The sequence below is a fragment of the Eschrichtius robustus genome, chromosome 1 (assembly GCF_028021215.1).
Source record: "Eschrichtius robustus isolate mEscRob2 chromosome 1, mEscRob2.pri, whole genome shotgun sequence".
NCBI lineage: Eukaryota > Metazoa > Chordata > Mammalia > Artiodactyla > Eschrichtiidae > Eschrichtius > Eschrichtius robustus.
In genome coordinates this window covers 70,299,883-70,371,971 of record NC_090824.1, presented here as the reverse complement: position 1 = coordinate 70,371,971, position 72,089 = coordinate 70,299,883, and positions in this window count along the sequence as shown.

Genomic DNA, 72,089 nt, shown 5'->3' with positions numbered 1-72,089 from the left:
CCACTTAAATCTATGAAAGGACGTAATGATGTTCCTTAAAGATTTATTTTTTGTTGCAGGGAGTTGGAGGGAACCAAAGACCCAGCGCTATGAGAATAATATATATTTTATATATATATATATATATTGCTGAAAATAATGGATACTGTGCAACATAAAAAAATAGAGATACACACAAGAACAAAGATCTTAATAATCAAGTGTTGAATAAAAAATGTAAAAAAATATATATAACATGTAAATTCCCAAACACTTCATAAAATTTTAAATAATATTCAAATATACATACATATTCAAGAGCCTACAGCAAACACACTGTTTAAAGTAGTATAATTGGAGTGGGAGGGAGAGGCAGATGGAAATAAGAATAGAGATGTAATATTAGGGCAAGAAAAAAAACAGATGAATCCTGAAATATTCATGTTACTTACCGTGATAAGAATATACTTTAAAAAATGTATGACTAACACAGTTCTTGAAGGAATGAATTCTTGAATTCAATGAATGAATTATCCCCATCTCACATTTTCCTACACTTGGTTCTCATCCATTCAGGATTTTTCAAGAGGCCTATTATCCAGACTAACCTTTCCACCAGAGCTTTAAATCAGTCCTTTCTTTCATCTCTAGCACCAGATCTTTGGCAAGTTTAAGCTCCTAATCTGCTGCAGTTCCTTCTTTACTAACTGCACATTTGTGTATGTCTGTCATGAAAGACTTCACTTGATATGGCTACCATTTCATACTTCCACCTTCTTTCACTAAAAATATTTCTTCTGTAACTTCCAACTGAATAATTTATGTGTAGGTATGTTCCCTGTCTATTTTCTTCTCAAAACCTGTCATTAATAACATACTACGAAGTAAAGAATTCTAACATTTCAGTCCTCTGTGCCTAGAATATTTGAAATTTGGTTTGTTAGTTGATTCTAGGAGTAGATTTCCCCATCCTACTCTGGGAAAATAGGACCTAGCCAACCTATCTCTCCCTTAATTGTACTATCCCATCTGCCTCCCCTGGATTTGTGTGTCTACGTGAATCAATAAACACCTCAGGAAGGAGGTATAACATATTGGTTAAAAGCAATAGTCTCTAAAAATCAGACAAGGTAAATTCAAATCCCAGCCCTACCACTCGTCAGCTGTGCAAACTTGGCGCCTCTCCTAGCCCAGGGGCTATGGGTAAAGGACACATTCCCTGTGTCAAGTTTCCCCTTTTTGTGTCAAAGTTATCACTGTCAATCTGAATCAGAATTTGGAGTTATGCTCTTTCATTTCCTTGGTTTTCCCGTGTCTACATAACATATATTTAAATTCTTCATTTCAATGATTTAACAAATATATTTCTGCTTCCTTTACCTACTGTGGCCCTTACACTTAGAAAGTGAAGGGGTGAAGGATGAAGAAGACAGTCTTCCTGCTTTCTTTTTGATTATATCTAATCAACAAATATTATTGTTCCGTGACTCTTTTTGTAGGGTGGTTAGCAATTTTAAATCATTCTTTCTTTTTCCACTTATTTATGGGATAAAAGCCAAATCCCTTAATTTAACATTCCAAATCATCCACACTTTGTCCTGACGATTAACTTTTAATCATATCTTCAGATATTCTCAATTACGTTCTTTTATCTAATGTATACATTCTGTAAACCTCTAAATACGTTTTCTATAATCCCTCCACCATAAATTTGCACTTGTGTTTTATATCATCTGTAACGTACTCCTTCCTCTTCCTCATAAAATCATTTCCCAAAACCACATTCAAATTTCACTTCCCCTATTAATTGATTACCATAGCTCACAACGGCACCTCCCTCCTAGAAGATTCGCAATACCTATTGCACGGCACTTTTGTGCCAGCTATCTTCTTTGTGTCTATGTTTCTTTTTTAATTTTTTTTTTTAAGATTGATTGATTGATTGATTGATTGCTATGTTGAGTCTTCGTTTCTGTGCTAGGGCTTCCTGTAGTTGCGGCAAGCGGGGGCCACTCTTCATCGCGGTGCGCGGGCCTCTCACTATTGTGGCCTCTCTTGTTGCGGAGCACAGGCTCCAGACGCTCAGGCTCAGTAGTTGTGGCTCACGGGCCCAGCCGCTCCGCGGCATGTGGGATCCTCCCAGACCAGGGCGTGAACCCGTGTCTCCTGCATTAGCAGGCAGACTCTCAACCACTGCGCCACCAGGGAAGCCCCAGTGTCTATGTTTCTTATGTTCAGACCTGGATAGTAAATTACCTGAAGGTAAAGTCTCTATATGCTATCTTCTCTGGTCACACAGAATACTCGTTAAAGGACTGTGCACCTATTAATTCTATACAATATGGAGTGTTTGCTTTCTAGCTTCAGAATGACTGGCTATGTGTTGATATAGCTCCTTCAACTTTATTAGTGAACTTTTATTTACAAATACTTGTGAAAGGTGTCTTCAGGCTCTCTTCATATCTTTGACTCATTCTGTGGTAAAAATGAACTGTAGAGGGGCAGAGCTGCAGTGCTGTGCTTAGACACAGGGAAGAAGTAAAACTGTCTTTATTCACAAATGACATGAATCTTATACATAGAGAATCCTAAGGAATTCACTGAAAAAACTACTAGAATGAACAAGTTCAGCAAGATCATAGGATACAAAAGCAATATACAAAGTCAATTACATTTCTATCCACTAGCAACAAACCAAAAATGAAATTAAAAAAACAATTCCATTCTCAATAGCATAAAAAACAATTTAGAAATAAATTTAACAAAAATTTTTTTGGAATACTTGGACACTGAAAACGATAAAACGTTGTTGAAGAAAATTCTGAAAGATTTAGATAAATGAAAAGATATCCTATGTACATAGACTGGAAGACTTACTATCATTATGATAGCAATACCTTTTTTTTTTTTTTTTGCAGCGTGCAGGGCTGTTTATTGATACACTGACACGTTTACTTCCCCAAATAACTTTTCCTCACTGGTCAGGAGTTGAAAGAATTTGAGGTTTGGGGGTGGGGTACAGATGGATGTCAAAAGGTACACCTTGAATGTGCTGTGATGGGTTGAAAATAATGCGATTGACAAGCCCTGCATATAAGATGCTCAGGAAGTTAGGGCCCTACATGTTCTAGGCCCTGCCTCTAGAGTGCACCCCTCCCTCCCTCCTTCCAACATGGCACGAGGAGTCCACGGAGCAAGGGAATATGTTCACATAAAGCAAGTGGCATGTTCATACCTCTCTGTCGGTTCCAGGGTACAAGTACTCAAGACTGTAATCCTGAGTAGGAAAAATAAAAGGTCTTAAGATTGCTTTCAAGATCTGTTCAAGCCTCTTCCCTCTTGAAGGTGAGCTGGTGTGCACAACCCTAGCCCAAAGGGGTGGCTAACTGAGGGGAAGCCGGAGAGTAGGCAGTGGTATCTCCTTGAATGTATACAAAGCCCTTCATCATGCAAAATGGAAATAGGGGTGGCAAGAGAATGGACACAGACTACAGGCTTAGGTGTGCTTTCCTCAGTCCCCACAGTCCAGCATGGAACTCCAAGTAGTCTAGGAATTCAGGATTCTAACTTGGTTTTCCAAGTTGTTATAAAATTGTATTTGTCAATGTAGGATCATAGACCGTGCTTGACCTAAAAAAAATTTTTTTTAAATTTTTATTGGAGTATGGTTGCTTTACAATATTGTGTTAGTTTCTACTGTACAGCAAAGTGAATCAGCAACATGTATACATATATCCCCTTTTGTGGATTTCCTTCCCATTTAGGTCACCACAGAGCATTGAGTAGAGTTCCCTGTGCTAGATAGTAGGTTCTCATTAGTTATCTATTTTATACATAGTATCAATAGTATATATATGTCAATCGATTATATGTATATACGTTACATGTATATATGTTAACTCGATTTATGTCTTTTAAATATTTAGGCATGTGAACAATGGCAGTACCCCATTCTGTTCCAGTTATGTATTGATGCATTAAAAACTACCCCAAACTTAGTGGTGTAAACAACCATTTCATTTTGCTGATAGAAGTTAGATATACTGCAGAATAAAGTTTCACTGGTGAAAAATAAAAATTTAAGCATGTGATATGAAGGCCTAAATTTAGACTATTTCTCCAGGTCCCACAAATGACGGGGAGGCCTGGATCTCTAACTTCTTTTCCCCAAGTTGACTTTACTATTATAAGAAATGTCTTTTTTTTTCTTCAGTAGAATCAGGTGTACAGTTTGTTCATCCATTTACTTTGATAAAGGCCTTTTCCTTCTCGTGAAAGAGCAGACTCAGGTTTGGAGGCAGTTTGGATATCCATATCATTTGATCCTTATGATATATCAAGATTTATTTAGGAACAAGTAGATATGGACTTAGTACTATTTATAAGTAGCTTCTTTTACCTTCATTCCCAAGTTAAAAAAAAAAAAAAAAAAAAACTAGGAAAAACACATTTTACAATATTTATACTTTAGCTATTTCTAAATGTCAAAATAAAGTAATATAAATCATCAGCCTTGTAATTTGTACAGTGGAAGTGTAGTCCCAAATGTTATACCATTCAGCAATACCTGCTATTCTCCAAACATTTAAAAAACTCATTAAAAAACTCTGCCCATATCTAGAAAAAGTGAAAAATGACTTAGTCATTACATTTTGTTCTTGGAATCAGTCTTTTTTCTTTTTTTTTTTTTTCTATTACCATTTCTGACTTGCTGAAATCCACCCTGTGTTCCTATGTTTACTATGTCTTAAACATGTGTCTGTTACATAGCGGTATCTACTTAGAGGCAGATTGATTGGATTTGCATTTTAAAAGTCATTACAGAAGGTAGAAAAAAAATGAAAAGGGGTTAGGTACTGGTTCTGAGTATTAATGGTCTACTTTTAAAGTAACACATGAAGTGCTATGTAAATAACTTTCACCACTGAGTGAAAATTATATACATGAAAATCCTTTGAACTTGGAGAATTTCCCATTCCTGTCAAAATCTTTTCTTACTAACATATTAATAAAATACTACTGTCCATTTATATCTTTCAGTAACCAATTTAGTCTTATTTTCATTAATATGCATGTATATTACAATGGAAACTTTTCACAAGGTTGTATTTTCATTTTCTACTTTTTTTAAGTTTCTGATTTTTTATTTTATGTCACTCTAATTTTGACATTTTGCCCAGTTGTCTAATACCCCTGCCATTCAGCATATTTATTTCTTGCACTTGAGTACAGTAATCTCAAAACGAGTCAGTAATCAGAAAAACAAGAGGCAAAGAGTATTCTAAGAATACACACACACACACACACACACATATTCAGAGAGAGAGAAAAACCCTAGGGAAAATTCTAACTATATTTAACACACAAGGTACATACATATATTAATACTTTAAATATTTCTACAATAGTATTTCTGGATGGGTATATATATATATATATATATATATATATATATATATATATAAACTTCATAGACTCAGTTTGTAAATTGCAAATCACATGGTGATTTATAAAATTTTACAGAACATTGTTAAAAATTGGCCATTTAAAGTAGCCTGTTTTAGGGACTTCCCTGGTGGCACAGTGGTTAAGAATCTGCCTGCCAATGCAGGGCACACGGGTTCGAGCCCTGGTCCGGGAAGATCCCACATGCCGCAGAGCAACTAAGCCCGTGTGCCACACTACTGAGCCTGTGCTCTAGAGCCCGTGAGCCACAACTACTGAGCCCATGCGCCTACAGCCTGTGCTCCACAAGAGAAGCCACTGCAGTGAGAAGCCCGCGCACCGCAACAAAGAGTAGCCCCCACCAGCTGCAACTAGAGAAACTCCCTGCGCAGCAATGAAGACCCAACACACCTAAAAATAATAAATAAATTTATTTAAAAAAAATAATAAAGTAGCCTATTTTAGTCCACAAAAAGATCAAGGAAACAAAATACATATACTGTCTAACTTTTGTATAGCCCTAGGTGTTACCTTCTGTAATGTTTGTAAAAGAAATAATGTGTATAACTTAAAACGATTAGGCCATGAAGCTAATGGTAGAGAATATTTAAGAATCAGTAACAACCTGTAGTGACATTATGATTGTTATTTTTTATTTCAATATACATTATTAGCAATTATTTAAACAACTATAGTTTGTTCAATAAGTCAGTAGACAATAAAAAGTTGTGAGAATATAAAACACTTTTTAAAGTGTTCTGGGAAAAGCTATCAAAAAGCTTTATAAGATCAGCAAGAGAATTCCAGTAGATCCATTGAATAACTGGATCAATATAGGAAACATATGATTCAGCCCATATCCTTTGGACAAAAATAGTTTTACTTTCAGTCTTCTGCTCATGGTGGTATGTCTGCTCAAGTGACATACTACAATCATTTGACTTGAAATCATCTGACTCTCCTTAGCAATAATGCCCACATCCATTGTTTTAATGCTAGGCAAATATTAATGAGTTTAAGAGACATAGAGTGATGCATTTTTGTGTGTTTGTGGATATGACAAAACACTGCAAGTTAGTTATTAATATGTTTTTTTATGATGAAGGGTCAACACCACAGTATTTATATTAGAACTGTGTAGCTTCTATATCTCTAACCTGTAAATCACAGTGATTTTCTGTGAACATTTAAAAAATCTCACCGTTCTGGAATTTAGTCAGAGATAAACATTACAAATAGCGTTCCAAGATTCCTTGAAAGGGACATGCAAATCATGAAAATATTTTATTAAAAATGATCCCTTTGGAACTAAAATATAGACAAAAAGATTCAAAGCAAATTTGACAGTTCTGAAAAATTCTACAGATATCGTGAAGGCCATTTTCTAAACATTTCCACATTCTTGGAGTGGCAGATAATGTGCCAACGTTATCTAATAAATATTAGCTGACGGACTTTAGCTAAAATGATTATTGTCTATTACAAGTAAATATACTTCTTGGCCCTTTCATTAAAGAAGCACAAGACAGTAACCATCTCCCTGTGAGCAGAACAACAGAAATGGATCCACTTTGATTTGAAACTTTTATTTAAATATAGACATTTTTGATCATTTTCTACCTATAATGGGTAGAATCTTTTTATTTATGTTCATAAAGTAGATTCACTCAGCAAAAGAACAATCAGCAACAACCTGTAGTGACATTATGGCACAGTTGCTGTTGAAATATATCTGGATGGAACTTTCTGAGGAAGCTTTTGAAGTTTAATATTCTTCTTTTTACTTTTCCCATACCTTATTTCTTTTCCTTTCATCTCCATTTTCCCCCTGTGGTTAATGATTATCCATGATAGTCTTAATGTCTGAATGGTTTAGGATAAAGAGAATATTCACTCATATTTTAGAAATAGGATAATTGTGTAGATCAAGAGCTCTCTTAGATTCCTTGGTATCATGAATGTAGAAATTTTCAACTGGAAATGATTTTGGCCTTCTAAAATATCTGACATAAATTCTGTATTATTCCCTATGCTCTTTTAGCATTGGACTTACTCAAATGCAAAGCTCATCTCTTTCATGGATGCCTTCACTTATTTATATAAACAAAATCTCTTATTCTTTTTAATCATTCTGCCCTCCATATGAAACGATTAGTCTGTTGACCATATTTCTATTAAGGTTTTTGGTAACTGTCAATTTTAAAATAAAGGTTTATAGAAAGTTGCAGTATAATGCAGAGAGGTCCCTCATACTCCTTCACCAGGTTTCCCCAGTGGTTACATTTTTAGTAACTATAGTACAATATCAAAACCAGAAAATTGACATTTATAAAATGTGTGTGTATAGCTCTCTGACATTTTATCACACATGTAGATTCCTATAACCACCAGTGCTATCAAAACACTGAACATTTCTAGTGAAGTATAAAATCCTACCTCCCTCAAAGTCTCCTTACCTACCCTGTTCGTAATTTGTTAATGTATTTCCTTTAGACACACTGAGAACCACATTGGACATTGTTACATTGTTTGCTTCAAGTCAAGTATAACTTAGAAAACGCAAGAGAAGAGGGAGAGTTTATTGTATACCCATACTTTAGTCTTTTTGTTCATTCTTCCCTCCTGAGGATTTAAGACACCTTTTATCATGTTATTTCTGTTTCAAGAGCTTCCTTTGGCCATTCTTTTGGGTAGGTCTGCTGGTGACAAATTTTTAGTTTTCCTTCTTTTGAAAATGTTTTTAATTTCCCTTAGTTTCTGAAAGAAAGTTTTGCCTAATATAGAATTCTGGGTTGACATTTTTTGCCTTTGAGCACCTGAAAAATGTGTCACTTATTCCTCTGGCCTACATGGTTTCTGATGAGAAATCCACTTTCATTCAAATTGTTTTTCCCCTGTAAGTAAAGTGTTGTTTCACTCTTACTGCTTTCAAGATTTTATTCTCTGGTTTGTTTACTGAAGTTGTATGTATGTTTGGTTTCTGTTTTGGTGTGAGTATCTTTGGGTTTATCCTTTTGGGGTTTGCTCAGTTCTTGAATCTTGGCTTGTTTTTTGCCAAACTTGGAAATATTTTAGCCATTATTTCTTCAAATACACTTTTAGCCCCACCGTTTTTCTCCTTTCTTTGTGAAACTCTGATGACATAAATATTAGATTTTTTGTTTCAGTCCCACAGGTCCTTGAAGTTCTGGGGGTTTTGTTTGTTTCTTTGTTTTCAGTCTATTTTGTCTTTATTCTCCAGATTGGGTAATTTGTATTGATCTTTTTATCAAGTTCACTTATTCTTTCTTCCATCCTCTTTTTTCTACTATTTAGAATATCAAGGGTTTTTAAAAAAATTTTAGTTACTATAATTGTCAGTTCCAGAATTCCTACTTTGTTCTTTATATCTACTATTTATTTCTAAAGCTTTCCATTTGTTTCATTTGTTTTGAGCATATTCATAACTGCTCATTAAAATATTTTTATAATGGTGACTTTGAAATCCTTGTTGGATAAATCTAGTATATGTGTCCTCTTTATGTTGACATGTGTTATCTTCTCACTGAAGATATGATTATTCTGTTTCTTGGTATGCTGAGTAATTTTCAGTGTATTCAGGCCAGTCTGAGTATTACAAGACTGTACTTTATTTAAATTTTGGTGAGTATATCTCCTCTGACATGACATAGGGTGAAAGTGGAGGCTGCCTTGTTACTGCTGGGTGGGAGTAAAAGTCCAGGTTTTCCACTCAGACTCCTTAGGAGAGCACGAGGGGCTTCTTGTTTTTGCTCCCTATGTGGGCTTCACAAAGGGAGGGCATGTATCAGGAGGCCTTGGTCCTTGTTACCACTAGATGCTCGTGAAAGTTCCGGTTTCTCACTTGGTCTCCTTTGACATCACCCAAAGTAGAGGAAGCACATGGGGAAGGAGAGGGGCACATTGTTACTCTTGGTAGGAAAGAAAAGAAAGTCCTACATTCCCACTTGGCCTTCTCTGATACCACCCGAACAGAGGTTAGGACAAGGTCTACTAGGTTTTTGTTTTTGTTTTTAAATTATACATTACCAAATAGAATAGTTTTGCATAAACCTATGCTAAACTAAGAAGACAGATCCCACTGAAGATACGTAATTAAATTTATATTGTATATTTATAGGTCATTTTTCACAGATGCATTCAGTGTGTGGTTTAAAAGGGAAATTAAAAGTTAGTCCTAGCCATCATGCTAGAAGGACTTAAAATGCATACAATGGCATTATCAAAAATAATAAAAGTCCTATTTAAAATTTCAAGTCTTTTTCATTGCATAACATGAAGTTTTAGTTATCTGTTGCTTTTCAGTAAATAGTCAGGTTTTTTTCCTAACTTTGAAAGTACATTAGGATTACTGTTTTTATTAATGTCAGTAATATTGGTTCCACTGATACTGCATTTATTGTACATTATGAAAACATAAATTTCAATAATTTATTTTTCATTTGTTCAAAATATATCAAAAGCTCTATATCGTATGAAGGAAAGTGATTCCACTGTTCTAAAGCAGTGTGTAAAATACAATGTACGAATTGAACAAAATACATATAAGAAACAGGGTGAAACATCTTTCTAAACAGCTCTACTGATAAAGAGGAGATACAATCTCTCCTCTTTATTGAGTGGATTCAATGAGGGTCAGTGCATATAGTAGTCCATGGAATACAAACCAATAAAAATATATTAGAAGAATAGAATAAAAATATCCAAGGTTCAAGTGCCTAATTTTTCCTGCTGAATCTGACTATTTCTTTTTTAATTTTCTAACACACATGAAGACACTCTACTGAACACTCACATATATATCAAACATAATGGTTTTAATTTTTAATTTTCATTTTATTTGCTATTTAGTTTCCCCATTTTTGTCTAGCATGCTTCTCCTTAGCCCTCTCGCCATTTCTGCTATGTGCTGAATTCTGCCTTCACTGGTGATTAGCATATACACATTTAACAATTTATTAAACTGATTACTTGTCCTCCCTGTAAACAATATGATAACATATATGAAAGACAAATATGATATTCTGTGTCATGTTTAGTCCTACCTTTGTCCAGAGCTTAATTTAGCCTTTAAGTTTATTTTAGCAAACCAATGTCAAATATTACCATGCATTTAACTATTTATTGTAGCATCAACACAAGAGAGTAAGTGAAAGTTGTGAAGCCTATACTTTCCACCACTTTAAGGTGTCTGTGCAGATCATTATGTATTCCTCAGCATAGGTCAGTTGCTTAGCGACCAGAGAAGTAGAGAACTACTAATTGAAAGTATTCGGTATTGCTGGCAACGTTTGCTGCAGGACATTGAACTTAGAAATAGCAGAGACTATGTCAGGTAAAAATGTTGCTGGGGATGAAAGAAAACCAGTTGCAATATTATCTTAGTAGAAATGGTTATTATTTACTTATATATAGTAATTTTTGTTTGCAAAATATTTTGCTGTTTGTTTCCTATGAAAAATTACCATTAAAACTGATTTTTAGCCTTAAAAATCATCTATACAATGAGAGGAAAAATCATAGTTGTAGCTTCTATTAAGAAAAATAAAACAAAATAGAAAACAAACAAGAAAGTGAAGAAAAGGAAGAAGGAGAAGATGCAGAAATAGCACTAAGTTAAATCTAGGTTCCTTGAGATAAGTAACAATATCTATATGGGCTTTTCTGATTGCATATTTCATAATAAAAAACAAAAGAGGAAGAGGAGGAGGAAGAGGAGAGAAGGAAGAAGAAGAAATTGGGAGAAAAAGAAGAGAAATAAAGCCAAATATGAAGGGGAAAGAAAATTGAAAAAAAAGTAGCAATACTGTAAATGAATGGATTCAAAACATTAATTTTATACAGTCTATTAAGCTTTCTAATATAAAGATTAAGTAAAATCAGGATTATTTCCTCATTTCTCCATGTAATATACAATTTATGTGTCCATGGAAAGTAGATGTGTGGTCATTGTGTGCCCACTTTCATTTAATAAAAAGACTAGGTCAGAGAAAGAGCACACATCCTTCACAAGACCAAGACTAAGTAACCAAGTTGGCTCAATTCTTTTGTTAGCTTATTTGCTATAAGAATTCTAATATAATTTTGTATTTATGGACTTCTCTCACACTCCACAGAAATACGGGCATAAAAGCATGTGTGTGTGTGTGTGTGTGTGTGTGTATGTGTATGTGTGTGTGTGATTTGAATAACTGGCTTTTATAAGAATTCATTTGTAGCAATAGTTAGTTGTCACTTATATCTTTAAGCAGATTATATCTAGTAATGGCTAAAAAACGGGATATATGTTAATTTGACATCCAATCACCTGATGATTAACTATACATCTTTTGTGGATTGCAAATATATATTTTTAAAAGACCTCAAAAACGTATCTAAATGTTTAAAACCACAACTGATCAGAATTTAACTGTTAATGTCCAGTAGCCATTTCAAGATCATGCATGGTCATTATGAATATCAGCTGTGTGCAGTGATCTGAAGATAAAGGTTATAAGAGATGCTGTTAGTCTATGCTGTACTTATGATGCAACCTTTTAAAATAAATCCTAGAGATTAAGTAGTCATTTGTCTGTTTCTCATAAAAGCTGAGTGTCAAACATGCTAAAATTCCAATTCGGCTCTTTGTATTCTGGCTATACTTATGCAGAATGTTAATAAAACTTTCTCTTTGGGTATTCATGAAAAGTAGTCTCTATTTACTTAAGGGTGGCTTGCACTTTTTTCCCCAGAGGTTTAAAGTTAATGGATGATAGGATTGAAAAAATACAGGAAAGTTGATCGAAATTCTTAATTGGTAGAAAGAAGTCAGATCTGCCTTTGCTGTAGCATACTGACTGGCATTCTATTCATAATCTGTTTTGTCTTTCTGTGTTTTAAAAATAAATACTTGAAGATAATATTAGCTGATTACAGTTTTCTGTGGCTGTATAACAAATCACTCCCAAACATAGCAGCTTAAAACAACTAAGCAACAAGCATTTATCTGCTCATGGTTCTGCAATCTGGGCTGAACTCAGCTGCGTGGCTTGCCTTTCCTCCAGATGGTGTTGGCTAGGTTCTCCCATGTGTTTGTATTCAGTGGGCAGCTCTACTGGGACTAGAGGTTCCAGGATGGCCCCATTTATATGTTGGGCAGGAGAGACTAGGAGATGACCAGGCCTTCCTTTCTGTCTTCCTGGTCCTCCATTCTGCTGGGCCTTTTCCACCATGGGGACGCTCAGCCTCAAGAAAGCTAATCTGGACATCTTTGCACAGTGGCTCAGGGCTAAGAAGGAAGAAAGGGAAACTAGAAAGCCTCCTTAGGCCTAGGACAGAAACTTGTACAATGTCATTTCTGCTGTATTCTTTTGGTTCAAGTAACTCATAAGGCTAACCTATGTTCAGATTGGGAGGACACTGTAAGGACAGGAATTAAAGAGGCATCATGATTCACTGATCATTTGGTAATACTATGTGCCAAGGTTACAATTTGTTGAACTATATAGCCTGTGTGGAAAAGCAATATATCCTCACGTTTGGTTCCTACTGTTGTCATAACAAATTACAACAAACTTGGTGGCTTCAAATAACAGAAATTCATTCTCTTGCAGTTCTGGAGGTCAGAGGTCTAAAGTGTAAGTGTTTGTAGTGTTGGTTCCTACTGGCGGCTCTGAGAGCAAATCCATTCCACACTGTTAGGAGTTCTTGGTGTTCCTTGGCTTTTAGACATATCACTTCAATCTCTGCCTCTGTCTTCACATGGCCTTCTCTTTCTGTCTCTGTCTATTCTCTTATAAGAACACTTATCACTGGGTTTAGAATTCATCATAATCCAGGATGATTTTATCTTAGATCCTTACCTTAATTATATCTTAAAAGACCCTTATTCCAAATAAGGCCATATTTTGAGGTTCCAGGTGTACATAATTTGGGGGGGAACACCATTCAAACCATTAGAGTTTGCTATCAAACTTTATAATTTCCCCCCATGCTTTTAGTCATCTCTACTACAAAGAACTTGGATTTGGAAAATTTCATATCCACACATAATTAGGGCAGCATTTCTCAAAGCATATTCCTCAGGAAACACATTCTAAGAGTTGTTCTATGGGTAAAGAGTTTCTTGGTCACAAAATTTTGGAAAGTACTGCTTACTATTAATACTTTCTGGAAATTCACATTGTGCTTTAATTTATTAAAGAGAAATCATTCAGGAAAAAATACTAAATTTTTAGGAAGCACATTTTTTCCTCTAAATGCATGTAGATACTGAACACCTCTAGTTTTATTCAAGTAATACCTATCAAAACCTCACAGAACCAGGGTTATATGTACCAAAGATTCTGATATGAACTGTGGTGTAGACTACATGATATTAGTTTCAAAACGTTGAACAAAATCAACCACGTACATTAGTGAACATTTTAATAATCTGCTTCCTGCCCATGAACAAGATCTTTTGACACCTAAAATGTTCTTTCTGCTTTTTCTGGTTAATTCCTATTTGTCCTTTAGAACTCTCATTAGAGGTTATTTTCAAAAGAAAACTTTTAACTCCTCAACGATTCAGTTAGATGTTCTTTCAATTTTTCTTATAGCTCCCTATTCTTAACACTAATATATCACTAAAACACTCTACTATAATTACCTTGGTTTGTGTTCTTTATTTAGCCTCCAACCATATGCTTATTGAGGTTAAGAATCTTATTTGTCATTCCTGAATAAGAATGTCACTTGTCATTTGTGATTCCTGGGACACGACTTGTATTCAATTAATGTTTGTTTGAATGAAAAGATGAGAAATTTTGACATTGGGTAGAAATAGATCAACAAATAAGCAGTATATATAATCTTGAAAGAGCATTCAGTTATAAAATATTTTGCATGGAAATCACTTTTTGCTTTCAAATAATGTCATATAAAGTCCTTTATTTCCCACAGTTTGCAACAATCATCCTCAGAACTTAACTCTTTGTGTTCTATATGTCCAGCACTAAACAATGGGCCGGTAGAGTTGTTAGAAAAAGACATGGAGTAAATCTTATTAGCCACTTGGTAAAACAATTAAAAAAAAATTAAATCCCTTTGACTCAGTTAATCATGACTGAATCCATTTATGTTACTTGGGTATTTATGTTTCTCCAAGAAACAGTGCTATATTTGACTGGTCAGGCTAAGAATTTTAAGAAGAAAAAAACAAGTTCCCCTTTTAATAGCCTTTGCGTAAGTAAAGCCTTTGTATACCCCTTCCCATAGTTTTCTTTAGAAACAATAGTTCTGTTGTTTTCTATACTCATTCAGAATTATCCAAACAGCCCAATTAATAGAATCAACCAAGAGAAGTAAATTTTAGACAGTGGGCATACTATCCTACTAGTGAGATGTTTACTTACAAACCTTCTGCCCCTCCACCCCTAAGACACACACACTGTTAGAGAAATATTATTTAATTATGGTGTAACTAATCGAAAACTTTATGTTCAAAGACTTCCAGAATTTCATATCTAAATACTTTTGCCAATATAAAATTTCACAGCCTAAGGAGAAGTTGGCACAAGGGTCATTCTCTTTTACATGGCTTGAAAATAAGCTTTAGTAACAGTCATTCCTGGTAAATAATAGTTGCATGGAGTAAAATTCATTTTCTCAATGTAAACAGTTCATCCTATTGAGTATCAATATATTATCCCTGAAACCTAGGTTTCAATTTAACAAAACAGATTTATCAGTTCACTGAATAAATTTATTCAGGAAAAAAATTCATATTCCAAAGAAGTAATTTATTTACCTGATTAATCCCAAGATATTTACTGTCAATAATCTTGGTTACAAGTTGAGAATTAGGATATACAGTAAGTTCCTAAAACTCTACCAAATATTATTTGTACTGAGTAGAATTAAATGTAATCATCGTGTTAACTTTTTAATCCTAGTTAAAGACTTTTCGCATGTATTCTTCTCCTGGTTTGGATATAATTGCAAAAGTAAATGTATATCCCTAGTTGCTCTCTTGCCAATTACAGCTGGGTTGCGCCTACCCAAGTAGTGTGTTATAATAAGTCCGTATTAAGCAAATTAGTGTTCAACTCTCAAGCTTACACAGAATTGAATTTTGAAGCACTTTTCCATCAGAAAGAAAATATTTTTAGCATTTTGTGTTTGCTGTTGTTCTTCACACCTATAACCTGTGAAAGCCTACCTAAAGGAAGTCAGAGGAAACATTTCAGTAAGTTAACTTTCATAGATTTCTTCAGCTCATGGGAACATTTTTCTGCTTTAATTTGCCAGGAGAGACCTGACCTAAGAAAGTGCAAGTACTGTTTTATGAGGTGAGAAAACACCTACATGAGACTCTTTAGTGATGGCATGTGATTCTCCCTTGTTATAATCACATGCCATCCCAAGTAGAGTGCTGTAGCTTCAATAAATCATAGGAGAAAAGAACTGGTTTACATCATATCCAACAATGAAAAGTCTCACAAACCTGTAGCTATCTGGTGGCCCTGGAACTCCTCACTTGGTAGCTTGCAAAACCTAAAATAATCTATTACACCTAGACCAAGCAAATTCGAAATTTTTAGAATACACTCAATGACTTCTGATGGGATTCATACCTATCAACATTGAGACAGTTAGTAGACCCAACAGGAAGAACTTCAAAATATTTTTGTTTCCTATGGAAGTTTGGGAATCTGTTGACTCCCTAGATGTTCTGTTTGCAAGTCTTTCATGCCCTGTTTTCTCTTATTTCTCCTCACATACACACAAGCTATTTTCTTGCCTATTGTGTGTACTTGGCAGGCTTTCTGGGCACAGTGCCCAGTTGGTTTAATGTGTGCTTATTATTGCCTATAGTGTCCCTGATTTTGTTTTGCAAATGAGCATTCTATAAATTATTAATGATTATTATTGTACTTCAGATTCCACTTTGCTTTTGGAATTTAGAAATAAAGAGTGAACATTGAACCCAATGGGTAATAATCAAGAATATCAAAGCTATACCCAATGCTCAACTGTAAGGGAGGAGATTAAAGAATGTTTTGTAGTAAACAAAACAGGATTATTCCTATCGCAATTAAAATAAAAGTAAACATGAAGGACTAAATTTATTACTTGACAAAATGCTCATAATATCATTTATTCCCTTTTTACCATCTAAATATTACCCATAAGTCTTTTGATCAATATCCGTGGGTAAACATATTCTTTAAGTATAGATAGCCAGAGAAAGTGTTAACTTTTCTCCTCCAATTCACAAGAGTTTGTGTACCTTATGTAGTATGACACACTATCAAACATTTAACAGGTCACTGCTGAATTCGCCTCTGAATTTTGAGTCAGATAAAAGCAATTTGAATTTAGGTATCATTTCAAAGAAGAAAAAAGTCATATTTATAAATAATTTACACACATATTTTTAAAAGAAGAAATACTAAAGAAGGAAAAACACAGAGGAAAATACGAGGGAAAAAAGTCTCTGGAAGTGCAAAAGAAGAAAAGGAAATATTTTATTGGCAGTGAAATATAACTACTAATCCACTGTATGTAAGTGAAAATTGGGTCTTTACCTTATTGCTGTAATACTTTACATTTTGAAATTAGAGTTTAACTAAAGGATAATACGTACCCAATAAAGCGAAGCTCAGAAGATGTTACAAATTGTAAAATAAGAACCATCTCACTATTTTTATACTGAAAAACAAAATGTATTCATTCTCAATGATTTCATCCTGACTAATGCAAAAAATAATGAAATATTTTATTTTCCAAAATCATTCTTCCTTCCCTTCAATTTTCTCTCTCTCTTTCTCTTTTGTGCATTGTAAATATTTTTTAAATTCATTCTCCTGAAATTGGATCTGGACATAAGACTTTGATATACTTTGCTATAAATCTTTGTTTTATTACAATACAAATATTCTCTACATTTTCATTATTATAATATTGATTCAGCTTTAGGATTAATTTATATGCAAAGCAAATAATTTACCCAAACTTGTAAGGGATATGCATTATCAGAACACAACACCTGCAGGACAACAGAGAGGTTAATTTCATTGTTGCTCTGAAGCAAAAGGAGATCATAATGGAGTCTGCAGTAACCAAGCTCTGTGAAATAGCTGCATTAGTCATTAACTTTCCAGCACTAAATTTTATATAAAACTCAATTAACTACTACATAGCTTTTAATGACAATATTTTTTCAGATTCAGCTCTTGTTTACTAATAAGATTTCACATCACGACTATCTGTTCCATTACTTTCTCCATGTTAATATTCAAGTCTAGATTTTCTCCAAAGAAAATGGAGCAATGAAAATTGCATTTGCTAAAAGTTCTCCTTGAATTATGTTTCAACATTTCAAGTGTGTTAATGTAATGCTTTAGAAGCTAAAGGGAACGATTATATAGGAAGCCAAAGTCCTCTATGTCTATCCCCAGGATTGATTGTTTGCTATTTATGCATATTTCCCCACAACATTGCTTCTGTGTTGGAATTTATCAGGATCAGAACCGTCTAAATTGGAAATGCCCCTTAGTATATTTTTATCACAGTGAAAGTCAAAGCCTAGAATAACAAAAAGGCACAAAATTAATGTCATCAGGAAACAATTTACACAGCTAATTAGCATAGCATTCTCATATAAAAAGACAGATGGATTAAGGGATCAGGTCAGTCATAGCCTGCAGTAAACTGCTTCAGTCTTTAATCCCCTGCTGTTACCTATCAACGGGTGCTTTTTTTTATGGACTTAGATAGATCCCTGGAAAGATTTAGATTCTCCCATTAGATTGATTCACCTTGTTCCTTTAACTTTCACTGATGAGATGTTTCCTTACTAAAATAACAACAAGAACTCGAATTTAGTTAGCAGCTAAAGAATCCAAATAAAAAACATATTTGGACATTTCTCAGTTAATAACTTCCACAACAACACCCACAGACACACTTATTGCTCTGTTGTGCTAAGAAATAGAATCCAGTTTGAGGGCAACAGTGGAAGAGTTATTTCCTACTTCAGAACTGAGGTTATTTTGCAAGTGCTATACATACACAGCATCTAAGACAATAACACATCACACTGCAGCTGCACGTGATCAACTCTGAAAAATGTCAAATTCTTTAAATAGAAGTATTCAATCAGAATAGGTTGATTTCCATGAGTCTTCTTTAAAATGTTTCCAAAAGTAATGTCTAAGAAAAGTATCACTAAAGATATTTGATCCAGTATATGTAAAGCCAAAACCAACAAATGAAAAAAAAAAACTGTCTATGAAAAAAAAATTTTTTGTTAAGTTGCAGGGCATAGGAAAATAAATTATTTCCTTTAATTATTGCATTAATTTCCTAGAGCTACCATAATAAAGACTCACAATGTGGGCAGCTTAAAACAACAAAAATTTATCATCTCATGGTTCTGGAGACTAGAAGTTCAAAATCTAGGTGTTGGCAAGTTTGGTTCCTTCTGGAGAGCTCTGAGGGAGTGTCTGTTCCGTGCCTCTCCCAGTTTCTGGTGGTTGCCAGCAATTCCTGGTGTTTTTTTTCTTTGTCGGTGTATTACTCTAATCTCTGCCTCTGTCACCCTATGGGGCTCTTCCCTGTGTAACTCTGTGTTTCTCTGTCCAAATTTCCTCTTCTTGTAAGGACACTAATCATTGATTTAGGACCCACCCTGATCCCACATATCCTCATCTTAACTTGATCATATCTGCAAAGACCCTATTTCCTATTTCCAAATAAGGTCACATTCACAAGTGCTGGGGTTAGGATTTCAACATATCTTTTTGGAGACATAACTCAACCATAACAACCAAAATACAATCAAAACAATCAGAATGTTAGTTTATTAATTTATAACAAGAATTTTGTTATATGAAATAAAATTCTTACTTCAGCATGGCCAGTACATATTTTCCCCCAAAGGCACATCTGTATGGAAAAAATATAGTCCCATGATAGCTGGGTATATATTATATCAGAAAAAAAGAGTTAGATAATTAGACATTTTAATGCTATCAAATCAAAATCAATGGACACATGCATTTTCATGATGGGAAGTCTTGCCAGTGGAATTGGCAATTTCACTAGCCCAGGCTTCCTTCCTATCTCAGGACTTGGAATTGCACTTGAAGAGAATGCAGATTTATACCTTAGAGACTCATCTGCATCTCTGTTTCAAAAAGTGACTAACTGTCCTGTGATTGACAGACTTTCTTTAGCTATGTTAATGAATTCATTCCTGACATTGAAAAATCCTCTTGGCTTTAGACCCTTTAGGTTGCTTTAAAATGCTTAAATCTCAGATGGTATTCTTGCTTCTCTTAGTTTCGGGGATTATATTTCTGCAGCTCTTTTCCCTGTTAGCTCAATGTGCTGGGAACTTGCCTGTATATATATAGAATATATACATGTATTCATCCAAATTGCCCTATTTGGAGAGCCATGAAAGTATTCTTTTTTCCATTCTCTCTCTTCAATAATGATACAAATGATACAAAAATAAGATATTTTTAAAAAAATAATCACAGTTATCATTTATTGAGAACCTATTATTTGCTAGGAAAAATGCGGCATACTTTGCTTTCATTATCCTGTTTAATTCTTAATATCTCAGTGGGTTATTTCCTATTATTTCTCTTTCAAAGATGAGGAAACCAAGGCTCATATTGCTGCCTGTGCTCTCCATAGCACAAATAATAGAGATTAAAATTCTTAGTTTTTCACTTCTTCAGGTCTTGCTTCATATTTCCTTCCCTTCAGCAACCTGCATTATTCCCAACTATATTCACCTTTTAGCCTGGAAATTTTGAGCGTCCATGCCTTTGCCTGTACTATTTCCTCCTTGTAAAATGTCTCATTTCAATTTATCTAACTCCTGGTTATTATTTAAGGTAAGGTTAAAATACCAACTCATCCAAGAAGCTTGTGGGAACAAGTTGAAATTAATAACTACTTGTTCTATACTCACATAGCCCTTTGTTAATAATAATATTAAGCATCCTATCTTTTCATGCCATTAATAGTCATTTGTGTATGTATTTATCTCCTTCAACAGACTCTAAAATCCATTAGAGACTTGCTAATTTATTTACGAATTAATTCAACAAATTTTGGAGGGAATATCTAGAATAACTAGTAGGTTATTAGACATTGGCTATCCTACCATGAACAAAAGAGGTAAAATCTCTTCATGAATGTAAATCTTAGGGAATATGATGTTAGTCAGATAAATATACAAATAAAAAATAAAATTGTAACAGGAGTGAACAACATCTTGAAGAACATTTTTTTACTAAGTAGTTTAAATTTTAAAATATCAGGTAGTTTTTATTTTGATTTTTAAATTACCTTAATTAATATTCATTAAAAATAAGATATTAGCTTCTTCATGAACAGCTTTTTTTTTTTTTTTTTAAAAACACTATTTTATTTATTTTATTTATTTATGGCTGTGTTGGGTCTTCGTTTCTGTGCGAGGGCTTTCTCTAGTTGCGGCGAGCGGGGGCCACTCTTCATCGCGGTGCGCGGGCTTCTCACTATCGCGGCCTCTCCCGTTGCGGAGCACAGGCTCCAGACGCGCAGGCTCAGTAATTGTGGCTCGCGGGCCCAGTTGCTCCGCGGCATGTGGGATCCTCCCAGACCAGGGCTTGAAGCCGTGTCCCCTGAATTGGCAGGCAGATTCTCAACCACTGCGCCACCAGGGAAGCCCCATGAACAGCTTTAAAATAATGGATAAATCACTTTCTTCCAACTGTAGGATGTATTATTATCTTATTGTTATTGGCCCTTTACCATTACCAATTTAAAGAAAAATAAAACATATTGTCATAGAAGAAGGACTTAACATAAGAAGCACATAAAAAGATCATTCTTCATGTTTATCTAACTGTAGATATAATTAAGAATACAGCCAAGTAATGACCTTTATGATAATAATGATCCTGTGTGATCCTTGATTTCAACACACTGAATTTTTTTTCTGACTTGTAAATATTTCAGGTGTATGAAAGTTATTGTCAATGCCTAGCAATAAATATGAAATGTGCAATTTTTGGTGACTACACAATATTGATTAGATGAACAGAGCTTATTCTTAAATTTCCTACCTATAAAGTAAATTGGAGATTAAGTTTGGGGAATTTTATAGCTAGAAAAAACAGATCATTCAGTACAGATCTTTTATGTTATAGATGAAGCAAATGGAGCTCATAGAAAGTGAATTTACTTAAGCAAAATTGCGGCCCCAGTAATGGACATAGCAGTAGCTCAATCCCATATTTTTTCACTTTAAGTCTACAGTTAGGAAAATTGTATCCAGTAAACGACTGATCTGTAAAGTACAAGAATTATGGATGATTATGGATAATTATTTGCATTCTTTTAGAATAAAGAGCACATTTAAAAAGCACTTGTAATTTATCAGTTTTTAGTCTCAACATCATTACCAGCTTTTTGGGGGACCCCACCTTTTCTATGTATTGTTTCCCATTTTGATGATCAGTGATATATTTGAAAGACATAATTTGGAGGGCTAGAGTAGAGTACTATTATGTTTTGCATTCAAGTTGTATTTCTATTTGTCTTCTTCCTGATTCTCTTTATATTCAACTCATTAAAAATAATTTCTGGACTTGATGTTAACCTAGGAATATGATGTGTTCAAAAAATGCATAACTGATTTCTAGAATGCTAAATTTCATGGCTAAAATTTAGCTTTATTAAAATAAAAACAAAAAACTACTGTCTTTTTAAGATAGATAAGATCATCCTTTGAGGATAGTCAGAGAGTAATGTAAATACAGTAGTCTCCTTATGTGGTGGGACCTGTCCAAGCTCAGGACACTCAGATGGATGTCTCACTGGTGTTTCAGGCTTGGACCATGACCATGTACTATGAATACATGTTGACACATATAGATGTATATTGTGAAAAGTAGTCTGAGGGCCCCTCTTTAGCCTTAATGTCCCAGTTATAGTATCAAATGTGTTGTTAGAGAACCACTAGTAAAACTAGTAACTGATTCCCCTTGACTTCCTTTGTCTCCTTCATACAGGCTAAAACCAGGAGAGGGAAAAGGGCAAGTAAGCATGCAGAACCAGCACGCACCATCATATTGGCTGAGAACTGATGCTCGTGTATGCATAGCGCCAGCGTGTGAGTCGAGGCATACCCCATACGGAGGCTGTGTGTGACTTTGTCCTGTTTTGGCTGGAGTTGCTTGGAATGGCAGCAATACAGAAGTAAGTAAATATTTTTTCAAGGAAAAACTTTAAAGTTCAATTCAAATAAGCAGAGCACTGTATACCAGATTTTCAGCATACGTTGGTGTGGCAGTTTGTGCTACATCAGATTACTTTTTGTCCTTATTATATTTTTTCAGCCAGAATCCCAGGTCAAATGGTAAGTTTTAAACCAAGCTGAGTATAAGAGGTTTTGACCTTATCTTGTTAGGTCTGGACACTATTATCTAGGCATTAAATCAGCAAACTCAGATTTTGATTCTATTTAACTTGTTCTAAATTACATTTCAGGCCAAAGTAGGAAATACATAGGTATTGGATATATTGACCATCTCCTCAGACTCCTAGTATTATCTCCTCTCTCCCCTTGCCAATACAAAACAGAGTATCAAGTTTGATTGTTTGATAAACACCGATAGTAATTATGTCTTTCAGAAGCATACTGTTATAGAAACACTAGGGACTGGTATATATTAATCCATAAACAACTAAAGATAAATCTGAATTCCTCTGAAAGGGCATATATATACATTTTCTTGGGTTGAAATAGAAAAATAAAACTCTGAATAATTATAAGTCAAAGAGTAAGAAATTTATAATGTTTGGAACTCACTGTCTCTGTGTAGCAGGCATGAGACACATAGGGTGTTTTATAAGATGGTTTTGGTGTTCCGAAAATGATCAGCAGAAAGATTAAAGTGAAACAAATAAAGACATAGTGATAAAGCTTGAAACACAACTTTGCTTTAAGAGAGTTTGAGTTTAAGGCTTGGCATATATGAATGGGAAAAGGAGAAGTACCCATAAGTCAGGGAGGGTAAAAATGGGTACCTGCGTGGATTCAGAATCCACTGACCTCAAATCTCTCACTGTGTGAGACTCTACAAGATGTAATTAAAGAAGTATATTAAGAAAATAAAAATAGGCCCAAACATATATAGAAAAAAAAAAGAAAAGAAACCATCTCAAACCAGTAGATACTGTTAGACCTACATGTGTGAGAGAAAGAATGAGATAAACATACAAAATAATTGAAAGTCTTAGAGGTCAACGGAGAAAGTGTGTTCCACTGCTGCAGGGATAGATGATCAGGTAGGAGTATCCCTGCTGTCTTGGGAATGATACAAGTTATTCAAACCTGAAAAGTGCAAAGGCCGAGGGCAGGGAAGATTTTGAGGATCATTGGAAGTACTAGTCTTCCTTGGGCTCCTATGGACCAGGCTGCAAAATTTATGAACAACATCTTTAGGCTCAAAATTTTACAGGTGATTCTCCATTTCTGACAACATGGAGAAAAGGAGAGACTGATTTCCTTTGGGATAGGAGGGCCCTAGAAGACCAAAGTATAATAGAAAGGCAAGGGATTGGGATATGGGCAGAGTTACAAGAAATGATTATAAATGTTAATTATCCACAAGAGATGAAGGTTATTTCACTAGACATATTCCATACTAAGTTCAGAACTGAAATAGACGTGAAAGACTTAGTAGAGAAATGCAAATAAAGGTGTTTAAACTTGAGCTGGAATATTGAATAGGAGAAATATTTTTGTCCTAAGAGGCAGTGCAGCCTTGATGTGGATCTAGCACTTTTAAGAACCTCCTATGGCAGCCCTAAGCTCATGGGGCGGAGGAGGACATGCAAAGAGAGAAGTATCAGTGAGGGGACCTTATGAAATGCAAAGAGAGAGGTATCAGTGAGGGGGTCTTATGAAAGTGGGTATGGATTGGCCTATGTAAATCTCCTTCACCCCAAAATAGATTGGCACACATTGGTTGACCATAGCCTTTGATATTTAGGGTTGATGTACTAAGAGATAGGAAAGACAATTTATTTTCCATCATATTATTTCCTGAGTGGAGACTTCTACATTATACTTCAGAGGAAGTGTTTTTGTAGTGTCCTTAACAGCCTCTAACAACTTCATCTGTGAGAAAAGGAATTCCTAATTTTTGGCAACAGATTCATAAAAAACTATTATTTTTCTATTAATCGTATTTAATTTATTTCATATATTTATGTATGGCATGACTACCTGTATCCTAGGCATGCCAGGTTTCAGGCTGTGGGCTTGACTTGTGCTTCTATTTTGTATATGGTGAGTAGTTTAAGGATAAACCTTTCTGCTATGCCTAGCTCTGTCTCATTCTCTCCATCTCAGTTTATCAGTCTCTGGGTAGTCTAGCCTGAGACACAAGCTCTATCAGTTTATGATAGAGATTCAGAGCTCTGTTGTAGAGAACTTTTCAATTTATATTGGTAAGTAAGAAGTTGTTCAACAGAGCCATTAAAAAATACCTTGCATATTGGGGGTAATGGGATTTTCTCTCTGAGCCTAAGAGAGAGCTTACTTTTTATTCATATATGGTCATTAATTCTTGATTGATTTGTGTACTAGGTTGTCTAAAACTTAGAACTTGAAAGGGATTTTTTTCAGTCCTTCCATTTGACCTGAACTATTTTGGGAAGAACCAGAATATAACTAGAACCCAACCATCGGATAAGAAGGGTTCCCAAATTTGGAGGAAACATTTCTCCTAAAAATCCTGCAAAATTTATAGAAGGGATTGTAACATTGAATATAGCCTACTGAATAAATGAGATTTTACTCAAAGAAAATATTCATTTAGTAATTCCTTACAGGATACTTAATAAGATATTTACATGTATTTTTATTTGAACAAAAATTATTTCACTGAAAACTAAGGTTCCTCAGTGGCATGATATATTTTATTTATTCTCTCTTCAGTATTTCATGGTAGCAAATGAGATGCATGAGAATGTGGAGATATTCCTAAAGATTAGTAGTTTTTGGAACTATTCTTAAAAAAATGATCTTTTAATCCTTGAAATGTAATTAGTTTTAAAAACCTAATTAAATCAACTTTTCTAAGAATCTTAGCAATACAAAATATAGCAATGTAATTTGGACTAATATTTAATTGATTAATATGTTACCTTTTATTGGAGAATTGCATTAATAATCAAGATACAGATGCCAGGTTTGCTTGTTGCTTCTGGGGAGTTGTTGCTCCCAGGTACTTTCAGCTGACAGAGCAAGGAAGTATAGCCCATGTGTATACAATAATTGTAAATATTTCTATATTAACCATGCATATCTGCATTAAGCTAAACATGAGTTCATACTGATGTCTCCAACTTAAAGACATCACAGCATGGCTCATTCTAGCTTTCTCACCTTTTCTGTAAACTTGTACCCAAACTGTGAAAAATCTGGTTTCCACAATCCACCATCAATTTACTTAATTGTTCATTTGCAGTATACATGTATAGTGTTATCAGAATGGTTAAGCTATACCCCTGTGGGAGAAAAAAAAACTTATTAACTGAAGTACTGTGCTGATGTACAGTTCCTGTTGCCTTTAATCTTATAGTCTCAATTCCAAAGTCGCTTTGTTAAGCATATTTCCTTCACCTACTTCAGTGAGGTTGTTTCATACATTTAAAAAAAATTATTTTATTTAAATACAGTTGATTTATAATGTGTTAATTTCTGCTGTACAGCAAAGTAATACATTTATACATATATATAGATTCTTTTTCATATTCTTTTCCATTATGATTTAATATGGGATATTGAATATAGTTCCCTGTGCTATACAGTAGGACTTTGTTGTTTAGCCATTTTACATATATAATAGTTTGTGTTTCGTACATTTTAATAGTTACACTTTTTGTCAAATTCTGCATTCCATTTTGCAATCTCTCTACTTCCCAAATGGTAACATTTGGAATTCCTTTATTTTTATTTTTTATTTATTTATTTATGTATTTTTGGCTGTGTTGGGTCTTCGTTTCTGTGCAAGGGCTTTCTCTAGTTGCGGCAAGCGGGGGCCACTCTTCATCGCAGCGCGCGGGCCTCTCACTATCTTGTTGTGGAGCACAGGCTGCAGGCGCGCAGGCTCAGTAGTTGTGGCTCACGGGCCTAGTTGCTCCGCGGCATGTGGGATCTTCCCAGACCAGGGCTCGAACCCGTGTCCCCTGCATTGGCAGGCAGATTCTCAACCACTGCGCCACCAGGGAAGCCCCTCCAAATGGTAACTTTTAAAAATTTCATAAAGTAAGGTTCACTCTTCATGCTCAAAAATTCTATGGATATTGACAAATGAATAATATCATGTGTCCACCATTACAGTATCATAGAGATCGTTTTAATTTAAAAAAAAAGTCCCCAGTGTTTATCTGTTCAATCCTCTTCCCTCTCCTTTCCCCTATGATACCTCTGATCTTTTTGCTGTCTCTCTACTTCTGCCTTCTACACGAGTTTATACAGTACAGTTAGAATCATACAGTAGGTAGCATTTTCAGACAAACTTCTTTCACAGAGCAATAGGTATTTAACATTCATCTATTTTTTCTTGTAGCTTGATAGTTTTTTTATTACTGAATAATAGTCTATTGTACGGGTGTACCATAATCTATCAATTAACCTATTTAAAGTCATCTAAAGTTGCTGTCAGTTTTTAATGAGGAAGAAAAAAGCTGCAGTAGGCATTTATGTGTACATTTTTATGTTCTATAAGTCTTCATAGCGTTTGGGTAAATACACAGGCGCATGATTGCTGGAGAGTATGGTGAGACTGTGTTTGGATTTATAAGAAAGTGCAAGCTGTCTTTCAGTGTCTGTACCATTTAAAATTCTGGCAATAACAGCAATTATCACTGTGCATATTTGTCAGATTTTGGTATTGTTAGCCATAAATTTTAGCCATTTGAATGAGTGTACAGTGGTATCTCACTATTGTTTTGATTTGCATTTCTGTAATGACAAATTATGTTGAGCATCTTTTAATATGCTACTTGCCGTCTGTATATCTTCTTTGGTACAGTTTCTGTTTGGATCCTTTCTCCACTTTTTAATCCAGTTGTTTGTTTTCTTATCGTTGAGTTTTAAGGGTTATTTGTATATTTTGGATATCAGTCCTTTATCAGATGTATGTTTTGTAGATATTATCTCTCAGTCTGTGACTTGTCTTTGCATTATCTTGATAGTGTCTTTCATAGCATAGACACTTTTAATTTTAGTAAAACCCAATTTAACAAATTTTTTCCGCTACAGACCAAGTTTTTGAGGTTGTCTTTATAAATGCATCATCAAACTCAAGATCACTCTTAACATGAGCATATCTTTTTTTAACTAGTTCCAAATATACATTTTAAACTAATATAAGATCACCTTCAAATAACACTTCATACCACTTCACATGTTAAGGGATTTTAACAGCATATTTCCAATTCCTCATTCCCATTTTGATTACCCATTTCCAGCTATAATAAGCCAGTACATCCTTGCTATTATTACTTTATACAAACAGTTATAGTTTAGATCAGTATAGAATAAGAAAAATAAAACATTTTATTTTACCCTCAGTTAGTCCTTCTCTGATATACTTCCTTTCTTTGTGCAGATGCAAGTTTCTGACCTGTATCATTTTCCTTCTCCCTAAAGAACTTCCTTTAAACACATTTGCAGGGTGGGATTGCTAGCAATGAATTCCCTTAGTTTTTGGCTGTCTGGTAAAATTTTTATTTCTCCTTCACTTGAAGGATAATTTTACTAGATATAGAATTTTAAGTTGATGCTTTTATTCTTTCAACACTTTAAATATTTTATCTCACTCTCTTCTTACTTGTGTGGTTTCTTATGAGAAGTGGGCTATAATCCTTACCCTTGATCTTCTGCAGGTAATGTATTTTTTCCTCTGGCTTCTCTCAAGTTTTTCTCATCTTTGATTTTCTGCAGATAGAATATGTTAGGCCTAGCTGTTGCATTTTTGGCATGATAATCATGCTGGATATTTTCTGAGCTTCCTGGGTCTGTGATTTGGTTCACGTTATTACGTTTTAAAATTTCTTGACGATGACTGCTTCAGATATTTATTCACCTCTCTTCTCTCTCTCTTCTCCTTCTAGTATTCCAATTATGTGTATGTTACAACTTTGAAAATTGTCCCACGTTCTAGGATGCTCTGTTTGGTATTTTTTTCTTTTTGTTCTTGGCATTTTAGTTTGAAATATTTCTCTTGAACTATCTTAAATCTCACTGAGTCTTCAACTGTGTCTGGTCTACTAATGAACCCATCAAAGACATTCTCTATTTCTGTTACAGTTCTTTTGATTTCTAGCATTTCCTTTTGATTCTTTCTTAGAGTTTTTATCTCTCTGCTTTCATTACCCATCTGTTCTTGCATGTTGTCTACTTTTTTCATTAGAGCCCTTAACATCTTAAGCACAGTAATTTTAAATTCCCTGTCTGATACTTACAAAATCTGCATCGTCACTGAGTCTTGTTCTCTGATCTCTTTATCTCTTCAGACTGTGTTTTGTTTTTTTTTCCTTGCCTTTGCCATGCCTTGTAATTTTTTGTTGTTGATGAAAGCCAGACATGTTGTATCAGTAATAGGTACTGGGGTAAATAAACCCTTAATGTGAGGTTATATGCTAATCTGGCTACGAGTTGAGCTATGTTTGATGTTTGCTATACCTCTAGATGTCAGAGGCTTCAAATTCCTCTAGTGTCCTTTGTTTATGTCTCCTCTCTTACCTTTGGGCTTTCCTAAGTACTCTTCCTCAAAGAGTGTCTGCTTCTTACAGTTTTTTCAGCTGTAACCTCCAGTTGTTATACTGAAGTTCAGTTGGCTTAAATTTTAAGGTATGAGGGAGGGAAACCATTCTATAATATCATAATTAAATGTCATTCTTTTAGTGGACCTATGTACTTTTATGACCTTTACAATGATTTCTCCATTAGTATATTTTTTAGTTCCCCCTTGCTAGTGAGACAAGAATGTTTGATACAGAGGAATGCCCCCCCCCCACCAGATGTAATACGGCTCTGGCAATGTCTTTTACCCTGGACTATGAAGAAGGCACCCATTGTATTTCATATGATTACTCTTATCCTTGCCATATCAGAGAGTCCTAAAGGATCACTCTTAGTCTTTACCATGAGAACTCTGTGGGGTTCTTGGAGATAAAACCCATGAAAATTTGGAGGTATCCATAAAACTTCCCCACAGGAGTTTCTCCCCTCATACTAATCCATACTCAGCTTCCAGTAATCAGTCAAAATCAACACTTTAGTGATCCTACAAGGTTTGGCTTTAGCAATATCTGCCCCAAGAAGTAGATTTTGCCTGATTTGCCTCTCTCTCTGTTTTGCAGTGATGTTTGCTCTGCATTCTCAGTTCTCTGAGAAAAGTCACTGATTTTCAATTTTCTAGCTTTTTTTAATTGTAAGGACAAAAGTTATGACTTCCAAGGACTTTGCATGTTGGGAATAAATCCAGCCAAACTTCTATAGCATATTTCTTCTCTCATTTTTTAAACTAAATGTTTGAGGCTATGTTATGAAAGATCTCCTTTTCCTCAAAAAATGAAATGCATTACATATATTCTAGATATTCCACCTTCATGAGGAGGACAGGTTATTCTGTACATTTAGAAGTTGCATAAATATTATTCCTTTAGATAGAGTAGGTAATGAGAGTTCTTACTGTTAGTCAAAATCCAAGTGTAAATTTAGATCATAATTTTAAATTGGTTATTCTTCAAAGCTGACATAATTTTAATTTACAATGTGGACTCAGGACTGAAAGAACATTAAATAACTTACTGATCCATAAAGAAACAATTTCAAATTTTACAGTAGACAAAGTGGTATAAAATTTTTCCATATTTCTATGTTTAATTCATCAGTGTTTTTAAATATTTGTATCAGTTAAGAAGTGTATTCAGATGATTATTTATTTAAAAAGTGGCACAATTATTTTTCTCACAAGAAGGGCTATTGCAGGTGGTACAGAGCCAGTATCTAAGATAGCAGCGTGGTCCCTGATCATTCCGTCTTTCTTTCAGTCATTTAAATTTGTGTTTATTTCTTCATGGTCACAAATCAGGTGATCTTCCTTAGCCATCCTATATGTTCCTGTTGCAGGTGGGAAGAAAGAGAAAGACAATGGTTTGGGTTGTTGTCCTATCAAAGTATAGAAAGAATTTTTTAATAACAAAATCAACTACTAAAAATACCTTTAAAACTATGCTATATAAATATAGGCTATATAAAAATGTGGGACTTCATAAAATTGTGAAGTCTATGAAGGATTTTGTGAAATTTTTTGGTTTGATTTTCTGTGCTGCCATTTTTAATCAGTCAAAATTTCATTCTAAAACATGTAATTCTCAGAATATGTAAATACCCTTGAAGAGTGTAATTTATAAGTAAAATAATTTTGAATATTTTCTGAAATACAGTTTTTAAAAACTGAGATATTAAACTCATGATTGTTTATCATAATTAACATATTTCTCAGTGGGAAATTCACCATTTAGTATGAAAAAAAATTATTGTCTGAAACTTCTCCTGGAAACTTCACATGGGAAAATGTATGGGCGGTCTGAGAAGAAGCAAAGTTTGATAAACAGAATAAACAGAAGTTTAAATATTTAATACAATCAGATGATTTTTAGATGATCGTAATGACATTCTTATTTCAATCAATCGAGTCCAGATTTACATATCTCTTATATAGCTACTAAGAGATATATTAATTATACTATATTATATATGTATTAAGAGTGTTGGAATAAATAGACAATTCAGTATTTAAAAATTTCAGTATTGAAAAACAGATGAAGTATTGAAAACCGATTTTTTTTTTCAAATGAGAAATTTGGTTGAGATATTTGAAATTATGCAAAAGCAAAAGGAAACTTAAATGCACTACAGACTGGCTATAGGATTGTGTGAGAGTGTGTGTGTGTGTGTGTGTGTGTGTGTGTGTGTGTCAAATGCAAAAGAAAGTAGGAGAATAATGGGTTAAGCTTCCACTTTCAGTTGAGGATAGGGAAAGAAAAAGAAGACCAAGAAAAATCTGCATAATATTAAAGTCATACAAATCTATGTGATTATGAGCAGTGAACTCACTAAAGCCTTGGTAAACTGTTAATCAGCAAGTCAAGCCCTTCCTAGATTAATAGCCAGCCATGTTAGCTTCTGGTTGCAAAAGCTGGTAGAAGTGAAGGCCCTCCAGGGACAGAAAGCCTAGTGGGTGAAGCAGAGATCAATGGATTTAATGGTAGACTGAGGCAGATGGGATTGATTGACATATCTGGAAAACTCAAAGCAACAACCAATGTCTCAAAATAGAAACTCTCCTCATCCTAGTCTTCCCCAAAACTTTGCTGAGAGGTGGCAAGTGAAGATGGGATTAAAAGCAGGAAGAAACTTCAGTGTGGCCCATTCTCATGTTTTTTGGAACCATTGATCCTAACACAATATTCCTGCTCACCTCCCTTCAGCCTTCAGGCTCAGAAACTAACCAAAAAAGCTAATCACCAGATAGCTATAGCAACAGCAGAAGCAGAGATGGCACCAGGATCAGTAGAAGTGGCACAGTTGTACAGGAGTTGGGCTAACCAAAAGTGAGCTCAGTCTTCTTAAAGTTGTGGCTCTGTAGCATATTTACTCAAAATTTGGTGAAATTTTGTTTATTACTTTCTCATTTTAGCATCAACACATAGAGCAGAGTCCCTTCTAACTGGAAGAAAAATAATGACAACAACAACAAAACCCAATAAAACAGTATCCCTATATTGCCACTATCATTTTATGCATTGCACATTATGCAATAAAAGAGAGTAAGATATGTGAAGAAGCAAAAACGCAACACGCACATTCAAGAAAAAATCAGCAGAAGCCAACCTATGGAAACTTGAAATATTGAAGCCATTAGACAAGGAATTTTATATCGTTATTATAAATACATATATGAATTTAAGTATGAAAATGATAAGAATTGGTAAACTGAGTCTAAGCAGTTGATTGAAGCTGTAAACAGATCATTAGAAATCCTACATATATGTAATGGATATAGGGCTATTTAATATATCCATTTATTTTTGTATTACTTTATCTAAGTTGGATTTTTCAAGAGCTTTTTACATTTCAACTACATTGTTTCTTTGGAATAAATTCATTCACAATATTTCCTTTTTAGGCATTTAGTGTCTAAAGGATCTGGGATATTAGCCCCTCTTTCATTTTTTTTTTTTTTTAAACATCTTTATTGAAGTATAATTGCTTTACAATGGTGTGTTAGTTTCTGCTTTATAACAAAGTGAATCAGTTATACATATACATATGTTCCCATATCTCTTCCCTCTTGCATCTCCCTCCCTCCCACCCTCCCCATCCCACCCCTCTAGGTGGTCACAAAGCACCGAGCTGATCTCCCTGTGCTATGCCGCTGCTTCCCACTAGCTATCTATTTTACATTTGGTAGTGTATATATGTCCATGCCACTCTCTCACCCTGTCACATCTCACCCCTCCCCCTCCCCATATCCTCAAGTCCATTCTCTAGTAGGTCTGTGTCTTTATTCCCATCTTGCCACTAGGTTCTTCATGGCCTTTGTTTGTTTGTTTGTTTTCCCTTAGATTCCGTATATATGTGTTAGCATACTGTATTTGTTTTTCTCTTTCTGACTTACTTCACTCTGTATGACAGACTCTAACTCCATCCACCTCATTACAAATACCTCCATTTCATTTCTTTTTATGGCTGAGTAATATTCCATTGTATATATGTGCCACATCTTCTTTATCCATTCATCCGATGATGGACACTTAGGTTGCTTCCATGTCCTGGCTATTGTAAATAGAGCTGCAATGAACATTTTGGTACATGACTCTTTTTGAACTATGGTTTTCTCAGGGTATATGCCCAGTAGTGGGATTGCTGGGTCGTATGGTAGTTCTATTTGTAGTTTTTTAAGGAACCTCCATACTGTTCTCCATAGTGGCTGTATCAATTTACATTCCCACCAACAGTGCAAGAGTGTTCCCTTTCCTCCACACCCTCTCCAGCATTTATTGTTTCTAGATTTTTTGATGATGGCCATTCTGACCGGTGTGAGATGATACCTCATTGTAGTTTTGATTTGCATTTCTCTAATGATTAATGATGTTGAGCATTCTTTCATGTCTCTGGTGGCAATCTGTATATCTTCTTTGGAGAAATGTCTATTTAGGTCTTCTGCCCATTTTTGGATTGGGTTGTTCGTTTTTTTGTTATTGAGCTGCATGAGCTGCTTGTCAATCTTGGAGATTAATCCTTTGTCAGTTGCTTCATTTGCAAATATTTTCTCCCATTCTGAGGGTTGTCTTTTGGTCTTGTTTATGGTTTCCTTTGCTGTGCAAAAGCTTTTAAGTTTCATTAGGTCCCATTTGTTTATTTGTGTTTTTATTTCCATTTCTCTAGGAGCTGGGTCAAAAAGAATCTTGCTGTGATTTATGTCATAGAGTGTTCTGCCGATGTTTTCCTCTAAGAGTTTGATAGTGTCTGGCCTTACACTTAGGTCTTTAATCCATTTTGAGTTTATTTTTGTGTATGGTGTCAGGGAGTGTTCTATTTTCATACTTTTACATGTACCTGTCCAGTTTTCCCAGCACCACTTATTGAAGAGGCTGTCTTTTCTCCACTGTATATGCTTGCCTCCTTTATCAAAGATAAGGTGACCATATGTGCGTGGGTTTATCTCTGGGCTTTCTATCCTGTTCCATTGATCTATATTTCATTTTTTGTGCCAGTACCAAACTGACTTGATTACTGTAGCTTTGTAATATAGTCTGAAGTCAGGGAGCCTGATTCCTCCAGCTCCATTTTTCATTCTCAAGATTGCTTTGGCTATTCGGGGTCTTTTGTGTTTCCATACAAATTGTGAAATTTTTTGTTCTAGTTCTGTGAAAAATGCCATTGGTAGTTTGATAGGGATTGCATTGTATCTGTAGATTGCTTTGGGTAGTAGAGTCATTTTCACAATGTTGATTCTTCCAATCCAAGAACATGGTATATCTCTCCATCTATTTGTATCCTCTTTAATTTCTTTCATCAGTGTCTTATAATTTTCTGCATACAGGTCTTTTGTCTCCTTAGGTAGGTTTATTCCTAGATATTTTATTCTTTTTGTTGCAATGGTAAACGGGTGTGTTTTCTTAATTTCACTTTCAGATTTTTCGTCATTAGTGTATAGGAATGCAAGAGATTTCTGTGCATTAATTTTGTATCCTGCTACTTTACCAAATTCATTGATTAGCTCTAGTAGTTTTCTGGTAGCATCTTTAGGATTCTCTATGTATAGTATCATGTCATCTGCAAACAGTGACAGCTTTACTTCTTCTTTTCCAATTTGGATTCCTTTTATTTCTTTGTCTTCTCTGATTGCTGTGGCTAACACTTCCAAAACTATGTTGAATAATAGTGGTGAGAGTGGGCAACCTTGTCTTGTTCCTGATCTTAGTGGAAATGATTTCAGTTTTTCACCATTGAGGACAATGTTGGCTGTGGGTTTGTAATATATGGCCTTTATTATGTTGAGGAAAGTTCCCTCTATGCCTACTTTCTGCAGGGCTTTTATCATAAATGGGTGTTGAATTTTGTCGAAAGCTTTCTCTGCATCTATTGAGATGATCATATGGTTTTTCTCCTTCAATTTCTTAATATGATATATCACGTTGATTGATTTGCATATATTGAAGAATCCTTGCATTCCTGGAATAAACCCCACTTGATCATGGTGTATAATCCTTTTAATGTGCTGTTGGATTCTGTTTGCTAGTATTTTGTTGAGGATTTTTGCCTCTATGTTCATCAGTGATATTGGCCTGTAGTTTTCTTTCTTTGTGACATCTTTGTCTGGTTTTGGTAACAGGGTGATGGTGGCCTCGTAGAATGAGTTTGGGAGTGTTCCTCCCTCTGCAATATTTTGGAAGAGTTTGAGAAGGATAGGTGTTAGCTCTTCTCTAAATGTTTGAGAGAATTCACCTGTGAAGCCATCTGGTCCTGGGCTTTTGTTTGTTGGAAGGTTTTTAATCACAGTTTCAATTTCAGTGCTTATGATTGGTCTGTTGATATTTTCTATTCCTGGTTCAGTCTCGGCAGGTTGTGCATTTCTAAGAATCTGTCCATTTCTTCCAGGTTGTCCATTTTATTGGCATAGAGTTGCTTATAGTAATCTCTCATGATCGTTTGTATTTCTGCAGTGTCAGTGGTTATTTCTCCTTTTTCATTTCTAATTCTATTGATTTGAGTCTTCTCCCTTTTTCTCTTGATGAGTCTGGCTAATGGTTTATCAATTTTGTTTATCTTCTCAAAGAACCAGCTTTTAGTTTCATTGATTTTTGCTATTGTTTCCTTCATTTCTTTTTCATTTATTTCTGATCTGATCTTTATGACTTCTTTCCTTCTGCTAGCTTTGGGTTTTTTTTGTTCTTCTCTCTCTAATTGCCTCAGGTGCAAGGTTAGGTTGTTTATTCGAGATGTTTCCTGTTTCTTGATGTAGGCTTGTATTGCTATAAACTTCCCTCTTAGCACTGCTTTTGCTGCATCCCATAGGTTTTGGGTCGTCGTGTCTCCATTGTCATTTGTTTCTAGGTATTTTTTGATTTCCCCTTTGATTTCTTCAGTGATCACTTCGTTATTAAGTAGTGTATTGTGTAGCCTCCATGTGTTTGTATTTTTTACAGATCTTTTCCTGTAATTGATAGCTAGTCTCATAGCGTTGTGGTCGGAAAAGATACTTGATACGATTTCAATTTTCTTAAATTTACCAAGGCTTGATTTGTGACCCAAGATATGATCTATCCTGGAGAATGTTCCATGAGCACTTGAGAAAAATGTGTATTCTGTTGTTTTTGGGTGGAATGTCCTATAAATATCAATTAAGTCCATCTTGTTTAATGTATGATTTAAAGCTTGTGTTTCCTTATTTATTTTCATTTTGGATGATCTGTCCATTGGTGAAAGTGGGGTGTTAAAGTCCCCTACTATGATTGTGTTGCTGTCGATTTCCCCTTTTATGGCTGTTAGTATTTGCCTTATGTATTGAGGTGCTCCTATGTTGGGTGCATAAATATTTACAATTGTTATAGCTTCCTCTTGGATCGATCCCTTGATCATTATATAGTGTCCTTCTTTGTCTCTTGTAATAGTCTTTATTTTAAAGTCTATTTTGTCTGATATGAGAATTGCTACTCCAGCTTTCTTTTGATTTCCATTTGCATGGAATATCTTTTTCCATCCCCTCACTTTCAGTCTGTATGTGTCTCTAGGTCTGAAGTGGGTCTCTTGTAGACAGCATATATATGGGTCTTGTTTTTGTATCCATTCAGCCAGCCTGTGTCTTTTGGTGGGAGCATTTAATCCATTTACATTCAAGGTAATTATCGATATGTATGTTCCTATTCCCATTTTCTTAAATGTTTTGGGTTTGTTATTGTAGGTGTTTTCCTTCTCTTGTGTTTCTTGCCTAGAGAAGTTCCTTTAGCATTTGTTGTAAAGCTGGTTTGGTGGTGCTGAACTCTCTCAGCTTTTGCTTGTCTGTAAAGGTTTTAATTTCTCCATCGAATCTGAATGAGATCCTTGCTGGGTAGAGTAATCTTGGTTGTAGGTTTTTCTCCTTCATCACTTTAAGTATATCCTGCCACTCCCTTCTGGCTTGCAGAGTTTCTGCTGAAAGATCAGCTGTTAACCTTATGGGGATTCCCTTGTGTGTTATTTGTTGTTTTTCCCTTGCTGCTTTTAATATGTTTCCTTTATATTTAATATTCACAGTTTGATTAATATGTGTCTTGGCGTGTTTCTCCTTGGATTTATCCTGTATGGGACTCTCTGTGCTTCCAGGACTTGATTAACTATTTCCTTTCCCATATTAGGGAAGTTTTCAACTATAATCTCTTCAAATATTTTCTCAGTCCCTTTCTTTTTCTCTTCTTCTTCTGGGACCCCTATAATTCGAATGTTGGTGCGTTTAATGTTGTCCCAGAGGTCTCTGAGACTGTCCTCAGTTCTTTTCATTCTTTTTTCTTTATCCTGCTCTGCAGTAGTTATTTCCACCATTTTATCTTCCAGGTCACTTATCCTTTCTTCTGCCTCAGTTATTCTGCTATTGATCCCATCTAGAGTATTTTTAATTTCATTTATTGTGTTTTTCATCATTGCTTGGTTCCTCTTTAGTTCTTCTACGTCCTTGTTAAATGTTTCTTGCATTTTGTCTATTCTATTTCCAAGATTTTGGATCATCCTTACTATCATTATTCTGAATTCTTTTTCAGGTAGACTACCTATTTCCTCTTCATTTGTTAGGTCTGGTGTGTTTTGACCCTGCTCCTTCATCTGCTCTGTGTTTTTCTGTCACCTCATTTTGCTTATCTTACTGTGTTTGGGGTCTCCTTTTCACAGGCTGCAGGTTCGTAGTTCCCGTTGTTTTTGGTATCTGTCCCCAGTGGCTAAGGTTGGTTCAGTGGGTTGTGTAGGCTTCCTGGTGTAGGGAACTAGTGCCTGAGCTCTGGTGGATGAGGCTGGATCTTGTCTTTCTGGTGGGCACGTCCACGTCTGGTGGTGTATTTTGGGGTGTCTGTGGCCTTATTATGATTTTAGGCAGCCTCTCTGCTAATGGGTGGGGCTGTGTTCCTGTCTTGCTAGTTGTTTGGCATAGGGTGTCCAGCACTGTAGCTTGCTGGTCGTTGAGTGAAGCTGGGTCTTGATGTTGAGATGGAGATCTCTGAGAGATTTTCGCCATTCGGTATTACGTGGAGCTGGGAGGTCTCTTGTGGACCAGTGTCCTGAAGTTGGCTCTCCCACCTCAGAGGCACAGCCCTGATGCCTGGCTGGAGCACCAAGAGCCTTTCATCCACACGGCTCAGAGTAAAAGGGAGAAAAAATAGAAGGAAAGAAAGAAAGAGGATAAAATATAGTGAAGTGAAATAAAGCTATTATAAAGCAAAGCTATACAGACAAAATCTCACCCAGAAGCATATACATATACACTCACAAAAAAAGAAAAGGGGAAAAATTAATATATCCTGCTCCGAAGGTCCACCTCCTGAATTTGGGATGATTCGTTGTCTATTCAGGTATTCAACAGATGCGGGCACATCAAGTTGTTTGTGGAGTTTTAATCCGCTGCTTCTGAGGCTGCTGGGAGAGATTTCCCTTTCTCTTCTTTGTTTGCGCAGCTCCCGGGGTTCAGCTTTGGATTTGGACCCGCCTCTGCGTGTAGGTCGCCTGAGGGCGTCTGTTCCCCGCCCAGACAGAAAGGGGTTAAAGGAGCAGCTGCTTTGGGGGCTCTGGCTCACTCAGGCCGGGGTGGGGGAGGGGTACAGAGGAGGTGGGGCGAGCCTGCGGCGGCAGAGGCCGGCGTGACGTTGCACCAGCCTGAGGCGCGCCGTGCGTTCTCCCGGGGAAGTTGTCCCCGGATCACGGGAGCCTGGCCATGGCGGGCTGCTCAGGCTCCCGGGAGGGGAGGTGTGGAGAGTGACCTGTGCTTGCACACAGGCTTTTTGGTGGTGGCAGCAGCAGCCTTAGCGTCTCATGCCCGTCTCTGGGGTCGGGGCTGATAGCCGCGGCTCGCGCCCATCTCTGGAGTTCGTTTAGGCGGCGCTCTGAATCCCCTCTCCTTGCACGCCGCGAAACAAAGAGGCAAGAAAAAGTCTCTTGCCTCTTCGGCAGCTGCAGACTTTTTCCCGGACTCCCTCCCAGCCAGCTGTGGTGCGCTAACCCCTTCAGGCTGTGTTCACGCCGCCAACCCCAGTCCTCTCCCTGTGATCTGACTGAAGCCCGAGCCTCAGCTCCCAGCCCCGCCCACCCCAGCGGGTGAGCAGACAAGCCTCTCGGGCTGGTGAGTGCTGCTCGGCACCGATCCTCCGTGCGGGAGTCTCTCCGCTTTGCCCTCCGCACCCCTGTTGCTGCGCTCTCCTCCGTGGCTCTGAAGCTTCCCTCCTCTGCCACCCGCAGTCTCCGCCCGTGAAGGGGCTTCCTAGTGCATGGAAACCTTTCCTCCTTCACGGCTCCCTCCCACTGGTGCAGGTCCCGTCCCTATTCTTTTGTCTCTGTTATTTCTTTTTTCTTTTGCCCTACCCAAGTACGGGGGGAGTTTCTTGCCTTTTGGGAGGTCTGACGTTTTCTGCCAGCGTTCAGTGGGTGTTCTGCAGGAGCAGTTCCACGTGTAGATGTATTTCTAATGTATCTGTGGGAAGGAAGGTGATCTCCGTGTCTTACTCTTTCGCCATCATCTCTACCTGCCCCTCTTTCATTCTTGATATTGGCTATTTGTGTTTATTTTCTTTTGTTTTTTACCAGTATTTTAAGAGATTATCAATCTTTTTAATTTTTTCAAAAGACCAATTGTGGATATAGTGATTTTTCTCTATTATTTGTTTTCTATTTCACTGATTTCTTCTCCTTTCTTATTTTCATCTTTCTTACTTTGGTTAATTTGCCCATCTTTTCATCACTTCTTAAGTATAATTTTTAACTATTGATTTTGAATCTTTCTTTTATCTTCTAATCTAAGCACTTAAAGCTATGTAAGTTCCTTTTATCAGTGTTTCAGTTGTATTCCATGTATGTTGATATGTTGTGTGTTCCTTATCATTCAGTTCAAACTTTCCCCAATTTTCTTTGTCATTCATTCTTTGACCCACTCACAGAGCATTTTATGGTTTCTATAAAGTGCTTCAAATTCAGATATTTTACTAGGTTATTTTCATTCTACTGTGGGACATAATGTCTTCTCATATTTTTATATATTTATATATTTTTTTAATTTTGCATTTTGAAAGTTTTTGAAAATCGTTGTAAAAACAACACACCATGACAAGATATCTTCACTAAAAATTATGTTAAATAAATATTTAGTAAAGAAATGCTTGTTATTTATTTCAGAAAGTTGAGGGACCACTTATAAATTCATTATGAGTCATCATAAGACTAATACTAGATATTGCCAAGAACTTATGGGAAAAGTAAATCATAGATTTTCATGAGCATAGACACAAGTATCCCTAAGAATAAATTAGCATATATTAGCATTATCTTACTGGTAAGATATAGGAGTGAAAAATAATTTTGACTAAGTGGGTTTAATTGCAGAAATGCAAGCCTTATTTTGTATTCAAAAATCAGTCCTTGTAATTTTGACACATTGATACAGTAAAGACAAAAAAACCCATATGCTCATCTCAGTAGACACAGAAAAAAAAATCTGACAATAATCAACCCTAAAACTCTCAGCAAACTAGAAATAGAAGGAGATTGCTTCAATTTAATAGACAACATATAAAATTCCACAGCAAATATCATACTTAATGATAAAATACTGTGCATGTCCCATCCAAAATTGTCAACTCTCAATAATAAATTGGCACATCATCCAATTATTAAAAGGGAAAAATTATTTGGACACTTCATATGCACACACACACACACACACACACACAAATGATATTCAAATAGTCAATGAGCTCATGAAAAGATGATCAGTACAATTAGATATTAGTGAAATATATGTTAGAATCACAATGAGATTCCACTACACTTCCAATAGAATATCTAAAATATAAACAATACCAAATGATGAGTAGGATAAGGAGCAACTAAATCTCTCATATATTACTGATTGAAATGTAAAATTCTACACCACTGTGGAAAATAGTTAAACATACACCATTCTTAAATCTAGCAACTCCACTCTTTAGAATTTGTACACAAAGAAATGAAAACATATGTTTACTAAAAGACTTATACAAGAATGCTTATGGTAACTTTATTCATATGGTCCAAATGTGGAAATAACCCAAATGTCCATCACCCAGAGAATGAATAAAAAACTTGTGGTTTATTCATACAAGGAATACTTCCCTGCAACAGAAAGTAGCAAGGTACTGACACAAGCAACCACATGGAAACATTTAAAAAACATTACATTGAACAAAAGAAATCAGACCCAAAAGAGTATAGTTATTAATTCCATTTATATGAAGTTTAGGAACAGGCAAAACTATACCATGAGGATTATAAAGTGAATAGTGGGTGTCTATAGTCAGGGAGAGAATGGACTGGGAAAAGATGCAAGGGAACTTCTTATAGTGATGTTAATGCTCTATAACTTTACTGGGGTTTTGTGTGTTGGGGAGAAAAAATCATTTTCCCTCTACCCTTCTAGCTTCTTGGCTGAGACTCCCCTGTAATGAATGACAGATTAAACAGGAGAAAAAGAAACAGAAGTTTAATAACATGTATACCTCCTATACACATGAGAGATACCCAGGCAAACTGAATGAATAAACAAATGGCCCAAGCCACCACCTCAAATACCATCTCCAGCTAAAGACAAATAAGATGTTGAAGGCGGAGGGGCGGGGGAGTGTCCAGTTATGGGAAGTTATCAAGCAAAGAGTAGTAAAAGAGAATATGGTTATTATACAGATTTAAGTCTTTGCCTACTTCATTGATAAGAGTTTCTAGAGATTTAGAACCATCTTTTTCTTCCTGGTATAGAGAAATATAGATTATTATCCTTACAAATAGAGATTTTCTTTATAAACATAAATGTCTCTTACAAAAGGACAACTTCTCCTCGTTTTCAGAGTGTCTTCTGTGTTTGCAGTTTCTTAGAAATAACCAACTCAAAATAATCCTTATGCCAACGAGGAATATTTTGGGATGCTATATCCTGCTCCCCTTCAAGTATATGAATATATATTTTTTAAACTGAATACTTGTGTACTTTACTGTTTCGAATTTTAAAAATGCTATTTTAAAAAAATCTGTTTAAAATCTGATATCTTGTATTTTATCTATATTTTATTATAGAGATTACTTTAATGACATTTTAATTTCTTCTTTTGTAAATTGCTCACATAGCATATTATTTTTTCCTCACTACTATATTTTCCAGTCACACATATCAATATATGTAAATTTTCACAAGTTTAGACTATATAAATAGGGTGTAAAGTGTTGGTTCACTTTAAGGGCATAGCTTTGGTGCTAGATAGATTATGTTCAAATCATCTCTGCTACTTGCTTTCTTCATTTATAAAATTGGGATAATAACGAGTTGGGATAAAACTGGGATAATAAACAACTTTATAGGGATGTTGTAACTATAAATATATTGATATAAATGTTTATAAAAATAGTGTGTAGCACATACTAAATGCTATAAATTTTTACCATTAATTTTGTGTAGTGTATATACACTTTTATATATATATATAAAATTATATAACTATATCATATATATTATATATTTTTTCCTTTTTAATAATTTGTATAGAAGTATAAATAATATCTGGAAACATGCATTTCTGGTTAAATGTATTGCTTAATCATTTTACCTTAATTTCTGAAACACAGCTATTTCCTTGTATTAGGGTCTAGGTTGTAACTATATTAAATTAATGCAAATAATTCTGTGGTCAAATAATTTTGGGAAGTCTGAGTTAGATGCTGTTTAAAAGGCTTTTTAACTAAGGATAGGACTGAGGCCTTAATATGATAAGGTGTATTATGAATACGCAAATGGAGAATTTGGAGTATGCAACATTTCCCAACATTAGTTAAGAAGACCCTTTTTTCATGGAATATCTTAAGTATTCGAAGTCTTGTGAAAGAAGCATTAGGAAATAATGTCCCAGGTGTAGATAAGCACATAAAAATGCAATAAATCAAAGCTTAGGCTATGTATCAAAAATAACTGGATTCAAAAATTGTCCCTATGCATACTAACTGTGAACTTAGGCAAGACATTCAGCATCTCTAAACTCCACTCACAGAGCAGAGTGATTGGAGTAGAGCAGATGGTGATACACTAGTATTTCTTTTATCTATACTTTTACATAGTTGTTACATTTATGAATATATCACAGTTTATCTGTTATGTGGTTGATTTTGGGGGGATGGATTCTATTTTGATAAAATTGAAGGAGTACCATTTAAGATTGTACACATGAAACTTAGATAATGCCATAAACCAATCTTACCTCAATAAAAAAGTAAATTACAAAAAAAGAAAAAGAAGTACCATCATGCATACTCTTATGCATGTCTTCTGGTATATTAGTGCAAGCATACCTAAGAAAGGAATTGCTGGGTCATCATGTGTTCAGCTTTGTACTAAAGATATCACTAAATGGTTTTCTCACATGGTGTAGCAAATTACATTTCCATCAGCAGTATGGAAGATTTCCAGTTGGTCTACGCCTTTTACAGACTTAGTATTATCTGTCTGATTTTTTTTTCCCCCCATTCTAGTGGGTGCTAAATGATATTTCATTTTCAAAGGACATTTTATTGAATTGTAAACTAGATGTAGATCTTATATATAGATATATAATTATATGTTATACTATATCTATATTTATATATAGATATGCTTTATATCTATATATAAAATCCTACAAATCATAGGACTAGAGCTCCATGCATTTGTTTTTGTTTTTTACATCTTTATTGGAGTATAATTGCTTTAGAATGTTGTGTTAGTTTCTGCTGTATAACAAAGTAAATCCGCTATATGTATACATATATCCCCGTATACCCTCCCTCTTGTGCCTCCCTCCCACCCTGCCTATCCCACCTCTCTAGGTCATCACAAAGCACCGTGTTGATCTCCGTGTGCTATGCAGCTGCTTCCCACTAGCTATCAGTTTTATATTTGGTGGTGTGTATATGTCACTTCTACTCTCGCAGTTTGTCCCAGTTTACCCTTCCCCCTCCCTGTGTTCTCAAGTCCATTCTCTATGTCTGCGTCTTTATTCCTGTCCTGACCCTAGGTTCATCAGAACCATTTTTTTTTTAGATTCTATGTATATGTGTTAGCATACAGTACTTGTTTTTCTGTTTCTGACTTATTTCACTCTGTATGGCAGACTCTAGGTCCATCCACCTCACTACAAATAACTCAATTTCATTTCTTTTTATGGCTGAGTAATATTCCATTGTATATATGTACCACATCTTCTTTATCCATTCATCTGTCGATGGACACTTAGGTTGCTTCCATGTCCTGGCTATTGTAAATAGTGCTGCAGTGAATATTGTGGTACATGTCTCTTTTTGAATTATGATTTTCTCAGAGTATATGCCCAGTAGTGGGATTGCTGGTTCATATGGTAGTTCTATTTTTAGTTTTTTAAAGAACCTCAATACTGTTCTCCATAGTGGCTGTATCAATTTACATTGCCACCAACAGTGCAAGAGGGTTCCCTTTTCTCCACACCCTCTCCAGCATTTATTGTTTGTAGATTTTTTGATGACGGCCATTCTGACCTGTATAAGGTGATACCTTATTGTGGTTTTGATTTGCATTTCTCTAATGATTAGTGATGTTGAGCATCCTTGCATGTGTTTGTTGGCAATCTGTATATCTTCTTTGGAGAAATGTCTATTTAGGTCTTCTGCCCATTGTTGGATTGGGTTGTTTGTTTTTTTAATATTGAGCTGCATGAGCTGCTTGTATATTTTGGAGATTAATCCTTTGTCAGTTGCTTCGTTCACAAGTATTTTTTCCCATTCTGAGGGTTGTCTTTTCATCTTACTTATGGTTTCCTTTGCTGTGCAAAAGCTTTGAAGTTGCATTACGTCCCATTTGTTTATATTTGTTTTTATTTCCATTACTCTAGGAGGTGGGTCAAAAAGGATCTTGCTGTGATTTTTGTCATAGAGTGTTCTGCCTATGTTTTCCTCTAAGAGTTTTACAGTGTCTGGCCTTACATTTAGGTGTTTAATCCATTTTGAGTTTATTTTTGTGTATGGTGTTAAGAAGTGTGCTAATTTCATTCTTTTACATGTAGCTGTCCAGTTTTCCCAGCACCACTTATTGAAGAGACTCTCTTTTCTCCATTGTATATTCTTGGCTCCTTGGTCAAAGATAAGGTGACCATATGTGCCTGGATTTATCTCTGGGCTTTCTATCCTATTCCATTGATCTATATTTCTGTTTTTGTGCCTGTACCATACTGTCTTGATTGCTGTAGCTTTGTAGTATAATCTGAAGTCAGGGAGCCTTATTCCTCCAGCTCTGTTTTGCTTTCTCAAGATTGCTTCTTTGGGTATTCGGAGTCTTTTGTGTTTCCATACAAATTGTAAAATTTTTGGTTCTAGTTCTGAGAAAAATACCATTGGTAGTTTGATAGGGATTGCACTGAATCTGTAGATTGCTTTGGGTAGTAGAGTCATTTTCACAGTGTTGATTTATCCAATCCAAGAACATGGTCTATCTCTCCATCTGTTTGTATTGTCTTTATTTCTTTCATTAGGGTCGTATAGTTTTCTGGATACAGGTCTTTTGTCTCCTTACATAGGTTTATTCCTAGGTACTTTATTCTTTGTGTTGCTATGGTAAATGGAAGTGTTCCTTAATTTCTCTTTCAGATTTTTCGTTATTAGTGTATGGGAATGCAAGAGATTTCTGTGCATTAATTTTGTATCCTACTACTTTACCAAATTCATGGATTAGCTCTAGTAGTTTTCTGGTAGCATCTTTAGGATTCGTTATGTAGAGTATCATGTCATCTGCAAACAGTGACAGTTTTACTTCTTTTTTGATTTGGATTCCTTTTGTTTCTTTTTCTTCTCTGATTGCCTTGGCTAAACCTTCCAAAACTATGTTGAATAACAGTGGTGAGAGTGGGAACCCTTGTCTTGTTCCTGATCTTAGAAGAAATGGTTTCAATTTTTCACCATTGAGAATGATGTTGGCTGTGGGTTTGTCATATATGGCCTTTATTATGTTGAGGTAGATCCCCTCTGTACCCACTTTCTGGAGAGCTTTTGTCATAAATGGGTGTTGAATTTTATTGAAAGCTTTTTCTGCATCTATTGAGATGATCATATGGTTTTTCTCCTTCAGTTTGTTGATATGGTGTTTCACATTGATTTATTTGCATATATTGAAGAATCCTTGAATTCCTGGGATAAACCCCACTTGATCATGCTGTATGATCCTTTTAATGTGCTGTTGGATTCTGTTTGCTAGTATTTTGTTGAGGATATTTGCATCTATGTTCATCAGTGACATTGGCCTGTAGTTTTCTTTTTTTGTGACATCTTTGTCAGGTTTTTATATCAGGGTGATGGTGGCCTTCAAGAATGAGTTTGGTAGTGCTCCTCCCTCTGCTATATTTTGGAAGAGTTTGAGAAGGATGGGTGTTAACTCTTCTCTAAATGTTTGATAGAATTCACCTGTGAAGCCATCTTGTCCTGGGCTTTTGTTTCTCGGACGATTTTTAATCACAGTTTCAATTTCAGTGCTTGTGATTGGTCTGTTCATATTTTCTATTTCTTCCTGGTTCAGTCTTTGAAGGTTGTGCTTTTCTAAGAATTTCTCCATTTCTTCCAGGTTTTTCATTTTATTGGCATATAGTTGCTTGTAGTTGTCTCTCATGATCGTTTGTATTTCTGCAGTGTCAGTGGTTACTTCTCCTTTTTCATTTCTAATTCTATTGATTTGAGTCTTCTCCCTTTTTTTCTTGATGAGTCTGGCTAATGGTTTATCAATTTTGTTTATCTTCTCAAAGAACAAGCTTTTAGTTTTATTAATCTTTGCTATTGTTTCTTTCATTTCTTTTTCATTTATTTCTGATCTGATCTTTATGATTTCTTTCCTTCTGCTAACTTTGGGGTTTTTTTGTTCTTCTTTGTCTAATTGCTTTAGATGTAAGGTTAGCTTGTTTATTGGAGAGTTCTCTTGTTTCTTGAGGTAGGATTGTATTGATATAAACTTCCCTCTTAGAACTGCTTTTGCTGCATACAATAAGTTTTGGGTCATTATGTTTTCATTGTCATTTGTTTCTAGGTATTTTTTTGATTTCCTCTTTGATTTCTTCAGTGATCTCTTGGTTATTTAGTAGTGTATTGTTTAGCCTCCATGTGTTTGTAGTTTTTACAGTTTTTTTCCTCTAATTGGTATCTAGCCTCACCACATTGTGGTCAAAAAAGATACTTGTTATGACTTCAATTTTCTTAAATTTACACAGGCTTGTTTTGTGACCCAAGATATGATCTGTCCTGGAAAATATTCCATGTGCACTTGAAAAGAAAATGTACTCTGTTGTTTTTGGATGGAATGTCCTAAAAATATCAATTAACTCCATCTTGTTTAATGTATTATTTAAAGCTTGTGTTTCCTTTCATTTTGGATGATCTGTCCGTTGGTGTAAGTGGGGTATTAAAGTCCACTACTATGATTGTGTTACTGTCAACTTCCCCTTTTATGGTGGTTAGCATTTTCCTTATGTATTGAGGTGCTCCTATGTTGGGTGCTTAAATATTTACCATTGTTATATCTTCTTCTTGGATTGATCCCTTGGTCATTATGTTGTGTCCTTCTTTGTCTCTTGTAATAGTCTTTATTTTAAAGTCTGTTTTGTCTGATATGAGAATTGCTACTCCAGCTTTCTTTGGATTTCCCTTTGCATTGAATGTCTTTTTCCATCCCCTCCCTTTCAGTCTGTATGTGACCCTAGGTCTGAAGTGGGTCTCTTGTAGACAGCATATATACGTATCTTGTTTTTGTATCCATTCAGCCAGTCTATGTCTTTTGCTTGGAGCATTTAATCCAGTTACATTTAAGGTAGTTATTGATATGCAGGTTCCTATTACCATTTTCTTAATTGTTTTGGGTTTGTTATTGTAGGTCTTTTCCTTCTCTTGTGTTTCCTGCCTAGAGAAGTACCTTTAGCATTTGTTGGAAAGCTGGTTTGGTGGTGCTGAATTCTCTTAGCTTTTGCTTGTCTGTAAAGGTTTTAATTTCTCTGTCTAATCTCAGTGGGATCCTTGCTGGGTAGAGTAATCTTTGTTGTAGGTTTTCCCCTTTCATCACTTTAAATATGTCCTGCCACTCCCTTCTGGCTTGCAGTTTTTCTGCTGAAAGATCAGCTGTTAACCTTATGGGGATTCCCTTGTTTGTTATTTGTTGCTTTTCCCTTGCTGCTTTTAATATTTTTTCTTTGTATTTAATTTTTGATAGGTTAATTAATATATGTCTTGGTGTGTTTCTCCTTGGATTTATCCTGTATGGGACTCTCTGTGCTTCCTGGACATGACTGCCTATTTCCTTTCCCATGATACGAAAGTTTTTGACTATAATCTCTTCAAATATTTTCTCAGACCCTTTCTATTTCCCTTCTTCTGGGATCCCTGTAATTCGAATGTTGGTGCATTTAATGTTGTCCCAGAAGTCTCTGAGGCTGTCCTCAATTCTTTTCTTTCTTTTTTCTTTTTACTGCTTTGTGACAGTTATCTCCACTATTTTATCTTCCAGGTCACTTATTCATTCGTCTGCCTCAGTTATTCTGCTATTGATTCCTTCTAGAGTATTTTTAATTTCATTTATTGTGTTGTTCATCAATGTTTGTCTTTAGTTCTTCTAGGTCCTTGTTAAACGTTTCTTGAATTTTCTCCATTCTATTTCTGAGATTTTTGGATCATCTTTACTATCATTACTCTGAATTCTTTTTCAGATAAATTGCTTATTTCCTCTTCATTTGTTTGGTCTGTTGGGTTTTTACCTTGTTCCTTCATCTGCAACATATTTCCTTGTCTTCTCATTTTGTTTAATTTACTGTGTTTGGGATCTCCTTTTCGCAGGCTGCAGGTTCACAGTTCCTCTTATATCCGGTGTCTGCCCCCAGTGGGTGAGTTTGGTTCAGTGACCTGTGTAGGAATCCTGGTTGGGGGGAATGGTGCCTATGTTCTGGTGGATTTTGTCCCTCTGGTGGGCAGGGCTGCATCCGGTGGTGTGTTTTGGTGTGTCTGTCACCTTATTATTTTAGGCAGCCTCTCTGCTAATGGGTGGGGTTGTGTTCCTGTCTTGCTGGTTGTTTGGCATGGGACCTCCAGCACTGGAGCTTGCTGGCCATTGGTTGGAGCTGGGTCTTAGTGTTGAGACAGAGATCTCTGGGAGAGCTCTTGCCAATTAATATTACATGGGGCCAGGAGGTCTATGGTGGTCCAGTGTCCTGGACTCGGCTCTCCCACCTTGGAGACTCAGGCCCAACAGCTGGACAGAGCACCAAGACCCTGCCAGCTGCACGGCTTGGCAGAAAAGGAAGAACCAAAAACCAGAACAAATACAAACAGACAGAACCCCAAGACAAACTGTAGAAGCAAAACTAAACAGAGAAACTCACACACACAAAAATACACACACACTCACAAAAAGAAAAAAAAAAAAAGTAAGAGAGAAACCAAACCAATAAACAAACCCATCAGTGAAAACACGCACTAAAAACTAAACTAAGATAAACATAACACCAAAACCAAATCAAATGCAGAAAGCAAACCCCAAGTCTACAGTTGTTCCCAAAGTCCATTGCCTCAATTTTGGGAGCCTTCATCTTCTATTCAGGTATTCCCCAGTTGCAGGGCTTATCAAGCCAATTGCGGGGATTTAATCTGCTGCTCCTGAGGCTGCACGGAGAAATTTCCCTTTCTCTTCTTTGTTCGAACAGCTCCTGGGGTTAAACTTTGGTTTTTGCCCTGCCTCTGCATGTAGGTCACCCTCAGGCATCTGTTCCCTGCCCAGACAAGAGGGGGTTAAAGCAGCAGCTGATTAGGGCTCTCTTGCTCACTCAGACCGGGAAGAGAGAGGGGTATGGTAGTCATAATTGGCATGCAGGGCGTGCCTGCAGTGGCAGAGGCCGGCATGACATTGCAACAGCCTGAGGTGCGCCATGTACCATGTGTTCTCCTGGGGTAGTTGGCCCTGGATCATGGGACCCTGGCAGTGGCATGCTTCACAGGCCTCAGGGGGGTGTGGGTAGTTGTCTGCGCTTGTACACAGGATTCTTGGTGGCAACAGCCACAGCGGTAGTGGTCTGTGCCCATCTCTGGGTTCCAAGATGATAGCCGCAGCTCGCACCCATCTCTAGAGCTCGCTTAGGCAGCATTTTGCCATCTGTGGGCACATGGAGCAGGAAGCCCCTCTCCTCACGCACCCCGAAATATTGGTCTCTTGCCTCTCCAGCCGGTCCAGACTTTTTCCTGGACTCCCTCCTGGCTAGCTGTGGTGCACTAGCCCCCTTCAGGCTGTCTTCAGGCAGCCAACCCCAGCCATCTCCCTGGGGTCTGATCTCTGAAGCCCGAGCCTCAGCTCCCAGACCCCACGTGCCCGGGTGGATGATCAGACAAGTGTCTCAGGCTGGTGAGTGCTGGTCGGCGCCGAGCCTCTGTGCGGGAATCTCTCTGCTTTGCCCTCTGCACCCCTGTTGCTGCACTCTCCTCCATGGCGCTGAAGCTTCCCCACTTCCCACCCCCTGTCTCTGCCAGTGAAGGGACTTCCTAGTGTGTGGAAATGTTTCCACTTTCACAGCTCACTCCCAGAGGCACAGGTCCCATCCCTATTCTTTTGTCTTTGTTTTTTCTTTTTTCTTTTGCCCTACCCATGTACGTGGGGATTTTCTTGCCTTTTGGGAAGTCTGAGGTCTTCTGCCAGCGTTCAGTAATGTTCTCTAGGAGTTGTTCCACATGTAGATGTATTTTTGATGTATTTGTGAGGAGGAAGGTGATCTCCACTTCTTACTCCTCTGCCATCATGAAGGTCTCCGTGCAATAGATTTTTAATAGCTCCTGGCTCACCAGGGTGGTTTGGGACACCAGTTGGCCTGCAGCTTCTATGGCTCCTATGGCTCCTGCAGGATCCTTATTCGGCCAGGTGCTTGGTTAGCCCTGGGCTGAAGGATACCATGTTCTCCTGGAAGATAGTCTCATCATCAAAGTTGAGGTCCCGTCAGAGCAGTGGGAGCTGCAGACCAGGCTTCAGTAGGAAATTGCTACACAGGCACAGAGGAGACCAGCACTCCTTCAGGCCTGCCTGCAACTTCGGCTTGTGGAGCAGTAAACTGGAAAGCTGGAGCAGTCCATCCAGCCTGAAATTCCTCCTTGGGTGCAGCCTTTCAGCAGCGGCCTACTCTGTGTGTTTCTTTAAGTTAATTTTTACTGGAGTATAGTTGCTTTACAGTGTTGTGTTAGTTTCTGCTGTACCACAAAGTGAATCAGTTATACGTATACGTATATCCCCTCTTTGTTAGATTTCCTTCCCATCTAGGTCACCACAGAGCACTGAGTAGCATTCCCTGTGCTATATAGTAGGTTCTCATTAGTTATCTATTTTATACATAGTAGTGTATATATGTCAATCCCAATCTCCCAATTCAGCCCACCTCACCTTCCCCCCTTGGTATCCATAAGCTTGTTCTCTACATCTGTGTCTCTATTTCTTCTTTGCAAATAAGTTCATCTGTACAATGTTTCTAGATTCCATATGTAAGCAATATTATACCAAATTTGTTTTTCTCTTTCTGACTTACTTCACTCTGTATGGCACTCTCTAGGTCTATCCACGTCTCTGCAAATAGCACTATTTCGTTCCGTTTTTTGGCTGAGTAATATTCCATTGTATATATGTACCACATCTTCTTTATCCATTCATCTGTTGATGGACACTTAGGTTGCTTCCATGTCCTGGCTACTGTAAATAGTGCAGCAGTGAACACTGCAGGGTATGTATCTTTTTGAATTTTGGTTTTCTACAGGTATATGCCCAGGAGTGGGATTGCTGGGTCCACTTTTAGTTTTTTTGGAACCTCCATACTGTTCTCCATAGTGGCTGTACCAATTTACATTCCCACCAGCAGTGTAGGAGGGTTCCCTTTTCTCCACACCCTCACCAGCATTTATTGTTTGTAGATTGCTGATGGCCATTCTGACCTGTGTGAGTGATACCTTATTGTGGTTTTGATTTTCATTTCTCTAATAATTAGTGATGTTGAGCATCTTTTCACGTGCCTCTTGGCCATTTGTATGTCTTCTTTAGTGCACTGTCTATTTAGGTCTACACCCATAGAGTTCCATGCATTTTGACAAAGCTTGCGCACTCATATAAATAACACCCAGCTCAATAAATAGAACATTATCATTTTGTCCGAAGCCCATTTGTGCCCTCCAGCAGTCACTCTCCTTCACAAAGTAATTGGTATTCTGAAATCAGTATAGCTACACCAACTTTGTTTTAGTTAGTGCTCACAAGGAATATTTATTCAATCCTTTACTTTCGAACCTTCTGTATCTTTATTTTTAAAATATTTCCTGTTAACAATTTATTGTTTTTTGTCAAGGAGGAACAACAATATTAACTCAAATTTAATAAGGCAAGGCTGTATAGTAATGTAACCACTAAAAGGATAGTAACAGAATGTAATATGCCATAGAAGGGAAAGTAAAATGAAATAATAAAAACACTGGACTCATCCCAAAGGAGAAAAGAAAGGAGAAGGAGACAAAAAACAGACAAAGTGGTGAGCAAAATAGAAACCACATAATATAATGCTAGATCAAAAATCCTAGTATATTAATAATTGCACTGAACTTAAATGGACAAAATACTCAAATTAGAAGACAGAAACCATTTATTCTCTATGTTGCTGTGTCTGATATTGCTATTTTTCATCTGGACACTTGGTTTCTTCAAGTCATTTTGTTTTTCAGTCCCTGTATTTGTTTCTTTTCCAGGGATGTCTTTCCTCTAGCTATGGACTTTGTATTAGAATGTTCCATCTGTCCTTATTGTGTACCTATGGCTTCTACCCCCTAAAATATCACACAGAAGTTTCTTTTTGGAAAGCCATTTGTAATGCACATTTCCAAAAACATTGACATATTGAAAGATTGTTCAGAGGGCATTAATTATTTATTGATTAAATTTATCATCGATATAAAGATTATTCTTAGAATAGATTTCATGGTAACTATGAGGAAAACGTAGTTTGCACCTTCAGAGAGAAGGCATCTCACTGTGAAAAGAAGGGAATGTGGATTTTAACAGTGTACATAACTTGTATCTCTCTCTTTCATTTTTGCATATATCTGTCTATCTATCCAGCTATCTACTTACCTATAGCTATCCTCTTTGTATAATGGTGGAAGATTCCATTTGTGTTATTCTCTAAGGAAGAATAATAATATATTCAGTTTTTGAATAACCATAAATCGAGTCTAGATAGTAAAATGATAGAAATGGAAGTATTTTAACTTTTAAGTAATGCAACTTGTTCCCAAAAGTGAAAACATGGTTGTGGGTTGATATGGCAATTCTGAATCCTGCCCTCAGGCAGCAGCTGAACATTGTGCTTTATTAGCCATCAACATTTTGTTGCACTGCAGGCTATTGTTGATGCTTTAAGGACAGCAGTGTTAATACTAATGTTCAAAGTGTCAGTCTGGAGGGAAGGCATTAATTGACCTCATGAGATTAAGCTATAAAAATAATATCTTTTATTTTGAGCATTAAAACATTTCAGACAGAGCTTCAAATGCTCTTGGTAAAGTGATTAGTAACATAATCCAAAGCTGATTTCCACTCAAAGTTTACCTTAGGGAAGTATCATTTTCAGTTAGACTCTAAAAGCGAGAAGAAATCAGGAAGAGTAAATCTCAAATGTCTTTGTCTCCCCTTTCTCCTTCACACCATTCACCTGTGAACATACACATTCAAGTACAGGCCTATGGATCCCTGGTGTATATCTCCTTGTAGATAATTTACCTCATTTTATTTAATTTCACCTTCCCCTCATGATATGAGAAGAAATCTTTAAATCATGGAAAATGAATATGGGCTATATCATCTCATGAACTGCACTCAATCATTGATTTTAATTTTTTTTTTACATTTCCGAATAATCAGTTGAAAATTAAATCTTCCGAAACTGTTTTCTCAGGCTGATTCACATTTCTTCTCCCTCCTTTTCTAAAGCAGTCAGAAAAAAAAAAGCATGAGAAACTGTAATACTAACACTGTTGTATTATATATGAATGGTTCCTTGGTTCCACAAAGAAATGTGAAAACATCTGTCTGTGGTTATAAAATTTCAAAAACTAGCCCATATAAATTATCTCTTTAATTATTGTAACACTTTTTGAATTAAATATTGTCATCTTGAAGTAGTATCTAAGAAATCTTATTTGCCTATAATTCCTGAACTGGAAAATCTAAAGAGCTCAAAAGTTTAACTAGCTTGTAAATACTGAGACTGGGCCTCAGTCTGGTTTATCTGATTCTGAAAAGAGTTTTGCTCTGAATAGCTAGAGGCAATAAAACATTGAATTCCATACCTTTACCTGGATATATTTATGTCCTTGAATTGAAACCATACTGTTTAACTTTCATGCTCTATTTTTCATTTTACTTTTTTGTTATTGTATGTAATTTAGAGAATACCAGATACCCTCAAAGTCATTTGTTGAAGCTGACAGATAGTTCATCAGCCTGAATGCCTTGCTGGATCCGTTCCACTCTCCTGATTATTTCTCCAGTATGGTTGGATGAACAAAAAAGAAAATTCAATATGAGACTTATATGTTTGAGGTTGCTGCTATCATAACTAATATAACACCTCAGCCCTACCCTGCTAGGAGTACAAATTTGCTCAATTACTTTGGACAGTTCTTGAGCAGTATACCCATACCATGTGATTCAACAATTCTGCTTCTAGGTATGCAGCCAACAGAAATTCTGGTCTTAAATCCATATGCAGAGGCATGTAAACAAATACTCATAGAAGCACTATTTATACCAGCATTAAATTAATAATCTCCAATATGCCCATTAAAAATAGAAGGGATAAATAAAATTTTTGTATATTCATAAAATGCATGAGAAATAATGACCTTCTACTACACAGAAAAATATGGACATAGTTCACAAATATGAAGTTGAATGAAAAAGCCATGTATAAAAAATCCATATGTAGGTTTTTATTGATAATAGAATTTGGTAACATGCCATATATTCCATATTCAAGTCTCTTACTTAACATCATGTCAAGTTTCTACATGAATGTTCTAGAATTGGATAACTCATTGATTCTGATGGTATTTTGAAACACATATAGTGATATGAAATAAAAATTAATTACCCCATAGTAGAGTAGAATAATTATCTCCCAACACAAAGAGGGAAAATCCAACTTTTGAAACATAAGTTGAACTTTGACAAATGAAGTTTATTAAGTGCAATTGATATTTGGTGAAAGATCTAGAAATCTTGAAAGATGGGCATAGAGGTAGTTTGCTTTGAAACAATATAGGTGCAGTGACATGTTATTAGTCACATAGCATTTGAAAGTATGTTGTGTGATAGAACAATTGGATACGGAGGTTGACTACTAAAACCTATGGATAAACATTCAGATCTTGGTTCTGTACAAAATCTGAACTTTCTATAAGTTACAGTTCTCAAAAATTGAATAGGCTGCCTCCTAATTGAAAAATGTCTCCCAACGTGTATGTTTTAGGCCAAGGTCACAATTCAAGTAATGCAGATGTGGTTTTAAGCAACTTCCAAAGTGCTTTTCCAACCTGAAGTGTTATGCAGGTATCTTTAAGAAAAATCCTTTATTTGAATTAACATTGAGCACTTTTACTATTTTTGAGGATTTTTTCCCCCATGCTTCCTTTTATTATCACATGGGGGGTTATTTAACCTTTTAAAGAAAAATATTTAAAAAACGCACATTAAGACAAAACGTGGCGAATCTTCCCCAGAAACTTCAGTAACATTGATGTTGGCGGTATTGGAATAGATGGGGTGTGCAACCGCAGCAGTGCTCGTGTGCAGTTATGCTTTAGGCTTTTCTTATGTGTTAATGTGGGTGTTCCAATTCAATCTGAATATAGTGCTATGCATATTATTGTTATTAAATCTTGCCTTCATAATAATTTCTACGTGTGTGACCTACTGAAAAGCAAGCATTTATATCTTTAGGAGGATAAGTGGGAAGTCACAGATTTAGAATAATAATCAACTTGAATTCATGCTGCTAGCACAGGTACAAATTTTTAATATAATCTCAGGCAGGAAAATGCTTTCAGGTATGTTGTCTCAGTCGGGAGTTGAGAGAGCATATGCACAGTGGCAGACACCAGCAACTAGCTTTTGGCGGCTTGAGAGATAAAGTCATTACAAACCTGGGTTTTAAACCAAATGTTGTGCTGGTTGTTGTCTAGACTTATGCTTAAAATGCACACTATGTTTTAAAAGTAAGGTTGAAAGTCACTGAAGTAAAACAAATAAATGAGGAAGCTGCCATTTTATATTACCTCTTCTCTATGTAAGTGATAATTGATAGTCCAAAGATATAGTTTGCCTTGAATTGAAATTATTTTTATGTTGAGCAATAATGAACTCATCTATGGGCATGTTTTTAAAAGATAAGTTAATAAATAAGAGAATGAAAATTAACACTCTATATAATAAAAATTTAGTTACTTGCTCCTGATTGCTCTTTTACATTAAAGACTAGGAACAGAATCCTTTTCTATTTTACCTAAAAAATATGTTTATTGTCAACAATCATACATATATATATATATCTTAATCACAACTATATAACTCTGAAAACTGCCTACAGTTGTCCCTCAATACCCTTGGTGGACTGGTTCCAGGACCCCCATGGATACCAAAATCAGTGGATGCTCAAATTCCTTACACAATGGCATAGTATTTGCACATAAGCTATGCACATCCTCCTGTATACTTTAAATCACTTCTAGATTATAATACCTAATACAATATAAATGCTTTGTAAACAGTTGCCAGTTCATGGCAAATTCAAGTTTTACTTTTTGGAATTTTTTAAAAAAATATTTTCCATCTTAGGTTAGTTGAATCTGTGGATGCAGAACCCATGGATATGGAGGGCTGACCATATCATTTCTTAGATATCTCTGTTAAGACCCGTGAAATTTACCCAAGAAAACAGATTTCTTTAAAAATTGTGCTAACTGATATTTTGAGAGGAAGAGGCCAATGAGAAATTTCGCATTTTGTCCATCAAAAGAAGAAGCAGTGATAAGTTTACCTGCAATGTAAGCACACATTAGCAATCTTATTTTTTGAATAGGAAAATTATATATATATAAATATATATATATTTGTATTTATGTATTTATTTCCCATTCTAAGTTAAGAGATGTAAAAAGAAAGCCATTCACACTGGCATAGGCCAAGATATGAAAGAAAATATTTTCTCATGAAGTTAGAATCTGTATTCATTTTTTAAGTTAAAAATATGAAAGTGCTAGTTAATGTCTGAACCATAATTTAATTTCCTTTTTGTCAATATATATTCTTTATGGTCACATTTAAGTTGTCAAATAACTAAATGCTCTTCTTAAAAACAAATGAATAATCTTTTATTCATATGAAAATTCTATTCTAGATATAACTGTTCTGCAAATTAAAATACTCACAATGTTAAAAAAAAATGGCAAAGAAAAAATTGAGACAAGTTTTGTAAAACTGAGTCTCTTGAACAAGTCATAGAATTAACACGTGAGAATAGTCTAGTGATGTCATAGGAATGTTGTTAGAAATTTATGTATGAGAGTTGGTATGAACAAAATCTTAAAAACACAGATTTCCTGCAGTTAAATACTTTCTTCAGCATCTATTCTAATTAGGTTTCAAAGCGAACATACCCAGATCTGATGATGTGGGGAAAGGGGGAAGATGATAATCATCAGTGCCAGCTAACAAATGTATAAATTTTATGGTTATAAAAGTTATGCATATCAGTTATTTAACACTCACCATAGTCCTAAAAAGGACATAAGGTAATGCCCAATAAACAATAGAGTCACATAAATGTTACTGACTCAAGATTATAGTTTATATAATCACCATTTTCAGCTAAAATAACATGGCTAAAAACTTTGTCTAATACAAAGTAGTGAGTTTGGAATCATGGTATAAAGCTAAGATTTCCCAACTTCAGTGTTTTTTCACTCAATCATGCATCCCTATAATTTAGGATAATGGCTCCTGTTAAATCCCACTTCATTTTCCTTTTACTTTAGACCTAAATTAAGGTCAGAAGAGGAGATTGACATAGCATAGAGGATGTAATATTTTCATTTGCTTCAGTTTAAATATTGCTTGCAACTCCAAGTGACAACTAACATCATAGTATTGTATAGTAAGCCCACTGCTTTGAGCTTGTTATGAACCTGGAAAAAGAATTTCTTGTCTGAGGAATCTAAGTCTCTGATTTCACTTGAGATAACTTTGGGTCAAAAAATGCTGCTTTGGAGAAATAGCATGCAATATAGGATCATTATCAATGGTACCTTCCATTTTTCTAAGAAGATGAGAATTTCTTTTATATGTTTGCCAAATGCTACGTATAATATAAAATTCCACTTTAAATAAATACATTCTTCATTTTCAGATCTAGAATGATTCTCTTTTTCCTGCCTTTGACTTTTCCACTACAATTATAGTGAACTGTCCAAAGCAAATACACTACTAAGACAACTGAAGCTTTATGAAATATTCCACAGCGGTGTGATACTATAGCTGACTTTGTCTGTCGGCACCATCATTTTATTTCTCATAAACCCTTGCACTTGGGAGAAATAAATGGTCTGCATCATTAATTTCTATGCCCAAATAAAGAGTTTCTCAGCAGGTTGCACATGAGCTACTTAAACTGGAGTGGTGTTAAGAAAGTCATTAATTATCCAGAAATGAATCTTAAGAATGTGAAAATTGCATTCGTGAGAGTCCATATCCTCTGAGAGGGGCTCGCTAAAAGCTGGACAATGATATACTGGCACCAACCAGAAAAAATAAATTGAGTGTTATTTCACACAGGGACTTTAGGCCATAGGTTAGCCATTTAAGGTGATCTTAGGGCAAAGGGTGGGAGTCACACATGTGTAATGCGTTTCATCTCTGCCTAACCAAAAGTCGTGAGTGGTGTTGGCTATGTACATATGAGATTTAATATGGGATCTAAAATGCACAAAGCAAGCACACTCATCAATTTATCTGGGATTCCTGGATAGTGTCTATTTTTTATCCTTTAGAATAATCAAGATTTGTAGTATTTAATGTTTGTCTTTTTATTAGCACTTAGCATATATTAATTCATTTAATACTCAAAACGACACATGAGCTAGGTATCTAATAAAGTCTCCATTTAACAAGTGAGGAAATTACGGCAGAGAGGAGCAAAATTATTTATCAGAGCTGAAATTTGGACCCAGGCAGTAAGGCTCTAGAATCTGTTCTTAACATCACACATGAATATATCCTGTCATATCTACTTGCTTTTCTCTAGGCCTGAACGGAGGATCTTTTAGACCTAAGGTCCACCTTTACCAATCTTTTCTGTTCAGCAAATCATCAGTTCTAAGCAGTAAACATTATGAATCCTCTGGTAAAAAATGATAATGTCCAAAAGAGAGTAGTAGGAAATAATTTACTTCTGAATAGGGAAATTTCACAGTATCTGGGCTCCTTTGCCTTTTGATTTCATTTTTACTCTACTTGTCTAATAAGAGTGGGCAGAATTTCTTTTGAAAACTTTTAGTTAGAACCCAAAACTCTTCTAGCTTTATAAAGTGACTTGTCAACTTGCTACTAAATGTTTTTTTTAATCATTCTTTATTTTAATTTCTCTGACAGAAGCCTTGTAAAGAATATACAGATGTAATGAATATTTCATAAAGATATGATTTATTAGGACTTCTCTGCCTTTGCTTCAAAAATTATCCATCCTTCAGAAAGCAAATACACATAAACTACCTGCTGGTATAGTAACTAAACCAAATCCCCTGAAGGCAAACCCGAAATTCATAATAACTTCTGGGCTTTATAGATCATGAAAAAGATAGTCAATGTTCTATTAATACTTTAGGTAGCAAAGGAATATAGTTCTTAGCTACCACATGTGGCTGTCAGAACTGTCAGCTATGCCACAGTAAAATTATTAATGATATAATTTTTTTATGAGCTCCATGTCTTTTTATATGAAAATAAAATTGATTTAAGGTCTAGAGGCAAAGAAAATGCTTATAGCAGTTGCTTAGGGTACTTTACCAGTGCCACCAATTTCTTTCTAAATATTCTCTCTAGCTGGTTACTTCACCCTTTGTAATAACATGTATATGTATCTGTCCTATTTGTTTATGAATAGAGTTGCCTCCAAATGATCACCTTTTCTTTTCACTACAATATTAATATTATTGCATGGTCTCAATTCTCTACAGTGACGTCAGGCATAATTTGTCACAATCATTAATTATTATTTATAGAATATCCACTAGATGAATGCCTTAAAGGGCAACAGAAATACCTAAAGCACAAATGAAGATGAATAACTGTAATAACTGTAATTTATCTCCTTCTTCTTTTGTGTGACTCTGATTTAATACCTGACTTATTATCAGGTTGTGGTGCACATCACTCTTAAAAAAAAAATATGCTGTCGAAGGCCAACTTATAATTGCCCCATTGGGGCTGGTGACATTTCCTTATTCCAAATATGCATTAGCATAGTTTATCTTTTACAAATACTTAAGGTAACCAATTAGTTGATGTTTTGCAATACGCAAGTAATGATTTTGTCTGATAGAGGTAGAAACGTACATATGTTACTCTTAGAGAGCCAAAAATATTTTTAGGAGAAACTTGAAGTTAAATATTAATGATTTAAATACTGTTTATGCTTGCTGTTTTAAGAATTCTGGTTTGACATTTTTAGTAATATTACTTAAAAGCACAACAAAATTTAAAAATTCTGAATTAAAAATGTTTTGCTACATTTTGCTGGAACAGAATATGCTAAAATTGTATTTCCCTTGGGTAGTAGTTCTCAAAGTTTCATGTTCCTAAGGATATTTTAAAATACAGATTTCTGGGACTTCACCGCTAGATGTTTTGATTCATTAGGTCTGAGGTGTGGCCCAAGAATTTGCATCTCTAAAAATTTCTAGGTGATATTGGTACTTCTGGTCCTGGGAATACACTTGGAGCTGTGCTGTCTTAAGAGACTCAAGATGTAAACACATCTAAAGCCTTGTGGAAATAAGTGTTCCCATTACAATCACAGTTATTGACATTACTTAAGTAAGCTGACACTATAGGAGAAGAAAAAAGAAAAAAAATAGTGTCAGTGTGATCTAATTAGGATGAATATTGTTCATGTCTTGAACATCATTGGATAAGAAAAGAAATCAAGTTAAACAGGTAAGAGAAACACACTGCTTTATGCATGTCATATTTCTAACATAATGTAAGAAAATTAAATGAAGCTGCATTAGGAAATTAATTTTTTAAGTATATAGGCTTTGTGTTTAGATGTTAAAACTGAAATGAGATATTCAGTTACAGTTATTTTATGTTTCTTGATAGACTTTTTAAATAAAATTAATTTGAACAATAAATATATGAGAAAAAAATATTGAAACAAGGGTAATCATTCAGTGTGTAAGATGGGTATTGTAAAAGAAATGCCAGTGTAACAATTAAACTTGTATTTTAGAGATTGGCTCCACAGGTGGTGGGATTTTTCAGTCACCAAATGTTCTCCATCCACGGGCTCTCTGCAAAATCTACCACCACAGGGTGTAGCTAATGTCAGTGCAATATAGTTGTGAGAAAGACCACTAGTAACCACTCATGGATGGCCAACTCATTCTCAGCCACAGCAGGTTTCTAAAAAGCTATTAAGGTTTCTACTGACCGAAGGATCACTTAAATTTCCAAGAAAGAGCTCTTTAATGTGCCACTTCTCCAGTTATGTATAACACCATTCCAACTCCAACTCAATTATTCAGTTTTTTTTGTTTTCATTATCAAATTGGAAAGCTCCGACTTTTCTATTACCTAGCCGCACAACTTTCTATTATACTGAATAGGGAAATTTTAATATATCAGTTTAATCATTCATAAATCACTGTAAGACCTGAGGAAAACAATGACATTTGCCTCTAATCTGAGCCGAGTCTAGACTGACTTATTCTTTTATTCTTTCATTCATTCATTCAATCAACCTAAATTTCGTAAGTGTCTATTTCCTGCCAGTTTCCAATATAGGCAGTGAGTATACATGGATGAATAACACAGTAGGACAACATGTTTCTTAACCTCAATTATCAAATTGTTTGATGGGGCAAAAGGGAAGATTACGGTGTCACAGTCTGCTGTTTTTTAGGCAGAGACATGACTAATTCTGACCAACAGCTAATGCTCAGAAACGATTTGGGTCACATTTGAACTAGAGCATTTAACTGCTGTTGCAAGACCCTTCAGAGTCCTTTCTATTGCCATTAAAGGAAACTATTTCTCATATTATTTTTGAAATGGTCAAATCAGTTCTTCTTTGATCTTTCCATTTGCAAATTGTGTTTTTGAGAATATTTTAACTTTGGAGAGTGTATTGTGGAATATATGTCTTTGAGAGCTAGTTTGTCCCACCTTGGCCTCATCTGGGGAGAGAGAAAATCAAGGAAATGGGTGAGATGAGCCTTCAAGCTCTGGGTTAATATAATCACTTCTGCAAACATTAATTTAGCCCAGCACCTAAACTTTCCTAGATTTCAGACCCCGAAATGGAGTGGTAAACCTTGGTGTGTAGAGCTGCTTTGCCCTTAACTCTTGGAAAGTCTTATTTTGTTGCTTTGCATGTTACTTTTCTCCTTCCCTATTTTTGTGGACAGAATAAGAGAATAGGTGCTTTGAGGCGGTGCTCCTGCCCCCTCCCTGAAAAATGTAGGAGTCAAATCAATTTGTAATGCTTTGCTCAGAGTCCATTGTGATATTTCTAAGAACAAGATAAAAGGAAATGTATTTCCAGTATGATATAATCCTAACTTTCCAGAAAGGACAAAATTTTCAGGGACAGATCATCAAAATTTTGTCATATATCATATATAATCAATTCTATGTCATAATTTTAAAAGCAAGACAAAATAGAAGGTAAAAAATTACTATCAAATGGTTAATATGACTAAACTAAAAAAGTATTATGTAGCAAATATTTAGAAGTTATTACATTTGTATGTTAAGGATGAATTCAGCAGAGTGAGACTTCCTAAACTAAAACACCTGTCTTCCAAAATAAAGTTTGTAGAAATACAAATATTACTATCACTATTTTATTGAAAGTCTTTCAATGGCTTCCATTTTGTCCAATATGAAAATCAAAAATATGAATATACCTTAAGAGCACCTGAATGGTGCTGAAATTTCCTATATTTTCTGCCTTATCTCTCAGGACTCTCCTCCCCATGCATATCTAGCTATGCCAGCCTATTTCACTTTCAGAATTTACCCCATGATTCTTCCCTTATCAGGAATTTGCCCATGTTATTATCTTTTATTGGAATTCTATTACTCTAATGCTCACCATCTCCTCTTTGCCTAGCTAATAAAATGCGTTTATGTATCTCTAATACCTAGTACGACGCATGGTAAGTTCTTATGAAGTCTATGTTAAACAAATAGTTTATTTGTGTATACGTATGTATCTATGTGTAAAAATATATACATATATGTATGTATCTATACAATTTTCAGTAATCAAAAGTACCAATTAACCCTTAAGATCTCAGCTTTTATATCCAAGTTTCCTAGGTTCAAATCCAGGCTCCATCAATTTCTAGCTGTGAGAGTTTAGGCTATCTCATTTACTTGTAAAATGAGACCAGTAACATACTTACCTCATAGGTTTTAAACACTAAATAGTTTAATTTGTGTAAAGTGTTTAAAATGTCTAGTAGGTGTTGGGTATTCAATAAATGATAGCTATTATATGATGATAAAAGAATAACACTTATAATTATTATTTATTATGGTTTCCTCAAGAGTAGCGTTCTTGTCTACCTCAAGGCTTGGTCATGCCCTCTTATATAATCTCCAAAAACCTTGTAGTTTTCCTTTGAAGCATTCATCACTATTTTAATTATATATTACATACATCATCTACTTACTACCTTGCCAAAAACATAAAGACACATAGCATTAACCCTATTTATTTTTATCAAAAATATATTGCCAATACCTTACACAGTGCCTAGTAAGTCCTCAATACGTATGTTATATAACCATATGCATTAAACTTAAATAGCCACAAAAATACCAAGGAATTCATAAATCTACCAATCTACCTTGATAATAATACTGAGATGAGAATAACTTATCATATTTTGCAATTTAATATTTTATAATAAAGTGAATAAAAAGAGGTACATGAACTACTAAAAGTGATCAATTTGATTATTAATTTGGTAGAGGAAAAAAGTTATCTTTATACAACCTGTGATTTTCTGCCTAATTAATTCTTTTCCATTCTTGAGGTTGTGTAAATCTTTGTCATAAGTCTCCCAATTTTGTTTAATTCTGAATTGGATTACAATTTCTACATAGGCCCCAAAATTCATCAGCTTAAGACAATTATTTCTTACTCCTGACTAGCTAGCAGGTTGGCTGAGGACAGCTTATCTTAGCTGCCTCAACTGGGGCTGCCCTACTTCATGCATCTCTCTTTATCCTTGAACAAACTTACTGGCCTAGGCATATTTTTTTAAAGAATGGTAACAAACAGACAAACAAAAAGCACATAACATAAAATTTGCCATCTTAACCAATTTTAAGTGTAAAGTTCAGTAATGTTAATTATATTCACATTGTTGTGAAACAGATCTTCAGAACTTTTTCATTTTGCAAATCTGAACATTAAACTACTCCCCCTTTCCCACTCTCCTCTCATCCCTAATAACCACCATTCTACTCTCCATTTCTATGAATTTGACTATTTATATACTTCACATAAGTAGGATCATACAATATTTGTATTTTTGTGACTGACTTATTACATTCAGCATAATGTTCTCAAGGTTCATCCATGAGATGAACAGTAGTACTAGCATATGTCAGAATTTCCTTCCTTTTTAAGGCGGATAATATTCCATTTTAAGTATGTAATACATTTTACTTATTTATTCATCCACCAATGGATATTTGGGTTGTGTCCACCTCTGGGCTATTGTGAATAATGCTGCTATGAACAAAGATATGCAATATTTCTTCAAGACCCTGCTTTCAATTATTTTGGCTTTAAACCCAGAAATGGGATTACTATAAGACAAGGTATTTCTATTTTTAATTTTTTGAACAAACTCATACTGTTTTATACAACATTTGCACCATTTTAGAATCCCACAACAGTGTACAAGGGTTCTCATTTTTCCACACCTTTTCAATATTTGTTATTTTCTATTTTTTTGAAGTAGCCATCCTAATAGGCATGAGGTTATATCTCTTGGTGATTTTGATTTGCATTTCTCTAATGATTAGTGATGTTGTTCATCTTTTCATATACTTTTTGGCCATTTGTAGGTCTTCTTTGGAGAAATGTCTATTCAGATCTTTCATACATTTTAAAATTGTGTTATTTTGTTTTTGAGTCATAGGAGTTCTTTATATATTCTGGGTATTAATCCCTTTCAGATATATGATTTGCAAATATGTTCTCCCATTCTGTAGGTTGCTAGCACAAAAGTTTTTAAGTTTAATGTAGCCCCATTTGTCTAATTTTACTTTTGATTTCTGTGCTTTTGGTGTACTGTCCAAGAAATCATTGCCAAATCCAATATCTTGAAGATGTCCTCTATATTTTCTTTTAGGAGTTTTATAGCTTTAGTTCTTATATTGAGGTCTTTAATCTATTTTGGGTTAATTTTTGTATATGGAGTAAGATAAAGGTTGAAATTTATTCTTTTACATGTGGATATCCAGTTTTCCTACCAACATTTGTTGAAGGGGCTGTCCTTTCTGCAACTGACTACTCTTGGTACCCTTGTAGAAGATCATTTGACCGTATATGTGAGGGTTCATTTCTTAGGTCTCTATTACATTCCATTGGTCTAGATGTCTGCCTTTATGCCAGTACTGCACTGTTTTGATTTCTATACCTTTGCTATATGTTTTAAAATCAATAAGTGTGAGTTTTCCAATGTTGACAAACTTGTTTTGGCTAATTGGGGTCCATAAATATACATTTACATCTAATCTAATTCTACTGTCAAATAACACTATACCACTTTATGAGAGTACCTTTTAATAATAAAATAATCCTAATCCCTCCCTTCTGTTCCTTGTGTCATTGCTGTCATTCACTTCACTTATATACAAGCATACATAAATATAAATATACACACACAACTATACATAATTGAACACATTCTTGGTATTATTATTTTGAAAAAATTTTATCTGTTACATTAATTAAGAATAAGAAAAATAAAGCTGTTTTTAAACTTTCACTTCTTCCTTCTCCAGTGCTCTCTCTTACTTGATGTAGATCCAAGTTTCTAACCTCTACTATTTTTTTTTCTTGAATGAACTTCTTTAAACCTTTATTGCAAGGCAGGTCTTCTGGGGACAAATTCCCTCAATTTTTGTTGGTTGAGGAAGTCTTTAACTCATCTTCATTTTTAAAGGATAATTTTGCAAGGTACAGAATTCTAGGTTGCTTGTTTTTTTTTCACTCAACACTTTAAATACTTCACTGTCTTCTTGCTTGCATAGTTTCTGAAGAGAAGTCAGATATAATTCTCATCTTTGTTCCTCTATAGTTAAGAATTTTTTCCTCTGACTTCTTTCAGGATTTTTTTCTTTATCTTTGATTTTCTGTAGTTTGAAAATGATATGTTTAGGTGTAGTTTTTTACATTTATTCTGCTTGATGTTCTTTGAGATTCTTGGATCAGTGGTTTGGTTTCTGATATTAAATTGGGGGAATTCTCAGTCATTATTGTTTCAAATATATCTTCAGTTTCTTTCTCTCTTTTCCAATATATATTATGGTATTTTTACTATGCATATGTCACACCTTTTGCAGTTGTCCCACCATCCTTAGATATTTTGTACTAATTTTTTAGTCTTTATACTCTTTCCTTTTCAATTTTTGAGGATTCTATTGATATATCCTCTAGCTCAGAAATTCTTTCCTTGGCTATGCCCAGTCTACTAGTAAGCCCATCAAAGGCATTCTTCATTTCTATTACAATGATTTTGATCTCTAGCATTTCTTTTTGGGTCTTAGGATTTACATCTCTCTGCTTATAGCTATTGCATGTTTACTGTACCCATTAGAGCCCCTAGCATATTAATCTTAGTTGTTTTAAATTCCTAATAATGCTAACAATCCTGCATGTCTGGTTCTGATACTTACTCTGTCTCTTCAAGTTGTGTCTTTTGCTTTTTGATAAGCTTTGTAAATTTTTCTTGCTAGCTGAACATGATGTACTGGGTAAAAAGAACTGCTGTAAGTGGGCCTTTCGTAATGTGGTAAAGTGTGGCTGAAGGAGAAGAATTTTATAATACTATGGTTAAGTCTGATTCTTTAAAGGAGCCTGGACTATGAATTTCATAAGAATTTCTCAGTTTTTTCCTTCTTCTTAGGTGGAATAGGATGGCTAGAATGGGCTGGAGTTGGGTATTTCCCTTTCTCCAGGTCAGTTAGCCTCTGATAATACTCCAGCAGGTTAGGCTGTTTACCTAACTTTAAGTAAAATACTTTACCCTGAGGACAGGCCTTGTTAAGAATAAGAGATAAAAAAGTAAAAAAATTTAAAAAATTAAAAAAAAATAAAAAAGAATAAGAGAGTGCTCTGGCATATTTCAAATTGTTCCTTTTTGTCTCCTCCTACCAGAGCACTAGGGGCTTTTCCTCTAATATTTACTGTAGAAACCTTATCAAGTTCCTAAGGATGAATGTCACAGTGTTGTGGGATCCCTTCTATGGCAGGTTCCCCCAGGTGATTTTAACTCTTAGACTTGTCCACACTGAGCCTCCAACAATTCATCAATTACAATTCAGGTGTCTCCACCCCAGCATTGCTTCCTGTGTCTGTTTCTGGTTTCCACTTGTGAGCCTCTGCTCAAGTAAGCAATGACTCCTTGTATTTGCCTGTCTGTCTCTCCAGGCATCAGTTTGTCCTGTGTTCTCACTTGTCTTATGGATCCAAGAAAAGCTGTTGACATTTTAGTCTGTTCAGATTTTTACTTGTTAGGATGAAGTGGTGACTTCCATTGTGAGTCCTTAATATGGAAACAGAAACCAGACTCAACAGTTTTATTTTCTTTCTAAATTCTGCTTATAAATTGGACTGGGTTTTTTTGTGTGTGTTTTGTTTTGGGTTTTGTTTTGTTTTGTTTTTCTGAGCTTAACTCTGTCTTATAGAACCTGATTATATTTGGTCAAAAGAAGCTATTTCATACATTCAACAATCTGTCTGGCAACAACCTTCCTTAAGTACATTTTTAGTTACCGTGGGTGACATAAGACAGGTTTCTATTTTTCAAGCCTCCAGTAATAATATTATTATGTTTTTCCTATCTTCACCTGCTTCTCACTTTCAAAGCCAATGTTACATACGATGGCACTCCATTTCTAGTTGCCAATTTTAATAATGTTTGACTATTTGTGCTTAACAAACATTCCCACATTCAACTGGAGGTTAGTTGATCTAGGATGGATTCAGTTGAAATGCATCTGCTCCGTATTTTGCTTATACTTCTTGCATCAACGGGCTAGACTATGCATGTTTTTCTTAGGATGGTAGCAGAGGTTCAAGAGAGCAAGATCAATAGTACATGGATTTTTTTAAACCCTTTTGTATCTTCACACCTGCTATAGTCATATTTGTTCATAAAAAATATGAACAACATGACCAATTCTAAAGAAAGCCTGCTTTCTGATCTACCTTCGGCTCACAGAAGTGGAAGATGTTTGAAGTAAATGTTTCTGAAGAGTAATCTGCAACCACTTAATCCATATTGGTACTACGCTATTAAATGAAATTTTCATTTACTTCCCTCTTTTTCTCTCTCAATAAACACATAAACACACAGCTACCATATGCAAATAAGGAAAAAGGGGTTCTTTCTTGTGGTTGTATTATCGAACTCAGGTTCGGCTGCTCACCACTCAAAAGCCAGTAATTTGAGAGGCAAGGGTCAGTAGAAAGGAAAGTTGCTTTAATTAGAAAAGCTGGCGATCTGGGAAGATGGTGGACTCGTGTCCAGAGACCTACTCCAAAGATTCTGCTCAGTGATGACAGTTTTTAAAGGGAAAAATGGGGGGAAGAATCTCAGTGAATCATCGAGGCAAGAGGTTGGGTTCTACATTAATCTCCATTACGTACAGACTGGCTGACTCTTCATTTGTTATCTTGCCCATGTGATCTGCCTGCAGGATTCCTTAGGGGGCTTTTGGGGATAGAGAGCTAATCATTCTTTAACTACTTAATTCTGCATTCTTACTTCTGTTTATCTAGGAAACGAATTGACAGGTTAGTCAAGGCATGGTGTGCATTCAGGAGAGCATAAGTCAGGAGTTAAATTGCCTAATAATCTCATTCCTATAATTAGTTTCTTTTAAGGTCAGAGGGGAACAGAAATAAGCAAACAGGAAAGAGCCAAAGAACTTCTTTCAATTCCCCATTGTCAGAGCTTCTTTCAATTCCCCACTGTCAAACATCATTCTATTTCTATGGGATTAGGGGCGAAGATCCACCTTTTGTAACTTCTTCATGTTGACATAGGGTGCTGTATTCTCAGAGTGGAAGACGTCAACATGGGTCTGTAGCATCTCTTTGCTGACAATTTTAGTTGCCCGATTACATATATGGGCAGAGCAAGTTACAATTAATTTGATGCTCACAAAGATATAGATTATTATGAGCAATAATGTTAATCCCATGCTCTTGAGGCCAGTTCTTGGAACTGTACTAGCCATAGATTCAGTACTACTCAGCTTATGTACTGGCTACAGTCTGGTCATCATGCAGCGATGAAAATAGCTTTTTTTCCCCCTCTGGTGGCAGTTACAGTATTTGTAAAACAACTCAGGAATATGCATCAGGTACAGAGCCTGTGATGCTAGTGTCCTAATCATTAACTGCTCAGTTTTGTACTTGGGGGGAGTGCTGCAGGGTTCTACTCTGTTCCAGATGGATATATTTCTAATATGCAAGGTTTGGTAAGTAAAGTGAGTATTAAATTTTAGGTCATTCTTACCCTTTCACTTATAGGCCCTCATGGATTGAATAAGTTGCACTACCAAATACAGATATCTTATAGGGGCACAAATCTAACAACAAAACTTACAAGTGTATTCTTAACAAGTCGTAGCTTCCTAGACCTAAAACTTGTGGCATGTAAATTCCTGTGCCATCTTCTCTAAACTACATTATTATTATTATTATTTTTGCATCTGAATCACCAATAATGCATTCAAAATAGGATCTTTTACATTGAGAGAACATTATGCTTTGTTACTATGGAAACTATCTCCTCTTCCTGAAAAGCTTTCATAGTCCTCTGTTTTTTTTTCTTCTCTCTCTCTCTCTCTGCATGTTTTATGCCTCAGATTCCTCAGCTGCCACTTTGTGTCTACCTTTGCTCTGATTTTGATTGAGTTGATTGAGTTTTATGACCTTCATACTCCTAGTATAATCATTTCTTTGATCTGAAATTTTGCTTTCTTTTCCAAGAAGGGAAGAGTTTAAGTAATCATTTGTCATTTATTTCTACTATCTTTAATTTTTAGATAGCAAATTGTCAAATCTAAATACATCTTTTAGAGGAATAAGTATTTAAGTAAATAAAATAATTGCTTGTCATTGGACATAGATTATATGATCATCATCCCTCTTTATTTGGAAGTATAAAGCATAAATCAGAACATTTAACTCAGCCAACAAAACCCCTAAAATCCGTGATTTTCCCTAAGGCTTTTGTGAGTGATATAAATATGGCCAATAAATTGTGCCAATGGACTGTTTAAAGGATTCAAGACACTCCAAGTGTTAAAACCTAAGAATGCTTCAGTAGACTATTTTGTCTATAAAAACAGAGCTGACTTGGGAATAAGAAGAGAGCAATATGTCCCTCAAGATTTTTAGAAAGAAAATGAATCCCCTGAGGGGACCTTCAAGATGGCAGAGGACTAAGACATGGAGATCCCCTTCCTCCCCACAAATACATCAAAAAATGCATCTACATATGGAACAACTCCTATAAAAAAACCTACTGAATGCTGGCAGAAGAACTCAGACTTCCCAAAAGGCAAGAAACTCCCCATATACCTGGGTAGGACAAAAGAAAAAAGAAAAAACAGAGACAAAAGAATAGGGATGGCAGCTGCACCTCTGGGAGGGAGCTGTGAAGGAAGAAAAGTTTCCACACACTAGTAAGCCCCTTCACTTGTGGAAATGGGGGTGGGTGGGGTGGGGGGAAGCTTTGGAGCCATGGAGGATAATGCAGCAACAGGGCTGCAGAGGGCAAAGCAGAGAGATTCCCACACAGAGGATCAGTGCTGACCAGCACTCACCAGCCTGAGAGGCTTGTCTGCTCACCCGCTGCATTGGGTGGGGGCTGGGAGCTGAGGCTCGGGCTTCGAAGGTCAGATCCCAGGGGGAGGACTGGGGTTGGCTGTGTGAACATGGCCTGAAGGGGGCTAGTGCACCACAGCTAGCTGGGAGGGAGTCCGAGAAAAAGTCTGGAACTCCCTAAGAGGCAAGAGACCATTGTTTCAGGGTGCGCGAGGAGATGGGGTTAAGAGCACCGCCTAAACAAGATCCAGAGATGGGCATGAGCTGCGGCTATCAGCGCGGACACCAGAGAAGGGCATGAAACGCTAAGGCTGCTACTGCAGCCACCAAGAAGTCTGTGTGCAAGGACAAGTCACTATCCACACCTCCCCTCCTAGGAG